The sequence below is a fragment of the Mesoplodon bidens genome, assembly GCF_964165515.1.
Source record: "Mesoplodon bidens genome assembly, chromosome: 13".
Classification (NCBI taxonomy): Eukaryota; Metazoa; Chordata; class Mammalia; order Artiodactyla; family Ziphiidae; genus Mesoplodon; species Mesoplodon bidens.
Genome location: NC_138169.1, coordinates 27,968,754 through 28,038,143, shown reverse-complemented (window position 1 = coordinate 28,038,143; position 69,390 = coordinate 27,968,754). Strand labels below are relative to the sequence as shown.

Below are 69,390 nucleotides of genomic sequence, written 5' to 3'. Positions count from 1 at the left end.
CACCTTGGGGCATCCGCATGATGATAAATGAGTGTCTTCTGTGTGTTGGCCACGGTGACACATGTCCCTAGTACACGGGGGTGAGGAGGGCCTGCACAGGTGAGGCTGCATGCCCACAAAGGCCGCAGAAGGGGGTGGGAGTGGGGCAAGAACAGGTGAGTCGAGGAGGCCAGGACTCAGTGACTCTTATCTTTTACAGTAATGTTTTTGTATCAATTGCTCTTTTATAAAGAGTTGCCATCATTCTTTTTCAAAAGTTATAACGTCGTAAAATAATCTTACAGCTTACTTTGTAACGTGTAATAATCAGGGCCAGTCAAAGATGGAGACGAGGCCCCCAGGCTGACCCCTCACCAGTGTCCTTCACCCAGTCTAGGCTCACCGGGACTTTTTGGAGATTGGTTCAGCTGGCGTGGCTGGAGCTGGCCTAGGTCGTCTCTGGATCGCTGTTCAAGGCCCTCGGCTTCTCTCCAGATCCGCCCCAGTGCATGGTCAGCAGTTCTGCTCCAGCTGGGCCAAGAGCCCGACCACCCCCAGGGGATGTCCAGGGCCCAGGTGGACGGGCTCCTGGAGTGCTGTTCACCTGGCCGCCCCTTCCCCGGGTTCCCATGGGAAGTGGAAAGGCACAGGGGCCTGTGGAGCAGGGGTGGATCTGGCACCCCCAGCCCCACCCCCAGCCCTGTCTCCACTCCGCCCCCACCCCCATCCCTGAAGCTGGAAATAGTCCCTCAGCCCAACATTGATTTTCCTTCCTTGCTCCGGCCACACTTTGAAGTTGGTACGAGCTGTACCTCCAGGTGCTCAGCGATGCTGACCTTGGCCTCCCTGCCCCTCAGCAGAGCACGCTGACCTTGGCCTCCCCGCCCCTCAGCAGAGCATGCTGTTTTGTGCATCCTGCCGTCCTCCTGGAGAGGCAAGGCACGGACGACCCGGCTCCCTGGCCGTCCACGTTAGACCCCGTACTGCAGAGAGCAGCGCAGACGGGCCTCCCCCTCCTCCGATTAATGTTTAAACACACGTGTGGGGGAATGTGGTGTGGGGAAGGGGGCCAAGGGGGAGAAGAGCTCTGTCCTCTGTCCACTCAGATGCTGCCGCCTGCTGAGGCTGAAGGGGAAGCAGGAGGCCGTGGGCATTGGGGGTTGCATGCCTTCTCTGGGGGGTGAGCCTGGGGAACGAGGGTGCCCACCCCAGGCGAGCCTCAGCAAGTTCCCTGAGGGCCAGGGGTGGGTCTGGAAAGACTAGGTTGGGCGCCCTGGGGCAGAGCAGACCGTGGGGCACAGTGGGAAGGCCCCACCTCCAGGCCATAAGGACAGCAGCCAGGCCGGCCTGGTGAGGACAGGGCCCAGAAGTGCAGGGTGGCTGGTGAGAAATGCAGCGCACAGGTCTTCCCTGGTGGTACAGTGGTTAAAACTCTGCCTGCCGATGCAGGGAACACAGGTTCGAGCCCCAGTGCGGGAAGATCCCACATGCCGCGGAGCAACTAAGCCCATGTGCCACAGCTACTGAGCCTGTGCTCTAGAGCCTGCGAGCCACAACTACTGAGCCCGTGTGCCACAACTACTGAAGCCCGCGTGCCTAGAGCCTGTGCTCCGCAACAAGAGAAGCCACCGCAATGAGAAGCCCATGCACTGCAACAAAAAGTAGCCCCTGCTCGCCGTAACCAGAGAAGAGCCTGCGTGCAGCAATGAAGACCCAACGCAGCCAAAAATAAATAAATCAATCAATCAAAAAAAATAGAAAGAAATGCAACCCCCCCACACACAAACACATACACACACACAAACGATACTAAAACAGAGCCCTGTGGGTTCCCCGAGTCCCAGTGCAGCCCCGCTTCTGCCTTAGCTGCCCTGCCAGGTTCCTGGAGCCTCTCTCTGGACCACCGGACCTTACCCTTAGCCTCTCAGAGACCTTCAAGTGCTTTGAACACTGCCTGATGTTTTGAAAAAGCTGGTTTCCTTTCTGATTATAGAGCTAGCCTGTGCTTTCTGTAGACAGTCAACAGACAGAACAGCACTGTCTGAGACCCCAAACCCAGGGCTGGAAGCCAGGGCTGAAATTCAGGCGTGTCTCTCTCCAATCTCTTCTTTGCAGGTGTGACACGTGTGCACACGTGCACCTGTACCCGAGGCACACTGGCCCCATCCCATGCATGTGTTCATGTGTGCACACCCACTCTCTTTTCTGGAACTTCCTGTCCCGCAGGGCTTGGGGCTCCCGTGCTCCTGGTGCTCTCAGAGTGTCCGTGTCCTCACAGGGACCTGCCACGTGGCAGGGCTGCCTCAGGACGAGTTCTCTAGGCACCCAACAGCCCTGCACCAGCTCACGGCAGCTCAGTGGGTGTAGAGGTCCCACAGAAGCCGAGAGATGCCTTCATCTCTGTCCCCCCAGCAGCCTGCGAGGGATGTGGTCTATTTGCAAACTGCGAGGGTGGGTGGATTCAGGAGCAGCAGCACTGGGGGCACGAGACCTGTCACCCCCACCGCCCGAAGAGCAGGACAGGTTCTGAGTGATGTCCCGGCAGAGCGGAGCCTCGGGGGCGCTGAAGGAAGTCGGGGTGGGGGTGTAGGGGGAGGCCCCGGGGCACTGAGGGCTCTTAGCAAACGGAATCTGCCCTGAGCCCTTCACAGCCCCCGGTGATCACAGGCGAAGACCTGGCCTCAGCTCAACCCTGCGCTGGGCACAGGGTCAGCGCCAAAGTCACTGTCCATCCAGAACAGCCCACTGGCCTGTTTTAACCACGTATCAAACTCCATTAGGATTGATGGAATTCATTACTTGTGTACAGAGCTCTGGGGCACTCAGAGGAAGGTCTGCCATAAAAGCGTCTGGGTGGTGAGCGCCCTCTGGGAGGGGCTGGGGGAGTCAGCCCATGTTCAGGGTAACGTTAGGGGCAGAAGGGGTGGATCCCCTGCCCCTAGCCTCTCCTTAGATCTCCCACCAAGGGCCCAGATGGGGAGCCACAGTGCCAGGTGCTTGGGGTGGGGTTTCCTGTCCTCCTCCTGGTGGCAGGGCACCTGCCAAGCTGGCCCCTGCCTGCTGTCCTGAGACCTTGGGTGGCAGCCCAGCCTTTCTGAGCCCTTTCCTCTCGAGCCACTGTGGGGCAGTGGTGGTGGCCCCCAGGCTGTCCCACGGAGTCCCCCCAGGACCTCCTGCCCCAGATGACGCTGGGCACAGGGGTCGGCACAGGCTCCCAGCCCCCTCAGACCTCAGCAAGTCAACCCCGTGCCTGCCCCTGGCACCGCTGGGCCTGGTCTCTTGGGGTCCATGCCCTTGGGGGTGCTGGGGAGCTGAGGGGCTAGGCCCGCAGTGACAGAGCTGACCAGCAGAGGGAAGCAGAGGGCCATGGAGCCCCCTCTATAGAGCCCCCCACCCACCCACCCCAAGGGGCCTTATCCCGCCTCTAGGACACCCAGACCCTGACCCGCATCTGCAGAGGGAGATCAGGCCTCACCCCTCCCCCACCCCAGGCCACCTCCCCTTCAGGCCTCTATCCTGCCACCTGCCCCAAGCACAGAGCTCTCCCCCACCGCTCTCACCAGCCCCCACGTATGGGTCACGCCCAGACACTGTCCTGGCCCATCCCAGGGCCCAGCACAGGGTTTGCCTCCTGTACCCCTGGGCCCCCAAGGACCGGGTGAGGCTCCAGAACATTCCGGGCGGCAGACTTGGGGCCATAAATCACGTTTGTGTTGCCTCTGCACCACGCATCCTGAAAAACCCACCTCCCAGCACCTCAGAGACCCCACGTGCACCCAGCTGCTGAGGCCACAGATAGGGAGCACCTCCAGGGAGCAAGACTGGGCCTCCAGGGCCTGGCCAAGCATCCTCAGGGGCCAACTTCTCCCAGTGGGGGTCCCGACAGAGGTGGCTGTACCCTGCAGTAATGTGAGGCTCCCTGGACCCAGCATCTTGAAGGCTGCAGAGCCTTGTTGTCTCAGTGGGTGGTCAGTCTCTTTGTGTCCTCCAGTGACGGGGAGCTCACTCCTTCAAGGCTGCTGGTTCCAGAACCTCCACAGCTCATTCCCATAAGCTCAGGTTTGGTGGTATCAACCCCCTCGGCCCCATGGGTGGTGTTCTGAATTTGCCATCAAGCCCTCCTCCTCCCGCTGCTGGATCCGGCCTCTGGCCTGGGACCCTCCCTTCACTGTCCACCTTCTTTCTCAGGTGAATGCATTGGTGTCTTGGCTGTAACTACAGTCCACAACGGTCCTCCCACCAGCCCAGCCACTCCCAGGACCCATCCCTGGGCCCAGGCTCCCACTGTAGGCTCCACAAAACTGACCCTCCTCAAACAAGCCCTGACCCCATCCCCCCAGCCACCACATGACACCACTGGCCCTAGGACATCGCCCCCCCCATTCTTCTTCACTCACCCCAACTTCTGTCTCCCTCTCCCTCCTTCCCCAGCCCACTTGCTTGGCCCGCATCCTGGACAGAAGCTCCTAACTGCCCTCCTGCCGCCAGCCATGCCTGAGAAACCTCCCACGGCTGTTCCATGCACTCAGAATCAGTCCGGGCTACCCTCCACCCCCACCTCTCCCCAGCCACACTGGCAAGAATCCCACCCCATCCCCAGCAGCTGTGACCTGGCTGGGCCTGGCCCATTCCCACTGTGAAGACTGGGGCCTGGCTGGCTCAGGTCGTCAGCACAGACTTGCACCTGCCACAGAGGCTGATCTGGACCAGGCAGAACTGAGGCCAGCCAGGTCGCTGTGGCCTGCCCTGGGCATGGAAATGGAGCAATGAGGGTGGAGCTGAGGGTGGCTGCTGGACAGCTGAGGTGAGAAGTGCACTGTGGACTTCCAGGAAGGTAAAGCAGGCACACAGGGCAGCATGGCCGAGGGAACCTCTAGGAGCAGAGTGAGCCTTGATCAAGCGGCACCTGAAGCTTACATCGCTGCAAATCTTCTCAGTTACACAAGCCCATGAGTTCCCTTCACAATCCAGCCCAGTTTGCAGTGGGTTTTCTGTTCTTTGAAGCCAAAGGCTCACTGTGGGTGTATTACCACTGTCTACCCCACCTCGCCCCCACTGCAGCCCAGAGTTTCTCCCCACAGTCTTCCCAGTATGTGTGGCCAGCTCGCCTGGGGATGATTGGGTCCCCACAGCCCCTCTTCAGGCCCTCCACCTCCAGAGGAAGCCGGCAAGGAGCGGGCTGGGTGACACCTACCGCAGAGCAGTCGCGCTGGCCCACAGTGAGCCCCAGAGACAGAGACACCCAGTGGCCCCCAAGGGCCCAGGGCCAGCTAACCAAGATGCCCATCTGGAGGGGCAGACAGGTGGAGGGCATGCTCCCTGGAGCTCACTGCGCCAAGGAGGAGAGTGCCCCCAACCAGGACACTCTGGTCTGTACTCTGGGGGGCTGTCTCCCCAGCCCACCCCATCACCCCTAGGCCTGCAGCCTCTCCAAACCCCACACCATGTCCACACACAGGGTCTCCTGCCCCAGCCCTGCCCACTGCCCCACACGGTTCCACACCCTCGTCCTCTGGGGCCTGCAGCCCCCCAGTGCCCACAGCCCCACGGTGCCCTTTGTCCAGCCTCCCGAGCCCACACTGAAAGTTGCAGCCTCCTACCTGACACAGAGGCACCAGGAAGATGGGCTAGGTCTGACGTGCCCTATGTGCAGAGCTGGGTGTGCGGCCGTGGCCTTGGTCAGGCGAGAAGCTGGTGAGACCTACGAGCTCCCTCTGGGAAAGGGCCTAGACTCCAAAGCTCACCTCCCTCTTCAGAGTGTCGGGACAGACACCTGCCCAGGGCACCAGCTCGGGTGCTGAGTGAGTGACAGCCTGAACCAGCGAATGAGCCTTGAGCTGCCCCTCGTGGGGGCTCAGCCTGAAGCCCTGGGCCTGGTGACCGCAGGCCCCGTGTCAGCCAGGGGGCGGCCCAATTCTGGGTACCGCTTTCAAGGGGCAGCCCCAGGGGCTGAGGGCTGGCCGGGTGAGTGTCTTAGGCCCACTCCACCGAGGAGAGACTTGAACCTGACTCACCTTCCTCCTCCCAAAGCACATTGTCTTCGAGGATGGGGCATTTTGTAACGAAAAGATCTGATGATCAGTGGGAGCAACTTCCCCCTTACAAAAAATTGAATAGATTGTCACAGCATTGTTAATTGTCTATACTCCAATATAAAATAAAAAGTTTAAAAAAAAATTGAGGGACTTCCCTTGTGGCACAGTGGTTAAGAATCTGCCGGCCAGTGCAGGGTACACGGGTTCAAGCCCTGGTCCGGGAAGATCCCACATGCCGCGGAGCAACTAAGCCCTTGCACCACAACTACTAAGCCTGCATTCTAGAGCCCACGAGCCACAACTACTGAGCCCACGTGCTGCAACTACTGAAGCCCACGTGCCTAGAGCCCATGCTCCGCAACAAGAGAAGCCACCGCAGTGAGAAGCCCATGCACCGCAACGAAGGGTAGCCCCCGCTCAACGCAACCAGAGAAAAACCCGTGCGCGGCAACGGAGACCCAACACAGCCAAAAATAAATAAATAAATAAATAAATAAAATTAAAAAACCCATTGAATAGAGCCGCTGCCCCAGGCCACGGCACCTAGCCCCTTCCCATTCAGAGCAGAGGCCTCTTACCTGGCCCAGCTCTCTGGCAGGGGTAACCCTGCCGTTGCCCCATCTGGCTATGTGTCCCCCTATACCACCAGTGCCAGCCTGGGATCTCCCATCCTGTCACTGGTTTTCCTCGATGTCTTCACCTCCAGTGTCCCCGGGAGTGGCTCCCACTGTGCCCTGCTCCATGGCACCCACTGATTCAGGCTGCCAAGGAGGCACTGGGGTCTCCAGCAGACTTGTGCCCTTTCTCATCAAGGTGTAGGACAGGGGCCACTACTCCCAGCCTCTGAGGGAGGAAAAGAAGCATGTGGAAGCATGTGGGGGCCTGAGGCTGTGTCTGGGGAGAGTCTGGCCACACAAAGGCCAGCAGGGGTGTGGCAGGCCCTGGGTGGCCTGGCCTGAGCTCCGTCTCCCCCGGCCCAAACTTCACTTTGCTGCCCCTCATCTCTGCAGGGGAGCTGATGTGGATGAAATGGGAGCATGAGACACGTCTGGGGAGAGGACGTCCCTAGTGGGGTCGGAGAGGGTCGATGGGGATGGGGGGAGCAGGTGGCAGCCCCCAGCCCTTTTTCTGAGCATCAGGAGGAGCTGGGGCTTGTCTGGGCTGGAGCCACACAGCAGTGGGCAGTGGCCGCAGCGGAACATGCCATTTGTTGCCCCTGACAACGTGGTCTTGGAGTGGGTGGTGGTTTGAGGAACATGCTCATCCAGGCTCCCTGAGCTGGAGGGTCATCTTTGGAATGGAGGGTCCGGGGCTGTTCCAGACATGGTGCCCCTGGGGAGAATGAGCTCTGAGCCAGCCACCTGCTCCCCCCGGGCCCCCTTCCTCCCACTGTGTGTGGCTCTGTGCTGGTCCAGCCCTTGTCCCCTCCCTTCACCCTCAGTCCTGCCTGGTTCCCTGGAGCCCTCACTCTCCTGTCTCTGGGCTCAGAACCCAGAGTTGAACTTGGGGGAGACAAAACTGAGCCAGACCCCACCAGGAGAGAGGCAGCCTGGCTCGGGGCAGAGGTGGCTGTGACAGGGTGTTGTCTTCAGATGCGATGGGAGGAAACAGCACCAACTACCCTAAATTGCCCTGAGGCTTGAGCACAGGGCGCCAGGAGCTGTGGGAACGTGGAGGGGATGAAAACGCAGACGTACAGTGTGGGTCTCGGGACGGGCCTCAGGCTCCTGGGGACAGAGGGCTTGCAGCTTCCCAGGCAGGTCGGCCCAGGTCTCGGGTGGAGGGAACAAGGCGTTTCCCACAAGCCCCTCAGCCCATGGTTTGGCTGCTCGTTAACATCTGAGGACTGCAGTCGTGGGCACTCCAGCATCCCTCCCTTGCCTCAGAGGACATGAGGGTGACTCGTTGAACATGCTGGGTTTGAATTTCCAGTTCGGTTCTCCCAGTTTCATAAAATATTGACCCAATCTCAACATTTACAAGGAAAGGGCGTGCTGCCGGGAGGCGCGACGGGCTGTTGTGGGATGGGTCTGGGGGAAGTAACCGCATGGCTCTGACACTCACGGCCGTCTCTCTCTCTCTCTCTCTCTCTTCAATCTGGCTCAGATATTTTAAAAAGGGAAATAAAATCTCTGCTTCACGATGGTGGTTTCTGCACTGCTTCCAGGTCTCTGGGGTCAGAGTCCCCCTCGTGCACCCTGGGTGCAGTTCCTTGCATTTGGGGGCTCAAGGAACAGGGTGTCAGCACTGAGAGGAGGAGCTCGGGGGAGACGGGGCTGGATGCTGGAAGCCAGGAGTGGACGGTGGCGGCACCGGAAACAGGCAGGACGTACGCCTGGTGGCCCAAGCCAGTGTCAGAGGCCTGGCGCCCATGGCCAGGTGGGTGGGGGGAGAGGCTGCAGGGGGCCGGTCTGCTCCCTCAGGCTCCTGGCTTCCTGCCTACCCTTAGATTCCTGCAGGTCTGTCTTGCCTCAGGGCCTTCGCACTGATGGTTCTTTCTGCCCATGCCTGGCTCTTTCTGGTCTCCTCTTCTGAGAGGACGACCTTTGGTAGCACCTGAGTTTGGCCACATTTCCTCCCTGCCTGCACCTGCCCTAGCAAGTGTGCCCTATCGACTGGGGTGCAGGGGAAGGAGGTGCACCCCTGAGGGCCTCTGGGGTTGCTTCTCAGGCTGGATGTGTGCTGGACTCTCGCTCCAGCCTTGCCCTCGATTTGCCCATGCTCCATCCTCCCAGACTGGCCGCGTTGCTCGGGGGTGCCGGGCAGGTGCTGGCTCAGGGGCCCTGGCTATGGGGCAGAGGGCACAGCCTCAAGACCTCGGTCTGGCCACAGGCATGGGTGCAGCCCAGCTCCCCAGCGCCCTGTCCCCACAAATAAAAGATTCCCTTCCTCCTCCCAGCCTTGCACAGCCGCCGCAGCCTGCTCAGGCCCGGCCCTTTGTGCCCACACGTTGCCATGGAGACGGCGATTCAAAGGCCTGGCACTTCAAGGCTTCCCTCCTCTCTTGGCGGGCTGGGCGGGGGTAGCTGGGATGGTTGGTGGCAGGTGCCGCCTCCTCTCTCCGTCCAACTAAACGCCAGGCTCAGCCAGGACTGGCGCCCACTCCCTCTCACCCAGGGACAGGTGCACTTTTACTGGGATCTTATTTGAAGTTGTATATAATGAGGGAAACTGAGGCCTGGTGGCCCCTGGCTCCTTTGGTCTCTCTGCAGCCCAGCGTGGTGCTGGGTACATGAGGGCTGCAGCGTACTACACGGCGGCCACAAGACTCTGCATGTGCCTTCTCCACTCCCCGGCCAAAATCACCATCTGTGCGGTGGGCTGTTCTCAGCCTAAGTGCCCGCAGGGTGTCTGAGCCTCTGGGACCCAGGCCCAGGCAGATGCTGCCCCTCCCTCCATACCCACAGCACTGATGGCACTGGGACTGACAGGCAGGGTGTGCTGCAGGGGGCTCCTGATCCAGTACTAGTCCATCCTCTCCTTGTCTCCACGTCTGCTGTCTGGTGTCTGTTTCTGAGTCACCCTATTGGGGGTGTCGCAGGGTTTTTGAGGCTCTTGCACTTTCTCTACGCCCTGTGCACCACTCACACTTTTTATCTCCCCATAATCCACCCTTTAATCATCTCCTCAGACTCATGCAACTAAAAAAGTCTACAGCAGAATTTTCTGGTTGCAGCCACTGCCCTCCCACCCCATGGTGTGGCAGAGGAGAGATGACCATTTGGGGTGTCACCCACTCACTGTGGCACGTGGGGGCATCTGGAACAACTTTGAGCCTCAGTTTCCTCTCCTGCCTAATGGAAGCAGCCACCTGCTCTTTAACACATGTCGCCAGATGTCTGGGGGGCTGGGCTCTTTGGGGGCCTCATTTCTTTGGGGGAGACCCTGCCCCTTTGTTCCAATCCAGGAACTCTGGTGAGGGCGGCCCATCCGGACCTCACTCCCCTGCACACGTTTCAGAGCAGGCCGGGACAGTGAGGGACTTCCTGGGAGGTTCCTGATGGAGGGACGGAAGCCAGGGAGAGACAGCAGGGCTGGCTGCACCCCAGGCTGGCTCCACGAGGCCCAGGCTTTGCACCTGCCTTCCCTGGCCTGGACCCCTTTTCACTCGAGCAGCTTGGCCCAGGGCAGCCCTCAGCCTCACGGGCTGTGCCCATGGAGCCATGGTCCTGGCTTCTGGAGCAGGCAAGTGGTGTGAACACAAAGAAAGAGTATACAGGCCAAGGCCCTGTGACAGGGCACAGCAGGAGCCGGGCAGCTTCACTAGGTGTTGCCCCAGCACAGCATCTAGGTGACCCTCTACGTTTTACATTAAACTCCTGGGAGCGGGTACTCTCTTCTGGAAAGATGCTGGCGATGGTCTGGTGTCCCTTTTCAGTAGAGAGGTCCCCATGACCAGTCAGCATCCTCACACCCCATGAGAAGCTATGAGACGCAAGTTTGCAGGGTCTAGTGACATATCTGGACCCAATCTTAGCAGAGGAGGGGCCACGGCCACCCCTAGGTGCTGCCCCTTAGTGTCCTGGGCCCCCAAATGGGAGGTTTTAATGGATGTGTGTGCCTTGGGCTGGGTCAGGGCTCCAGGCTCCCAGATGAGCCCCGGGTGAGTCCTTGGGCTGTGTAAGGAGAAGGAGGGGCAGAGGCTGGGACTGATGGAGCCTGTGGCGTGGTGGGTGCAGGGCCTGGCACACAGAGGTCAGTAACAGAGCTGGGCCCTCCACCCCATCCCCAACCTCTCGTCGCTCCTGGAGATGAGCACATGGACATCACCTAATTTGGACTAATCTGGGCTCCCCAGCCCAGTAGAGGAAACTCCTGCCACAGGCAGAGCCCTGCTTGGCCCCTCGTTAGGTGGGCACAGTTAGCTGAGGACCGCTGCCCACGTGCCACCTCCCCGGAGCTTAGCAAGAGCTAACTGGTCCCTGTTCTATCACAGGAGCCCCAGCCTGGCAATGAGGTCACTCAGCTAGGGAGGGATAGGGCTGGGGGGGTGGGGTTGAACCCCGCCCGTCTGACCCTCAGGCCTGGGAATCACCCATCACACTCTTTTCTGCAGAAGAAACTGAAGGGGTCCACAGCCTCATGGGGAAGGGCCAGCTGGGCCCCAGCCCATGGCCCCAACACCCTGGGAGCTCAGATGGGGCCACCCCCTCGTCCCACCTGGAAAGGTGGCCGGGCCAGGTCCTAAGGGCAGGGATACTCTCTGCAGAGTAAGAGCCTGCCTAACTCAGAACCCACTGTCACGTCCAACCATGTGGGGTTCATGGATTACACCCACCAGGCCTCGCATGGCCAGGAAGAGGGGTTCAGAGGGTGTCCCAGGTGGCAGCAGGCATCGGTGAGGGGAGAGCCAGCACAGGACTGGGCCTGACGGGGTGAAATGGGCACACACGGCCTGGGTTGTCACTGGAGGGAGGGTGTCTTCCTGCTCCATTCTGTATATCCCAGACTTCTGCTGACAAATCCATCTCTTCTTCTCCTTTTTTTTTTTTTTAATAAACTTTAAAATTTTAGAACAGTTCTATATTTACAGAAAAATTGAGGGGATAACATAGGGAGCTCCCATCCCAGTTTCCCCTATTGTTAACATTTTACTTAGTATGTGTAATTGATGAACCAATATTGATACATTTTTACTATCAACTAAAGCACATACTTTACTCCTCTTTCCTTGGTTTTTACCTGATGTCCTTTTTCTGTTGTAGGATCTGCTTTTTAGTCATTGAAACTTCCCAAGAACAAAGGGACACAGAGGTGTGGTTTGTCACCTGGGACCCAGCCCACCAGGCATCCGGGGGCCTTCCCAGGAGTCAGGCCTGGACAAGGTGGAGACAGTGACCCACCACATATCTGGCTGTGGCCCTTCCCCACTCCTTACTTCCTGTGCACCACAGAGACCCTCCTGGACTTCAGTCTCCTCATCTGTGACATGGGCCCAAGCTGCTGCCACGTCCACACCATGCTCCACACCCGACAAGCACGTGGAAGAGCCTTTTTTCCCCCCAACTGTGGCCAGATGCTCTCAGGGCTGGACTCCCCCCTCTCAGGAGCCTGGGTCTCCCAGACGGGGTCTCCCTGACCTAAGACCTGGGTGGGACAGGGGCGGCATAGCCTGCTCCCTGAGGGGCACACAGGAGGCGTTGCTGACCTGGCAGGCAGAGTGGCTGCTGGAGGTGCCTCCCCCCAGTTCTCACCCCCCAAGTCTCACTCCTCCGCACCCGGCCCTGCTGCCATCCTCCCACCTCCAGTCAGCCTCAGCTGAAAAGATGACCTTTTCCCCAGAAAGCTCTGCCAGGACAAGACAAGCTGGTGAGTTATGGGGCAGGGGAGACCCATACTCTGCTTCAGTGAAAGCAGCTTCCGCCTCACTCTGGTCCTTGAAGCTCAGCCCTGGGGGCTGCCCAGAGCCCAGGCTGGTCAAGCATCCCCTCCTTGGTCCAGCGGGGGAGGGGGGAGGAAAAACTAGGCAAGTGGGTCCCTAAGGAGTGGACAGTCAGCCTTGGTTGCCCTGGCCCAGCACTCAGGGACCAGCTATCTGCCTCTTCCAGGGAACCCTCCTGGATTACCCACCTCTTCTCCAAGTGACTGTTGTCTTTGCATCTCCCGGATGGACATGCCTAGGCAAGACCTGCAAACTCAGGGACCCCCAACCCACTTTGGGACCCTGGGAGGAATGCTCCTCCCACATCCCACCACTCCTGCCTTCCCTATTCTTGTTAATTCTACCTCTTAAGAAGTAGGTCTTACCCCATTTCACCAACAGGGAAACTGAGGCTGGGAGGGGAAGGGACTGCCCAGGGACATGTGGCCAGTCTGCGAGGGGCCAAGGATCTGCTAGCAACCTGTGACAAGTGGGGATAGCTGGGGTGTGATAAAGCAGTGTGGGTGAAGCTGACTGGACCCATGAGGAGGGGCAGTGGAGCCTCTGGTGATGGGCTGCAGTGGGAGCCGGGGAGCAGGGCCCCTGTGCACCCCTGTTAATCTGGCACTGCTGCCGAGAAGCAGGACAGCTGGACGACAGACTAATTAAAGCAGGTCTTGCTAGCACAGGGTCAGTGAAAACGAGGGTGGGGGAGGTCCTTCCGGGTGCCTGGTGGCAGCTCCGCACAGGTGGGCACCAGGAGAGCCCCTGCCTGCCACCTTGTCAGTGGCGACAGCCAGGAGGGGATGGGGTCATTTGTTTTCTTTTTAAATAATGCTTTATTTCCTGTTTTGAGTGGATTCCCAACCTGTAATGTAGATAAAAGGGGCACAAGAGTGTGTCTCACTCTCACCCCATCTCCAGCCATCTGACAATACAACCCTACCTGCAGGTGCCCTCCCTCACTCCCCATCCCTTCCTACAGGTGTTCCCCCACCCCCCCATCCCTACCTTCAGGTGTCCCCCTACCCCCATCCCTACCTGTGGGCCCCCCCAGCCCCCATCACTACCTGCAGGTGTCCCCTCTCTCACAGAGTGAGTCCCCCAACCTTAATGAAATCTGTTGCCCTGTCAGAGGATGGGGGTATTGCATCTTACAGCAATTTAAATTTGCATCTTTCTTATTTTGAGGGAAGTTGAGCCTGTTTTGATGGGTTCATTTCATATCTTGGTCACTTTTCTCTTGGTTTGTTGGTCTTTTTCTCACTGATTCGTAAGAATTTGTTATATGTAACAAGAAGTGGCCTTTTGTGAAATGTCTCTGATCCTCCCACAGTATGTTGTTTATCTTTTTATTTTGTGCCCCCCTCTCACTGCCATGCATCTGCCTTTTATTTTTATGAGGTTGAATATATCCATCTTGTACTTTATGGCTTCTGGTTTTTGTATAATTCTTAGAATGATTCAAGTTTACAGTTTTTTTTTTCTTCTTCTACTAGTTTTATGGTTTTTTACTTTTTAAAGCTTTAGTCCATTTGGAACTTATTTTAGTATCAAGAGTGAGGTAGGGAATCCAAAAATTTCCCCCAAACGTCTGTTTAGCTGTCCTAAGATGATGTATTTTTTATATATTTTGAATTATTTGTTGAATAATCCATTTTTCCTCCTGGATTTCACCTGCTCCCTTCTCATATTCGCATTGGAGTCTCTTTTTGGGTTTTCCTTCCCATCATCTGACTGTCCATGGGCTGTGTTAATTATTGTGGTTCTAGAATATATTTTAGGATCCCACATGGCCCGTCTCCCTCGGCATGCTTATTTTAAAATTTTGCCTGGGTTTCTTTGCTTGCTCAGAATTACTTTGGCAAGGCCTCTTGATTTAGTCAGAGAACCACCACTCAGAACTCCAGCGAGGCCCGGGACGCGCCCCAGGGCCCAGCGCCCGGACCACCTCCTCTGACCTGCGCCCGCGGCCCCGCCCCATCCCGGCCCCGCCCTCGCGGCAGAGTGCGCAGGCGCGGCGCTGTCCAGCGTGCTGAACAGTGGTTCTGCCCCCTGGCCTTGGAAAGGGAGTGTGCCAAGGGAGTGGCCGAAGCAGAGGACATTCTTTCTGGGTGTCCTCACTTGTCTATGGGAAAGGAAGTGGTCCTGGCCAAGCCGGGATGCTCTGCAGGCCCAGGTGTGGGCCCTTCTGCTCATATGCAGAGGCAGCCCACCCTGTAGGACAGGCTGGAGAGACCCAGTGGCCAGAGCAGGTGGACAGCACTGGGCAGGGATGTCCGGGAGAGGAGCTAGGCCCGGGGCAGGTGGCTATGGCCACTCTGCTGACCAGTCATTCCAGAGGAGGCCTGCAGGCAGGTGGGAAGCAGCAGCCAGTGGGCCCTCAGGCCGAACTTACACATGTTTAGCCCAGACCCTGGAGCTCAGAGCCTGGGCATTGATTGGAGACTCCCAGAAACCCAGCTCTCAGGCCGGTCAAGAGTGGTGGCCGGGAGCCCAAGATCCAGCACATAGGCAGCCGATGGCTCTGCTCCCAGGTCTCCCTTCACCAGTTCTCAGCTGCACCCTCAGGGCCCAGGCTCCGTTCCCAGAATGCCTGACCTGGGAGAGCCTCCGCCGGGAAGAACTAGCCACCTGACTGGGAAGGGCTGCAGCTGGATGGGCTGGTGGGGCGGGGGCCCTGAGCCAGGGCTGGACTTGGGTGGCAGACCCTGAATGTCCCGACGCAGGCTGGGAGAATTGCCTCTGTGGCTGGCAGCAAACCTCGGCCAGCCTGGCCTGTCAGCAGGAATCCTGGCTAAAAATACCCCAGTCTCAGAGGCCTGCCTGCTGCTGCAGCTGCCTCAGAGCCCCCTCCTCACGCCAGGCATTGCAAACGTGCCCTTCAACCCCTGTGAAAGAGGCTGGTGATAGGGCCCTTTGAACAGATGAGAAAACTCAGAACCTGCACCTGGTGAGTCCCAGCCCAGAACACTAGTCTCCAGGACTGGCCACAGAGACCTCTGTCTCACTTGAAGGGCAGGTTTGGCACCTGTCCTGCTCCCTGCTTGGGACCCTGGACAGGGGTCAGGGTGAGGCTCAGTGCAGGATAAGCTGGGGCATGGAGCATGGCTCTCTGTCCCATGGCTCTTGGGGTGCAGAGCCACTTGCTGGGGGGAGGGCAGAGCCTCAAGACCTTGGACTGAGCAACCCCAGAAGAATGTGGGGCACCAGGTGAGTGCCAAGCCATCTCTGTCCCAATTGCCTGCCCCACTGTATCAGTCCCTGTGGGCTTCTGGGGGACCACTTGGCATGGGCACACCCTTTGTTTTGGGTTCATTAGCTGAGTGACCCCAGGACAAGGCTGTCTTCCCTGGGGCTAAATTTCCCCATTTGTACCTTGTGAGGGTGAGAGGAGTCGAGTCCAGAGAGATATAAACGTATCTGGAAGCAGTCTTCCAATGTGTTTGTTGAATGACTAAGTGACTGAGCAAGAGAGCAGATGAAGGCATTGAGGGGAGGATGGCCAGGGGGTTCTCCACAGTACACTTTGGGTAGGAGTTCTGAGCTCCAAGTTGGACTGGCCCTTCTCTGCCCTCAGCCTCTCCATCTGAAAAATGGAGCAAATCTTCATGCCCCGTGGATCATGGCAGCGCAGAGAGGGTCTCAGGGGCCCAGGGAGCCCTGGGAAAAGCAAGACTGGGCACTAAGCCTGAGTTGGCCCAGCAGGAGTCTCACTGTGACTTCGGAATGGGTCTGTAATGCCCACCCTGCCCTCCACTCCAATCTACTCCAGCTGGCAGCCATGGCCACACCTAGGCCTGCCTTCCCCACCCCACTGGGCGCTTGTGGGTCCTCTAACCAGGTACCCCCCTCTCCCGACCCGGTTTTGACCGCTCGCTGGGCTCCTGCTATGAACAGTGGCTCCCAATTTAGCTGTCACTGGTGGGTGGGTGGCTCTGGAAGGATCCGCATTCCCTGCAGGGGTGGGGGAGGGGCATGAATCAAGTGCTGATGCCTTGGGCACAGCCTGGGGACCCTGCCTTCCAGACTTTTGGCCCTCAGGGACCAGGAACGTCCTACTCAGCCCTAGCCCCGGTCTCAGCCGGTGCCCAGACAGAGGCCACCCACCTACACTCACTGAAACAGGACCCTGAGCCCACCCCCCAGTGACCACTAGGGAGCCCTGGGGACTCACCGCATCTTCTGGGAGTCAGCAGAAGGGGCAGATCCAGCCTTGGGTGCTACATGCCAGTGCTGTGGGTCCCACTCAGCCTGAGTCCCCTACCCTCTCCAGGCTTAGGTTCCCATCCTGGAGACTGGCCACTAGAAGCGGGGATGGGATGTGCAGTGAGGGCCACCACTGTGTAATGCACACACTTCCTCGACCATGCCCGGCAGCCTCCCAGAGGTGGGAGGTGCTGGCAAAAAGAGCATCCAGCATGGCAGAATCCAGGATGCCATCCTGTGGGAGGAAGCCTCTAGTTGGTGTGGAGATCGGAGGCATTTGGAGATGGGCAGGCCCAGTGGGATTCTTGGGGATGCTGCCAGGGATTGGGCTGTCTGCTCCTTCCCTGCACTAGCCCCCATTGCTGCTGTGTGTGGCTTTGATGAATAAGAGATTAAGAAGCAGATTAATTATGGCCTAATATGCACCAAAGTTGGGCAGAGGGACTCCTCAGAGGCACTCCTCAGGCAGGCCTAGGCGTGGCCATGGCTGCCAGCTGGAGTAGATTGGAGTGGAGGGCAGGGTGGGCATTGCAGACCCATTCCGAAGTCACAGTGAGAGACTCCTGCTGGGCCAATTCAGGCTTAGTAGTGTATGTGGCTTTATTGGATGGGTGTAGTGGGTGTCCTCAGGGGCACGGGCTGATGACAGAAGACCAAGACACCCTCTGCAGCCCTGAGGTTGGGGTGATGGGGGTTTCTGGGTGAAGTAGTAGCTGTGGGCAAAGGTCATCCTGGGAGAGGCTGCCAGGATGCGGGTCTACCTAAGTTCCCCTGACCTCCATTTTCTTGCCTGTAAAATGGGTAGTGGTGGTACTGTCTACACCATAGGACAGAATGGGACGATGCACTTAGCAGGCCTAGCACAGAGTTCTTTTGGGCCTTGGGCAGACAGCTGCCCTGTGCAGAGAGAGCAGATGGCAGGCCGGCGCCCCCCCAGCTCCCTGGAACTGCGACCACATTCCCAGCCACCCACTCAGAGTGCTGGGAAAGGTCACATTGGAGCAGCACCTGGGTGGAAGCAGGTTTGCTGCATGCCCTTGGAGCTAACAGGTCCTTTCTTGCACTGCCCTGGGGTGGCCCAAAATGTGTGCAGCAGAGGCCATGCCTCTTATTCCCCATCCCTCCCTGGGAGGGTGTCAAGGGACCACATGCCCATGGGTACCACATCAGCTGCCCAAGCAAAGCCACCACAGGCCTTTCTGTCCAAGATGGAAACGAGCCTCTGGGAGCGTCTGAGCAGGTTGACTCCTGTCCCTGTCACCCAGCACCAGCCACAGTGGAAGGGTCCCCTTGTCCAAGCTGGATTCTACCTCCAGTGGACCTGGAGGTTTGAGTGAGAATCCACATGCCCCCTGAGGGCCCTGTATAGGCCTATCAGGGAATAGGATAGGTTGGGCAAAGGAGGGACGGTGGCCAGTTGATCCATCCCAGGAGGTGTTAGTGTTGGCCTCATCCACATGATGCCCCGAGCTCAGAGAGGGCAAGGGGCTGGACTGAGGTCATACAGCTGGGAGGGCCCACTCATGCCTGACAGGCTGAACTTGGAGGCTGGTCCCCAGGGCGGAGGAGCGGGGTGAGGCAGCTCTGTATGTGGCTTTATGGATGGGTATAGTGGGTGAGCTGACAGAAGGCCATTGGGGTGGGTCTGAGGGGGACAATTCAGGCAGAAGCCCAGGCCAGGCAGGGGTGACAGGATTGTTCAGCCCCAAGAGCAGAGCTGTCTGCAGTCTCCAGGCCAAACCCACTCCTGATCCCCAGAGCCATGTGTCCAGAAAGCCTGGAGAACTCAGATCAGTGTGGCCCGAATGGCCTGTCATCTCTCCACCCTTGCTGGGTGATCCAGGGACTGGTCAGCAGTGTGCAACCAGGCTCTTCCCACGGTGTCTCTGGCTCCAGCCCCGAGCACTGACCCCTAGGGCTGGCTGTGCTCCTGGACCAGAGGCTGCAGCCCCATCCCTCATGCTTTCCTGGACCTGCCCCACCCCCGCCACTGTCTCCAGCCTCAGGAGCCAGCTGTATCCTGCTGGAGGCCAACTGACCTGCCACCCAGCCCTGCTCAGCCCCTCCTCTGCCTGCCATGGGCCCCCTCAGTGCTGGCCCACACCTACCTCTCCCTCCCCACAGCCAACACCCACAGCAGACATGCAGGAGTCATCCTACAGGCTGGGCTTCCAGCGAGGAGGGCGCTGGCCAAGGTGCTGACTTGGGGGGAGGGCAGATGAAATCTTTCCCACAGCCCGCAGTGGCTGGCTTGCAGGTCTCAGCCCCACTCCCACCACACAGAACTGTAAGTGGGTGGTAGGCCCAGCCCCAGGCCAGGACAGCCAGAACATCCGGGCTTGGTGGATGAAACACGTGGGCCTGTGCCCCAAAACGGCTGCCCCCAGCTGCTGCAGGATGGGGCTTTGAACCTACAAGCAGGCGGGGCACAATCTTTAGCAGTGGTGGGCCAGCCCAGGGTCCTAGATCATTATAGCCACCCAGGAGCATGGGATCGTGGTCCACACTGGCCCTGAGCCGAGAATGACGGCCAATGCCACATGGCTTGTCATCTGGTCTGAGGTGGCCCTGTGGAGAGAACTCTTCCTGATCTGGGAGCTCCTGCATGCAGGGACCCTGAGGGAAGAGCTGACATGGGGACAAGCCTCAGCCTCCTGCTGGCTCTGTGAGCTTGACCTCATGTTCCCCATTTACACAACAGGGGACATACCTCCATGTGGCTGTGGGGAGGATTCACTCATGGCACCCAGCAACCAGTACCCACTGGGGAGGTGGCTCTGGGTGCATGGCCGGGTGCAGGCGCAAGTACACAGGAGCTGGGGGTCTTGGTTCCCCCTCAGCTCCCATGTGTCTGGGAATTGAATGTACTCCACAATGACCTGGTAAGCCAATCCTGGGACAAGGGTGACAGGGACACAACAGGCAAAGGTGTGGTCAGGGCCACAGTGCAAGAGCCAGAGGGGTCTGGGCAGTGTGGCCTGTACCCCAGGCCAGAGAGCTGGCCTGGCACGGGCACCATCATTGGTCTCCAGCCCACGAGGCTGCCTGTGATTTTGTGCTCAGATGCGAGCGGGCTCAGAGAGGTCCTACTTGCCTTTGGTGAGGCCAGCAGGCCTTGATCCCCTTGCTCTGCTGACGTCTCCCAGCCACATCTGAGGTCAGGAGGCCTGATGGGGAGGCAGAATGTGCCAGGCCTCCTAGTCACCAGGTCCCTCAGCTTCACATCACTGGAACACTGGCTGGGCTCCCAGGGAGACCACCAAACTCTCAGCCAGGATGCTCCAGTCACAGGGAGCCTGCCAGTCCAGGGCCTGCCCTGAGCACAGGGTCCTACAGACTGGAACCAACTCTGCCAGCCAGTCCCCATCCACATGGCCCTCTTACCTGCCGGGCAGGCTCGGAGAGGCCCAGACCTGGCTGATCAGCTCCCAGCCCTCCTCCATGTGCAGGGCAGCCTGCAGGGACGCTGGCCTGGCAGCTGGCTGAAAACTCAAGAACTTATCTGTGAGGCCAGGTAGATCCCCAAGCAGCAGAGGGAGGTGGGACGCCTGTGCAGATGTGCCTGGGGTGTGAGTGTGTGTCACTGGGTTCTCTGGCCCTAGAGCCTGGCCTGGCTTTGAGGAGGGTGGGGTACTAAACAAGTGGGCTCAGAGAGGAACTCCTGGGCTGGAGACCCCATCCCACAGGAGGGAACAGGTTGGGGGCACCTGTGGACGTAGGGGCAGGCCCGTGCCTGAGTCCCCTCCCTGGGTGGTGCAGAGAAGTCCACAAAGACAGGTGGGGACCTGGGAAGTCTCCTAAGCTTTAAGCCTGTTTTCTAACTGAAAGATGGAGCAATGCTACCCCAGCAAAGGGCTGCTGGGCAGGGGGGGTTGGCCTCCAGGGTTTACTGAGGCGAGGAAGGGCGTGGGCCAGGCAGAGGCGCACCCCGCATTCCCAGGCCTGCGGACCAAGCCCTGCCCGGCAGCTGGCCGCTCGGGGACCCCCAAAAGCCTCCAGACCGGGCCGCCACGCCCTCAGCCCGCGCTCCAAGCCGACTCGGGCCGGGCCGCCATTCCCGTTGCCGCCTGAAGGGGCCGCCGCCTCTTTAGAAACGCGCCGCCTTTGTCCTGGTCGCGCAGCGCTGCTGCACCGGGCGGGCTGAGCGCCTCCCACGGCCCGGCCCGCGCCCCCGGCCCGCGCCCCTACCGCCGTCCCGGCCCGGCCCGGCCCGGCTCGGCGAGCTCAGGTGGGCGCCCCGCCCGCCGTCAGGCCCCGCCCCGCCCCGCCCCCGCCCCGCCTGGCCCGGCCGGCGGGGACCCGGCGGAGCGCTCGCGCGTCAAACCACATGATCCCATAAAACATTCATCCGCTCCCGGCCGGCTGCCCTCGCCTCCGCGCCGCCGCCCGCCAGCCCAGCCGACCGGGCGGAGCGTGCAGCCTCGTCCCGCGGCCGGGCCGGGGCCGGGCCGGAGCTGCGGCGCCTGGATGCGGACCCGGCCGCGGGGAGACGGGCGCCGGCCCCGGAGCGACTTTCGGTCCCCGACGCGCCCCGCCCGACCCCTAAGATGAAGAGGGCGTCCGCCGGAGGTGAGTGCCGCGCCCGGGCCGGCCGGCGGGCGGGGACCCGGGCGCCCCTCCCTGAGCCGCGGGGCGCACCCGGGCTGCCGAGGCTGCGGAGGGTTACCGCGCGGCCGCGAGGCCACCGCAGTGCTGCCCGGCCCCGGGAGGGCGGAGCCCACGGCAGCCGGAAAAGTTGCCGCTTCCCTGGAAAGTTGGCGGCGGCGGCGGCGGCGGCGGGGCTAGTGTGGGGGCTGCTGGCTGGAAGGGTGGGGTCCTGCCTCTGATCGCCCGGCCGCGAAGGGGTTAATGAGCAGGTCTGAAGAAACCCGGGTACCGAGCAGAGGTGAGGGGTGTCCAGCCGCCTCCATCCTCGACCCGCGGACTCAGCTCAGGACATCTGGTTTTTCTGGGGTTAGACCGCAGCAGGATGAATGGGGGCGTTGGCGACAGTAGAGGGCGTGGGGGGCGGGGCTGGCCCAGAGCTGGCCCCCACAGGGGGCGGGCGAGGAGAGGCGCAGCCAAGCACCCCCTATCCGCAGCCTGAGGGTGCCTGAGGGCCCCTGCGGGCTCCGCTGAGGGGCACCAGAGGTGGTGGGGCCCCAAGCACCCCCTCCCTGGCAGCTCTCATGGGACCCTTCCCCCCTACCTGGTGTGAGGTGCTGGGGGTGACCTCCTGTAGGGGGAGTTGGACATCCCTTGCCTGGAGGGTGCTCCCCTCGTTCCCCCCCCGCCCCCCCTTGCCCCAGGGTGCCCTGCTTATTTCCAAGGTGCCGCAGGCTGCACACGTTTCTTTGCACGTGCACATGTCTACAAGGGCTGCACAGTTGCACACCGCATGTGCACACGCATGCCAGGCTGCCCTGTGTGCACGCGTACACACACACACATGCTGTGGGTGCACATCCATGTCCTCGCCCCCGCCTGCTCGCCCACGGCCATGCATGCACATAGCGTGCCTGCTGTGGTCTCCACGCTTGGCGCACGCTGGGTCCCCTCCGAGGGACCCATTCTTGTGCCTACATGCACGTGTGTTAAGGGGGAGGCCCTGGGTAGCCAGAGCTCAGAAGGGTGAGAAACTGGCTACAGGATCCGACCCCTGTGTCCGGGATTCTCCCCTCCCAGCCCCCTGGGGCTGTGTGTGTGTGAACTCGGTATGCGTCTGCACGTGTGTCTCTGTTCGCATGACCGTGTGTGCCTGTGAGCATATCGGCATGTGTCTCTTTGCCTCCGGACGTGGGTGCCCCTGTGTGCCCAGGCAGCCCGTGGCCAGGTTCCACCCAAATCTGTAGCAGAGGCCCAGGCAATGTGTGTTGGGGGCCCAGTGCCCCAGCCCAGGGTGTGAGGCCAAAGGAGTGTCTGATTCCTCCCCCTCCCCCCAGGCTGGGGCAGTGGTGGCTGATGGGGGCTGGGACCCACCTAGGCAGGGAAGGCCCATTTCACACCTCCAGGTCAGCACCGTGACACACAGGCCAGACCCCCGGCATGCTCTGCAGTCTGCCACTAAGTCCAGCTCAGGGTAGGTATATGCTCACCCCACGGCTGACCCAGGGTGACCTCAGGAAAGCTCTGCCCCCGGTGCCTGGGGGTCTCCACGGCGAGAGCCTTCTTGATGAGAGGTTCTGTGGTGTGTCAGCTGCCTCAGGTGCTGTGTGCAGGTCTGAGGTAAGGGTATTGGTGACTCGCTCTCACTGTGGTGAGGAGGACCCCAGGCCAGGGCTCAGAGAGGCAGGGCCACACCACCTGCTCTCCCCCGCACCCATCAGTGTCCTTGTCTGTAGAATGACGACAAGTAGGTCATCCTTATAGGCTGTGTGGGGGTGAAACAGAGGAGTGGGTCCCACGATGGGGTGGGCAGTGGGGCTGGCCACTCCCCTTTTCTAAGCCTCAGTCTTTCTATCTCTAAAGTGGGTACCATCACAGCTCCCACTTCTACTCCAGTTGAGGTGAGGAAGGAACCAGGTCCCTGCAAGGCAGAAGGCTGCTCACAGACCCTGATTCCTGGGTGTGGGGTGGCAGGAGAACAAGGGCCTGGATGTGGGTCCTGGCTCAGCCACCGACAATGGTATGACCTTGGGTGTGCAGTTCACCCATGCCTCAGTCTCCTTACCTGTGACATGGTCAGTAAGTGGGCCTCCCTCAAGGGTTGTTGGGGACACTTAAAGGGTGAGGCCCCCACAGGGTTCTGACCCCAGTGCTTCTGCCTTCAAAATACTGAAAACACCACCACCCTGCCCCACTCAATGGTTCCCACACAGGGAAGTCCCCCTGGAACCCTTGCACTGCCAGCTGGACCCTCCCTCCTAACCATTTGCAGATGGGAAATAAAGGCCCATCGAGGTCACTGGGGAGTTGGAGAAGGGGGGAGGCAGGGAGGGAGAGAGGGCCCTGCGGGAGGTGTGAAGTGGCCACCGATGTGTCCCCCACACTGGGGCAGCATCTTTACTCTGCCCCTTACCAGCTGGGAGCCTGCAGAACCCCTGACCCTTGGTTTCCCTATGTGAGGACTAACGATCAGCCGGGAGCCCTTAGGTCAGAGCTGGCTTTCTCCCTGTGGTCATGGAGGAGAGCCTGGCCCAGGGGGTCTCAACAAGCAAGAGGGCTTGTAGGGGGTCTGTAGGAGATGTGCTCGGGCTCTGGAAGACAGGGGAGGCCGAGGGCTGCCCCAGTTCCGTGGTGGGACCCAGGGTTTGTTTGCTCTTATTCATTGTGAGTGACAGGCGGTGAGGGGCCCGATGTGTGCAGCTGTCCCCACCCCCACTCTCTAGACTCTGACCTCACCCTCCCTCCACTGCCCCAGGACAGCCGGCACGCTGGGCCGGCCCCTCAGTGCTCCCTGCCCCGGCCTTGAATTCATGGCTTTGTGGCACGGAGGCCTGTGGCAGCTGGGGCAGCACCAGGAGGGGCCCAGCTGGTGGAGGCAGGAGGAACTCACCCCCACCCAGGGCTGTGTTTCCTGCTCTCCTGGGCCTGTAGCCAGAAAGTCTCCGTGGAGACTCAGTCTGTGCATCCAGAGAGGGGTCAGGAGCATGAAGAACCAGTGAACTGAGCCAAAGGAATGGGAGAATGGGGGTCTCAGTGAGCATGGGGAGTAGGTGTGAGTGGTACTCTGGCCCCCGGGCCCCATCCTGGGGTTCCTGACAGCTCTTGGCCCTGCACAGTCAATGAGGTTCAGGCTGCCCTGTGCCCAGGGCTCTGACCTCTGACCCCTGACCCCTAGGCCAGGCTGCCTGACCTTCTGTGGCCTGCCTGCTCCTGCCCCTTCCAGTGGTCCATTCCCAGATGCCACGTTTGGTTTCAGGCACCTGTTCATTCATTCACTCACTCACTTATTCCTGGCCTGTCAGACTCCCTCTGAGCCAGGCAGGTGAAGGGATGTGGTCCTTGCCCACCTGAGTTTATAGGACTAAATGCTTTAAAGGACAGGTGGCCACGGAGCTGAAAATGGCAGCCCAGCCAGAGCAGCATCCACACCCCTGCATCTCCTGGTGCCGTTGCTGGATCGTGTGGGCCCAGCCGGGTGTCTTGTGCTGCAGTTTCTTCTTTGGTCGCTGTATTTTAAACATTTTGCACGTCGGGAACTGTTCTTGTGTATCATGGGTTTGCGGGTGTGTGTGGAATCCCTTCCCGAGGATGCGCCATCATTTATTTATCCAAACGTGCCTCGGCCTCTCACACTGCCTGTGCTTGTGCAGCTGGACAACCAGAGAAGTGTCCCTGGTGCAGCCCTGCTAGGTCCCCCGGGGGCGTGGTCAGATGCCCCTCCCCCAGTAGGAGGCAGGGCCTGATCCCAACCCTTCGCAACCTTTCAAGTGGAGGGGGCAGAGCCCTCGGGCCTCTCCCACCCCTGGGGTTGCATTTCTGCTACTCACAAGTGGAATCTGTTTCCTGGCCTTCATCAGGATTCTGGCTCTGCTGCTGGTCCAGCCCTAGTGCAGCCGGCGGCGCTTTGGGGCTGTCTCTCTTCTGCCCCCTTCACTTAGCCTCCACCCCAACCCCGCAGTGTCCTGACAGTCCTGTCTCCTAGTGGGCCCGCTGCCTCTACCTGCCTGGGGATAGAGAATGGGCCATGGCGGCCCTGTCCTACAGCCTTGCTAGCGCCCACCCCACCCCACCCCACCCCCGCCAACCCAGGGCAGGAGGTGGAGCTGAAGGGCAGGGCAGGGCTGTTGGAAGCCCTCCCAGAGTGGGAGGGGCCCTGGGGAGGAGCTGTGCTTGTCTAAGGCTGGCCCAGGTGGGCCTGGCAGGTGGTGAGCCCCAGCCAGGCCCTGGCACGTGGAGCTGGGCTGATGGTGACACGGGGAGCCCAGTGGAGGAACCGGGGTGTCAGGAGCTGACTCAGCTTTGTTCAGGCAGCCTCCTGGTGCCCCAGAGGGATGCTCTTTGGCCTAACGCCGTCACAGATCATGCTCCATGGAACTGAGGTTCCACAGAATGTTGGTGGGGCTTGGACAAGTGTTTCATGGTCAAGCGAATTTGGGAATGACTGGGTAAGAGGTGCTGACAGAGCTCCTTTACCACCCCTGTGTAACACACTCAGGGTTTAGTGTATCCAGTAACCTATTTTGGGAAACAGTGGCTGAGGTCCTTTGGAGGGCCTGGGTCCATCAAGGGCTCCAGGGTGGGTGGGCCATCCCACACAAATCCTGCAGCCAAGCACCTGGTGGGTGGAGGGACCATGCTCTCCTGGCAGCAAGGCAATGTGCAAATTTAACCTTTGGGTTTATGGCTCTATTTCTTTGCAGCAAATGTCACGGGAAATGTCAGGCTAAGGCTGAAGCTGATGGGTGAGGGGCCCATCGAGGAAGGGGGTGGAGTGCTGAGGGGCTCAGGCCAAGGTGAGGCTCTAAGTCCCTCACCTCCTCCCGGAAGCCCTCTCAGATTGCCCCTCAACTGCTTGGGCTCAGCACCGTGTACCCGGTCTGTCCCAGCCCTTGTGACCTTGTTGAGATGTTGCCTTTATTTACCTCCTGCCGGAGCCCAGATGGGGTGGGCTCAGGGACCTGCCAGAATTCTCCCTGCCCTGAAGTCTGGGCAGCCGTTGGATCAACCTCTGCAGTACCGGCTTGCCGTGTGACCTTGGGCAGCACTGCCCTTTCCTGGTCACCAGAGACGTTGTCCGTAATCCACGGCTGTCGACCAGAGGTGGGATTCCCACTCAATGCCTTCATAGGTGGGAAAACCCTCTGAGTCTGAGGTGTGTGGGGTGCTGGGCTCTGGGGGTGGTGGGGGTGGGTGGCTGGCTCATGGCATCCTGTGGCAGCTCCAGGCACATAGTAGGTGCTCAGTATATAGGGAGGGGCAAAGAGTGGACATGGTAGGCAGGGGAGGGCTCGAGGCCAGCAGGGAATCCACAGCCCCCAGACTTACTGGCCTCCTGGCCTGCCTGGCAGGGCAGCTCTGAGGCCTTAGCCTGGCCTGTCATGGAGTTCTGTCTGGCCCCTGCGTCCCAGTGGTTGGTTAGCAAACGTTCGCTGCCTCCGGGCTGTGTGCCAGGCCTGTGCAGCTGAGTGGGTGTCTCAGGCTCCTAGGTTGCCCCCACCCAGCAGCTCCACACCACTTTCCCTACACGTGCTGCTCTGCTGCACTGGGTGTCCTGGGTCCCCCAGATTCAGCCTGTCTGGTGGTGATCGCCCTTATACCACCTGCCCCTCCACCCCCTACATCTGGGCCAAAGGTCTATAGTCCTGGCCACCTCCCTCTACCCTTCCCCAAAGTCCAGTATCAAGTCTGACCCCTCCCTGCCCGTCCCCTTTTATCCCTCATCAAAGGTCTGCTGTGGACTAGCCCCCCTCCTGGGCCCGTGGCCTCAGACGCCCACGTCTCCTTGCCCGCCATCTCATCCTCCTTTCAGGCTTTGAGATGCTTTCCTAAAACATGTTGCCGGCCAGACCCCTCCTGACTGAATTCTCCTGTGTCTACCCCCCGATGAGGCCTGGCCCAGGGGGTCTGGTTTGGGAACGTCTCTTCCACTCTGGCTCCCTGGTTCCAGTGCCTGGCACACACACCCGTGTCTGCCTCCCCACGTCCATGTCCCTGAGTCTAGCTCGGGCCTGGCACCGGTGTGCAGGGAGCCATGAATGGTAGAGTGGCCTCAGGCAGTGCCCTGAGTCAGCTCCCAGGTTCACAAGAGCTGGTGGTCCTAGCCCTCAGGGTTGGCCACTGGCCATCGGGTGCAGGCCAGTTGCCCAAGGTGGCTCAAGAGGGCGGTCCCCTCCAGGGCACAGGTCTGGAGAGAGAGCAGAGGTGCCAACCTGTGGGGGAGTTGCTCTAGCCGAGGGCCGATGGGGCTTGCACTGGGAGCCCAGGACTTCAGCCCAGAGCCAGCTGTGTACCTGGCAGGCCACTCACCCTCTGAGCCTCCATGTCCCACAGGAGATTGCGAAGGGGGAGTCAGTGGTGAATGATGCCCACGGGACAGCCCCTGGTGAGGGCTTGACTGTCCCAGCTCCTGGGGCCCCTTCCCATTCAGGTGGGACCTCCTGCCCTGAGCTGGAACTTGCCGTGGAAATAGAGGCTGTGATGGGGCTTCGTGGGGCCCCCATGTCCCGGGGGCCTCCTCAGATTGCCAAGTCCCTCCCTGCCCTGGGAACATCATGGTGGCACTCAGGCAGGTGTGTGATGGGTGTGGGCCCCACTGTCCTCTCTGGAGCAGGAGCCTCTGCTGAGCGCAGAGGAGGAGCCCCTGTGGGGCCTCCCTCCACCCACCAGCCCTTCTGCATGAGGTCCTTGCCACCCATCCCAAGGGGGGGGGTCTGTAACCTATTAGTTAATGCCATGGGGACCCAAGTGAGAAATGGGGCTGGGGGGACACGGTGGGATGGGGGTGGGAGGTGCAGGCCCCAGGCAGGGCCAGCGACTGGGGGAGGGGAAGTTGGGGTCCTCATGGGGTGTCTGCCTTTCTCAGTGAGAGGCGGAGGCCCAGTGGGGGCATGGGGCAGGTGGGTGCTGAGCCGGCTGCGGTGCTGACTTGGAAGGAGGTTCAGGGTCTCCCTGCTTCACCACATGGGTGTGAAGCCTTGGCCCACAGCTCACTTTGCACCAGCCTTCTGGTGTGGTGAGAAGAAGGCCAGCGTTCCTGCCCAGTCCTTGGGCAAGACGGGAACCGGGCAGAGGGAGGGTGGGCCACCTGCCCCCTGTGTGGCCTCTGGCCCAGAAACATCTCCTGTTCCCAAAGATGTGGTTGGAAGCAGAATTCCAGAGAAAGACCAGTCCTGGCTGGCCACCAGGACGCACTGGGCATCAGAGAGGTCTCAGGAGGGCTGTGGGTCCCAAGGTCACACAGGACACCCTGCACCCAGCTCTCTCACCTGCCTCCACAGCACACCCCAGCCAGGAACCTGCGAGTGGGCTCTGGTGTCCTGGGCCACCCTCACCCTTCCCAGAGCCCTGCTGTGATCCCTCCCATGCTTTCCACTGCCTCTTCCCTCCCTCTGCACTGGCTGAGGTCTCCCTGCTCTCTCAGGACACATCCAGCCCCCACTTGTCCTCAGAGAACACAGAGATGGCTAGTCACACCCGTCCAGCCCCAATTTCCAGGCTCCCCAGGGCCTCCCGGAGGATGAGGCCATGTAAGGCAGTGGCTGATGAACCTGGTGGGAACCATGCTCTTAGATCTCCTTGGGGGCTGAGGCCGTGACTCCCAGGGCCATCTGAGGAAGCAGCAGGACTGTCATGTAGCCCTGGCAGTGAGCAACCCCCATTCCACTGTGCGGGGACTAATGGAGGGCGAAGGGGGGGCCTGGGGCTGGGGTTCCTGAGTATGGCCTAGCAGGTGATCCCCCTCCCTTGGGGAGGACCCTCCTCACCCCTGGTGGGGTTAGCCATGCACCACAATGCACAATCCAGGTGGGGGTATGGGGATCCCTGGACAGGTCCCCGAGGGCCACTGGCTTCCACCTCTGTTCCCCTGCAAGTGCTTTCTAGCATTTCAGGCCAGCCCCATGCCGGGCAGCAGGGACCTCGAGATTCTTGTGACATATTCAGCCCTCCAGGTCCCTGGGAGACACCCCAAAGCCCACTAGGTACCCACGGGAGAGAAGTGAGAGTGTGGGTGCTGGCAGGCTGGTGAGGAGCCTGAGGCCTGGGTCCCCCACTGGGTCCTCACCAAGGCCACCCTGGGCCTACGTCTTAAAGAGGCCCTGGAGCTGCTGGCTGAGGGGGAGGGGGCTCCTGGTGCAAGCAGAAGCCCAGAGACTCCGGGACAGCCCAGTGCGTGCGCCGGGGCCCCTGGGGTGGGCTCAGGAGGCCCTGGGCAGCAGGGTGGAGGGAGATGGGGTTCAGATGAGGAGATTGTGGGACCAAGAGGGGTGCAGAGGGAGGGGTTTGGAGAGCTCGGGCTGGAAGGATTGGGTGGGGGCCGCAGAGGTGGATGGCGGCGTGCCCCAGCAGGAGGCCGGCCCGCTGCTCTGTGCTCCAGCCGTGTGACACGTGGCCCCTGCATTCCGGCCATGTCCAGGCTGTCTTTCATCTCCCTGCCTCAGCCCCAATTTCTGTCAGGCAGAGGCTGACACGGGGACAGGTGTGACAAGTGTCTGGCTTCCTGTTCAAAAATTGGCAAAAGAAAAACTCTCCCCATAAAGATATTCTATCTACACACCTCCTGGATGTCACCGAGAGGGCCCATCACAGCTGAGACAGATGGTGGCCCTAATGGACTCTATTCTTCACCTGCTGCTGGAGTTGTGGCCAAGCCCCCAGGCTGGCCTGAGGCGGGTGGTGGCATGGAGGGGGTGTCAGTGCCTCTACAGAGCCCTCCCGACACTGTGGCTGCCTCCCCTGACCCCCAGATCACAGGAAGCCTGATACAGAGGACCATCCTTGTTCAGTACATGGGGCTCTGGTGGGACAGTATGTCCCTGGGGTGGGTGGTGGGAAATAGGGAGGTAGGGCTGCAGGCCTTCACGCTTTGACCCCCGCAGCTCATTTCCTTCTGGGTGGCCAATGTGGACGCCGGTGGGTTCACTGTCCCTACGTTGCCCTGAGGCCCAGGTGGGGTCAGGCCCTGCCTGGCATGTCATGCGCACAGGGCCCCTCAGGCCTAGCTGAGGCCCCTTCCCTGCCGAGAACCCTTGGTGGGAGCCCAGGGACCGAGACCCCGGGCAAGCTCCATGCGCTCTGCTTGTTCGCCTGCTCCCTCAGTGGCACCATAGGGGCTAAGTCCAGGTTTCGGGGCGAGGCTGTGGTTGGGTAGGGGAGTGGGATGGGCGTGGTGGGGCTCTGGGAAGAAGAGCCTTCCGAGGGGGGTGTCTGGGAACAAGGAGGGGATGCTGCCTGAGCTCAGGTCAGGTCAGGTCAGGTGCCATCATGCCCTTGCTAGCTGTGGCTTAACTTCCCCTCCGTCAGGGGGGATGTGGCCCCTGCCAGGGGCAACATGAGGTGCTCCCGTGGGGCGGACAGGCCGGGCATTTCCTGTGCATCCACTGTGCGCACCAGGCCTGCGTGAGCTGTGTGGCCTCAACACCCTGTGAGGTGGGGCCTGTCGTCTGCACGCTTCAGCCAAGGGAACAGGTTTGTAGAGGTTGGGAGACCGGGTGGGGACCCCACAGCACGGGGCTCTTGAAAGGGACTCCCACTGCCTGGGGTTGGCCTCACCCACCCTACCCTGGGCCAGCTGCCCCATCCAGTGTCGGCACATGAGACCAAACGGAACAAACTAAAAACTCTTCTGATTTTACCAGTTCGTGTGCATTGTAGAAAAATCTGGAAAAATATACCACAGTTTTAAGAAATTTATTGTACTAATCAGCTGAAACTGTCATAGCAAAATGCTACAGACGGGCGCTCAAACCACAGAAATGTATTTCGCACAGTTCTGGAGGCTGGAAGTCTGAGATCAGGGTGCTGGCAGGGTCGGTTCTGGTGAGGGCTCTCTTCCTGGTTTGTAGATGGCCACCTTCCTCACGTTACTCACAGGAAAACAGGCTCTCAGGTATCTCTTCTTACAGGGCACTAATCCCATCATGGGGCCCCACCCTCACGACCTCATCTAAACCTAATTACCTCCCAAGGCCCCACCTCCAAATACCATCACATTGGGGGTTAAGTCTTCAGCATATGAATTTGGGGGGTGGGGCACAGACATTCAGCCTGGAACAGAAGTGAAGCTGCCCTTGGCATCAGGCACTGCTGCCTCGCCCTGTGGGGACGTCAGTGCCCCATGGACTCTCCTGGGCCTGGACACCTTTGGGACAGCCATCTCCACAGCCTCACACTTCTTACATTCACGTGATGGACGTTTATGGAGCATCTGTGCCATCAGCAGCCCTAGTCCTGCCCCAAGGAGCCCACGGCCTGGGGGTGCAGAAACAAGCAAGGCAAACCTGCCAAGTTGACCACTGAGGTGTGGGGCAAAGGGGGCACCTGGCAGTGGACAGAGCGGGGGGTTTCACAGACCCTGGGAGTGATTTGTCAAGTTCTCAGACATAGCCTCCCCCTTTTACAGATGACAGACCTGGCTCTGAGAGGCGGAGGTTGCTCGCCGTGCCTGAGCTGAGCAGGGTGACGTGTCTGGGCTGGGGTGACCTGGCTCATGGCGGGGGCGAGCCTGTGACCAGGGAACAGTTGGAGGGTGGGTGAGAGGCAGCTGGCTGCCTGCCCAGTGGGTTGCTGGATTTTTCTGATGCATCAACAGAAGAGGTGCAGAGGCCTGGGCCACGGGGTGCTGCTCTGAGCAGGCGGGGCCTGTGGGAGCTGTGGGCACCAGCCAAGGGCACCCCATTCCCTGCGTGTCTGCTTCCTCCTCCACACCGGGCTCTGCTGGCCCCATGGGGCCACGCGGTGAGGGGTCAATGTGAGGGAGGCCTTCGGGGTGCAACCCTTCTTTCCTTGGCTCAGTGGTTATTGAGCACCTGCTGTGTTCAGCCCCTCACAGGTCGTCTGCAGGTGAGCAGGCCGAGGGCCTTCCAAGGGCACTGGGTGGGGAGCAAGTCTTTCTGACCCAGGCCTGGGCTCGCGCTGGGGACACTTGTATGTTGGGCTGGGTGAGAAGGGAATGAGGATGTGAATTTGTTAGGAAAATTTTTAGGGAAAAGGCAAATGCCTTTGTTGGGCTTGGTGAAGTCGAGCCATGCTGGCCTGGGTGGGGAGGCAGGGGAGGCCAGCTGGGCACTGCGTATGTCCTCTGGGGGATGAAAGGCTGGGCTGCCTGGGTCCTCAGGTTTACACAGGGGGGATGAGTGGAGTGTGGCCTGCAGATGGCCCCCTGCCTCCTGATGCCTGGCCACGGCAGTCCCCAGCAATGCCTTGGGCCTTCAGGGACTCCTCCCCAGCCTGCCCCTTCCTCTGCCAGGGGGCATTGGTGCCCTGGGTCCAGTGAGGTGGGGGGTGGGGTGGGAGAGGCCATGCTGGGCACCTGTCCCGGGGGCTGGTGCTGAGGAAATGAGGCCACCCTCCCAGCCCCGCCCCCAGGGCAGCCGACCCCTTTCTGCTGCCAGGAGCGCCTGGTGCATCAGCCTCAGGAAGTAGCCGAAATACACTGACCTGCTTTTCCAGGAGGCAGCGGCACGCCTGGTCCTCCCACCCTCACTGGTGAGAAGCCGCCAACAATTTCCATCCCAAATTGATTTCAAATAAGGAAGAGTTATCACACACAATCATATAGGAATAATTTATCACTCGTTAATAAAAGAGCAATTACTTATCCACGTCACCCCTGCCTGCATGTCATGCATTTGGATGCAGAAACACGATTGGGGCTCTCATAGAGGCCCCAAGGTCAGGGGAGCCCTCCCCAGGGGCTGCAGACCTCTACCTGAGGCCCCGGGTTTATCCGCTGGATCCCCTGTTCCTGAGGGTCCCCAGTCTGGGGTCAGGGGGTCGGATCTGTGACCCCGGAGCAGGCAGGGCTGAGGAGGGACAGTGGGAGGGGCTCCCTGGAGGTGGTGGGACTGTGAAAGGCCCAGGGCACACATGGATCTTCAGGTTGGACGCTGTCCCTTCAAGAGTCTGGATTTCAGAGGCCCCTGGAGCCAGGAGCTTGGAGCGTCCCTGAAGGCTGGGGGCGTCCTTGGCCACCCTTGGCTGAGCAGCCGCTGAAGAGCAGCCAGACGCTGGGCTGAGCACCAGGAGGCTTCGAGAGCTCTCAGTCCCACTTTCTCTTCCTGCACCTTGGAGACGCCTGCTGCTAACCCACGTTCGTCTCCACCTTCTGGCAGATATGCTTTATTTTCTTCTTTTTATTTATCTCTGTTTCTGAGATTTCATTGCCAAGTATGCAGTCTTTTGAAAAAGATAACACTGTGGTCGGCCATATCTTGCTCAAAGTGAAAGCCTGCACCCAGCCCTCAGAGGCTGGTCTGGGGCATTGGTTTGTAGCCCTCCTCCAACTCACCTGCTGTTGCCAGCTTCCCTGTTTTTCCAGGTGGTTACCTTCACATTTCCATGTCTCCTACCCCAGCCCCCTCTTCTCCAGCACACTCCCCAGTGTGGCTGTCTCACTACCGACAGTTAAATTCATAACCAGTGTTTCCTAATCCAGGTCACATAAATGCTTGTCACTGCCTGACCACAGGGGGTGACCCTCTCGCTCTCGTCTGGCCTTTTGTTTTTCCTGGAGTTTACAGTTGACTTTGTCTTTTTTCTCTTGTCCCATATGCCACCCTCATGTGCTTACTCTTCTCTGTGTCAGGCATTCTACTGGGTGTCTCGTTTTCCCCAGGGGAAGTCTCCCTCTAGGCCTTTGCCCTGCCGTCCCCTCCTGGGCTGGGCATGCTGTGGCCCCCTCACAGCTGCCCCTGACTGCCTTTCATCACCCAGTGTTTCTTGGGGTTCGTGTTTATGTCCTGTTTTTGGTGAAGTGCATTCCCAGCTAACCATCTAAGGAAGGCACGGTGAAGAATCATTCTATGAGCCCTTGAATGTTAGCAAATCTATTCAAGCTGGATTGGCCCAGTCCAGAATTCCAGGTTGAAAATAGTTTCCCCCCAGAGTTTTGAAGCCGTTGCAGTTTTGTGGTCTTCTGGCATCCAGTGTGCTGTGGAGAAGTCTGCTGCCCTGTTGCTGTTCCTCTCTTAACCCCCAGAGACCTGAAATTGCACTGTGAATGTCACGTGTTGTGCCAGGCACTCACCCAGGAGAGTCTTCAGCTCTGGGAGATTTTTGGGTATTATTTCTTTGATAACTTTTTCCCTCTATTTTCTGTTTTCTTTCTGGAATTACCTAAGACAGGTGTTGGATCTGTATTTGTCTTCTGAATCTCATCATTTTTTCCCTGTTTCTCTTTTTGTTTTTCTTTCTGGAAGACTTCCTTAACCTTGTTTTCCAACCTCTCTATTGATTTTGGGGATAATTTTAGCAATTCTATCTTTAACTTCCAGGGACTCTGCTTGTTTTCTGATGGCTCCTCGTTCGTAGCACCCAGTTCTTGTTTTAAATCCTCTTCTATCCCTACGAGGACACTGATTAGATTTTCCCTAATTTTTATCTATTCGCTGCACTGTCTCTGCTTCCTCTGGAGGCATTGCCGCGATTGTCCGCATTGGCACCTTTTCCAGACACCTGGTTTTCTGGTAGCATTTACTAGGGAAGCATGGAAGGTGGCGGGATGCTCTGCTGAAAGTGGGGCTTGTCGACTGGCAGGTGTGGGTGATCAGGCAGTAGCTGCTCTGGACACCCCAGAGGCCATGGTGGAGATCCTTCCTCTGGACGTTTCTCCGGGGGAGCAGCCTCATCGCCCTACTCCCTAACCCCTCAGCAAGTACTGCATCACTGTCCTGGGTCTGGGGTGGGATGAGCACAGGTCTCTGACATGGGTGGAGGGTGGGCATAGAGGGGGCCGCCGAGTGTGCCAGTGCTGCAGGAGGAGCAGCAGCAACTTGTGAGGCCATTCCATCTGTGCTGGGCTCCACGCTTGTCTCTGAGCCTCCTCCCTCCACTGAGGCTGAGCTCAGTGGAGGCAGGGAGGTTGCCCTAGGTGTGTTCGCAGCATGGCCTGGCTGCCGTGCCCTCCTCCCACCCAGACGCAGCCTCTCATGGACAAAGCAGGGCTACCATGCCAGGCAGGAGGGGCCTCAAGACAAGCAGAGCGATCAGCATGGCTGTGGATGCCATGTGAGCTGTGGGCCTCTCCTGCCTGGGCTCCTCACCTCAGACAGGGCTGCCCAAGGTCAGAGCGGCACAGCACAGCGGCTCCACAGCAGCCCCTGGGGAGGCAGGGTGTTGGCCACAAAGCCAGAGCCTGGGTGGAGGTGCTCAGTGGGGTTCCAGGCTGGAAGCATCTTGGGGCCCCGGGGAGGTGGATCCTGGCCTGTTGTCATCCTCATGTCACTGCTGTAGAGACAGCTGCCCCAGCCCCTTGGTGAGGGTGTACAGAGCTGGCATCTGAGCCCAGGGCTCCTGGACCCTGGGGTCCACCTTGGGCAGCCCATGGAGCAGAAAGCTTGGGCCAAGGATAAACCTCGCTGGGGGTCAGAAAGCCCAGAGCATGTGTTGAGGGGAGGGGCTCAGCAGCTCACCTGCTGCAGGGGGGCTGCTTCCCCTTTTTGTTATCTGGGTCACTTGGGGCTCAGGGCCTGCCCTGGTCACTTGATGTGGCAGGAGGGGGGCCTTGGACCCCGTTCCCTGGTCTTGCTGGTTCCCTGTGGTCACCGCACCTTGATAAGGCTCAGTGCCTTTGTCTGAGGAGTGGGGTTGATGGTCATCTCCTCATTGTGCTGTGGGATGTAGCAAAACCTCCAGGAGTGAGGGACATCTGTGACTTGGGCGTTCCAGGGAGGTGAGGGCCCCATCTGCCCCCACTCTCCCCTCCACTGGTGCTTGGTGCTGTGTGAGGCTGGGATGTCAAGGTGGATGGACAGGGCCTCCCTGGGAGACAAGCTCGACCAAGAAGGCCCTGCATGGCCTCAAGACACTGCTGCTGGAATGCTCAGGGCTGTCTCATGTCTGCCCAGCGCTGGCCACCCACTCACTCACCTCCGGGCTGGTGGGGGCCTCTCCTCAGGACCCCACACCCTCCTCTTGGGCTCTGTGGCCAGGCCACACAGGGGTCGGCTCGCTGGCCCACTAGCATCACACTGTCCACTTGGCTGGGAGGAGGGGACACAGAAAGTCAGTTTTGATGCACTTCCCAAGATATTAGGATTCAGGCCTTGGCTGACAACTCTTCCCATTTAGGAACAAATAACAAAGGTGGGACAACTCGGTCCAGGAAAGGAGAGAGGCACTGGCGTGCAGGCCGCCTTGCCAACAGGCTTCCCCAGACCATCCTGTGGACCCACAGCCCCTGGATGCAGTGACCTCAGCCGGTGGTGACTCAAATGGGAGCATCTCAGGCTGAGGGTCCTGGGCCCCGCACTTGCCTCTGGCCAGGGGTGCTCAGCAGACCATGCTGGTCCTCCCCACGGTCTCTCTTGGCGAGTGCTGCCCCCCACCCTCACTCTCCCAGCTCAGTTTCAAAGCCCCCAAGCACCCTGCCCATGTTAACCCCTTCTCGAGGCCCAAGCCACCCTGGTCGGGAGCATTTGTGAGAACTCGGCTCTCCTGGGACAGTGAAGGTGGGCTTCAGTCCAGCTGCTCTCTCCAGACGGGGCTAATCCTCAACAGCCCAGAGGCCGGATGGGCTGATCCCCAAGGGTGAGCAGTCGAGGGCCTCCGGAGACCTGCATTTGTCTTTCCATAGCCAAATAGATCCTGCTCGGGCAGAGGCCACCTCCTGCCTTGTCGGTGATGTTGACAAGTGCCAAGGGCTCGAGAACACCTGGGAATGTGCCCACCCGTCAACTCCCGCCACAGAGGACAGCAGAACCCCTCGGCCTGGCTCCTGGCTCCTGGCTCCTGGGTGGGGCTCCCATGTCTGCCAGCCTCTGCACAGCAGCCCCTCTGCTGTTTGGCTGGCTCGCCTCTGTGCCCTGATCACGCAGGCCCCAGCAGCACAAGTTCCAAGAGTGTGTTCCTATTGTGTGTGCCCATGGCGTGCACCCCCCACCCCGAGTGCGCACCCCAAGCGTGGGCTCCTGCACTGCATCTACCCTGTTGGAGGCTGCTGTCAGGGCCTCGCAGGAATGGTTAGCTTCGTGTTGGCGGTAGATGTAGGGTCCCGGGAGGAGTGTGGGATGGATTGCAGGGAGGGCAGGACCCATGTTGGCCCTGCCAGGCTAGGCATCCAGTCCTGGACAGGAGCTGGCAGTGGACGGGGATCTGGGCAGGCGGGTGGGCATGGTGGTAGGTGTGTGGCAGTAGGTCCCAGGCCCTGGCATGGGGAGTGCCCCTTCTCTGAGCCTCCCTGGGGCAGGGGCATGTCAGCCACTGGCCAGTTTCTCATTAGCATCCTCTGGGGACTCGAGCCTACACTGGCCGCCGGATTGAATTAGCCTCAGGACCCTGATGAGCTGGTCGTGGAGACAGAATTCTCCAGGTAATTAGGCAGCGGGCGTTTGTTGGTGGCCTGATGGAGTGGGGGGTTTGCTGGGGGTGGGTGGGACGGGGGCGTCCAGCCTCTGGGGGGAGGAAATGCTGGCTGAGTCACTGCTGCAAGTGTGGGTGTGGCCTGCATGGGCAGGGTCCTGGGGCTGGACGAGGCTTCAGATGCTGGTGTCATGAGCCCTCCATGTGGGGCTCCTGGGTGGGAGCCGAGGGAGGTGGGCTCTGGGTGAAGAGCATGTGGACTGGACAGGGCGAGGCTCCAGAGCCTCCAGGCTGGCAGCCTGGCCTTGGCCAAGGATGGATTCCTGAGGCCTGTTGGCTGGGCCCAGTGTCCTGCCCATCAGAGGGTGTTCTTGGACCCGCACCCTGGCAGTGAGCTCCAGGGCTTCTCGCTTGACGTCTGCCTGCTGTCTGGGGCCAGCTCAGGGCTCTTTGGCCCCTTCAGTCCCCCACGTGACACCTGTGGTCAGCCCGATCCTGGACCACAGGTGTCACAGCCAGGACCACATCCCGACCACAGGGCGCCCCCTGGGGAACACGCTTGTGGGTGGGCTCTGCATCCAGGGCCTCCTGCTCCCAGGCAGGCCAGACCCTCCCCTGCCACTCTCTGTTTCCTTGCCTTGTAGGGGCCCAGAGCTGCCTCCCAGGTGCCGTGTCGGCTGGAAATTTTGGGTTCCAGATGGGGCTGATGGGTGAGGTAGGGGTGGGGGAGCTTTAACTTTTTACTACCCAGTAAGGCTTTTCAGCAACTGGACACCACAGGGCTGGGAATCCTACCGGCTCCTGGGCTGTGAGCAAGAGACCCCCCCATCCCCCACCAAGCCTCATTTCCTCACCTGTAAAATGGCTAAATACACTAGCCCCTGGGAGAGCTCACCAGACAGAGGGACCTGGCCTTCTCACCCTGGGTCCACCCGTGCACAGCACGGTCAGGAGGCCGGCTCTGCCCACAGTGGGCCTCAGTTTCCTCCACTGCACGCAGCTTGGCCTGGTGTTTGGAACTGCTCAGCCCTGTGTCCAGTACCCTCCTGCTATGGTAGGTCACCTTGCCCATTATCCACCTGGCCAGCCCGCCCTGCCCTGCCCCTCAGCTGCACCCTGAAAAGATCAATAAGGAGGGGGCCTTGAGGGGCACAGCCAGGCAGGGAGCTGGTAGCCACACCCCTGGAGACACAGGGCTCTATTGAGGGTGGGCTGCCTCACGGGAGCGGCTGCCACCCTCCTCCCTGGCACCTGACCCAGGGAAGGGGCCCAGGAAACGCCCTGGCCACGTGTGCTGCCGCCGCGCTTGTCTATGCCTGGAGGACGGATGGAAGGTGGGTGGTGAGTATGAGAAACAACGATGACCAAGGGGGGACAGATGGACGACGGGGGCGGTGGTGAGCCCATCGTGAGTGGGGGGCTGGCAGGGATGGGAGGGGTATGGGTGCAGCCGTGACGGGTGCCTTGACCCTATGCGGTGTGTGGACGCCAGTGGCTCCCACCCCCGCTCGGAGCTATTTCTGGCCTGGCTGTGCTGACTGTGGCCTCCTGTTCTGCCTTGTAACTGCGATCTGTGACATGACCCTTCATGGGATGTTCTTGGTGTTTGAGAGGGTCCTGAGCAGACTGATGTCCTAGCTATGCTACGGCGGTCTGGCCCCTCCACAGATGGCTGACCCCAGCCTCCAGGGGAGTGGGCAGCAGCTGAGAACCTCCCGGGAAATGTCCCCTCCCAGCCACCAAGGGCACAGGAGGGAGCTGCCCACGCTCTCTTGCCGTGACCATATAGTGGCCACTCTTCAGGCCTGGGCTGGATGTCCCTCCTGCCCCTTCTGGCAGCTCTGTGGCTCCTTCTCTTGCCCACCATTCCTCCTGGGCCGGCTCTGAGTGGGAGCAGGCCATGGTTTAACTGCTCACTGTCTCAGTTTCCTAATCTGTAAAATGGGCTCACGACACCAAAAAGAAAATTGATTCTTATGCAGCTCCAACTCACGCCTCTTTATATCAGCTGGTGGACCCTTGTAACGCCCCCAAAGTGGGTGTTACCGCCACCCCATAGCCACAGGGAGGCATAGAGGCCTGAGGGCACTGAGCCTGTGCTCTGGGCTTCCAAGGCTGCCAGCCCTGTGCCATCTCTTAGGCCTCGCTTGTGGGGGCAGAGCAATCCCCATGAGACCTCGGGGGAGCTGCACTCCTGCAACCTCAGCCCAGGCTGGGGGACCCCGGGAGCGGCAGGGGCCAGGGAACACACTGAAGACCTCCCCGTGCCTGCAGCCTCCAGCACGCCCTGTTTCTGAGCTGCTGACCTCAGCAGCCGCCTGCCCGCTGCCCACTGGCTCCTGCGGCTGCTGGTGACTCCCCAGAAGCCTCCGCCCCTCCTGGCTCCCCTCCCTTCTGCTCCCCTCTCCTCCCTCCACCTTCCTCCCTGCCCCCTGCAGTGCCCAGGAGCTGGATCAGGGTGAGCAGTGCAGATGGCCTTCGAGGCCACACGCAGGCCTGATGCCCCCCAGCCTCCTGGGCCTCGTCAACTGGCCTGGAGAAGAGACCCTGAGCAGAGTCTGGTCGCTGTGCCCCCACCCCCAAGACCGGAGTGGCTGGTCCTCCACCAACCATAGCCCTCGTGCCCCTGCCCCAGCTCCAGAGCAGACCTGGGCTAAGGTGGGGGCTCCTAGCCGTGACCCAGGGGTCCCGTCCGTGGGGAGGGCACTAGAGAAAACCCCTGACCCGTCCATTCTGTGCTGAGGCCCGAGGAAAGAGGAGGGATGGCGGGGGAGGGGCCGGCTTGGGTTTGCGGGAAGCTAGCTGAGGGAGCGTGGTGGCCCGGTGTGCGACCAGGACCCTGGTGTGGCGTGGTGTGCCTTGCGATGATTTCTGTGTATGAGAGCTGGGCGGGGCAGGGCTGTTTTCTCACCCTGTGTGCAGGAGGCAAGCTCCCACTGGACCCCGTGAGGCTGGGCGTGACTGGGAGGTGGGGCCAGGGGAATGGGCGGCTGTCTGGGGCCAGTGGGAAGGTTGGGGGGAGAGAAAGGAGAGAAAAGTGAGGCAGGGTGCAACCTGGGGGCCTCTGATGAGTGGGCAGGACCAGCGAGTGCAGATCTGCAGGCCAGAGAGGCCTCAGGCTCAGGGGACTGCAAAAGCCAGGGAGGATGGGTTGGTGGGTGGGCGATGTGGGATGAGAGGATGGGCTGGGAGGACAGGCTGGGGACGGGGCGGGGCGACGGATGGGGAGGACTTTTAGGGTTAGGAGGGATTAGGTGAGTGATAGGGTCCAGGGGGTGGAGCCAGGGTACACCCTCCTACTACCTGGTGGGGTCTCCAGGCCCCTGCTGTGAGAATGAAAACATGACACAAAGTTGGGTTTGATTATCTCTTAGAAAGATACCCCCTCTGCTTGCTCAGCAGAGGGGTTGCCATGGAGACCAGCGGGCAGGCCCCAAGGGGTCCAGGCTGGAGCCAATTACTGTGGCTGAGGCGAGGAGCGAGCCCACCGCCGGCCGCTATGCTGACAGCAGGGCCCGTGCTGAGGGACCGACCATCAGAAGATGGTTTCCTAAAAGCAGTTGCCTCAGCGAGAGGGAAGCCGTGTCTTCGCGCCTGTTGCCCACTTCCTGGCAGGGCCGAGCCACGTGGCTGCTCTGCCACTTTCCCCCATGCGTGGCTGAACACTGGTGCCTATCTCAGGGCATTCATAGAGTGGGCACGGCCCCAAGCCCATGGCTTATAGCCTTCTGTGGGCCCTGCTTAGCAACGGCTGGAGGCTGGAGGAGCCGGCCGGTTCCAGTGGTCAGCTGACCCCAACCCAGCCAAGCTCACAGACCATGGCTGCAGGCCTGGGAGCCAATGGTCAGGGTGCAGTGGTAACAGTGCAGTCGGTGATGTGGTGGGTATGGTCATGATGGATGGCTGCTGGCAGCCAAGTTGGTGGTATGGCCCAGCCCGTGGTGGTGAGGTCCAGAGTCTGGCCTGATGAGTACCTGGGGCCCCACCTCACCCTGCCCCAGATTGTCCTCTGCCACAAGGTCTCGGGAGCAGGAAGTACTGTTTTCATAGCACAGTCACATCCCGTGGCAACAGTGAGATGCCGTGGGAGCTGGCTTAATCAGGCCCGACTTTCCAAAGGAGGCCCATAAGGAGAGAGCCAGGAGAGGATGCCAGCAGTTTAAATAGAACAGCTGAGATGCCCCCTCATGGCCTCCTGTGTGCAGCCAGCCCAGGGAGGGGCACCTGGGGCTTGGGCAGGGGGTGGTCCTGGGGCTGCCATGTCCCCAGCAGCCAACAAATGGCCCAGCCTCAGTGGCCACCAGAGCATAGGGGACAGAGGAGGCCCCTAGGCTGTGGGGACGGTGCTCCCAGTACCTGGGGACCAGAGCCTGGGAGGGCGTATTCCTTGTGACTGCTGGACATGCCTGGCTTGCTGGGCCTCTGGGCTTGGGGCAAGCGTCTGCACTGGCCCTGGCAGAGAGGACCTAGTGGGGGTTTGGGGCCCAAGGTCATGGTTCTGGGTCGGGGAAGCTGGCCTGTGGTCCCCTCCTTTCTCCCTCCTGGTTCCAGCCCCAGCACTTAGCCCGCCTTATTCAGGTCTGCAGAATCCTGCTCTCAGCTGACTGCCAAGGAAGGTGTTAGCTGTCAATGCAGGTGTTAGCTGTCAACGAAGGTGTTAGCTGATAACTCAAGTGTTAGCTGATAAGCCATAACCCTCCCAGGGGGATTCACATTTTAATATACTTACTCCTGTGGCAGAAAGAACCTTCAGCATTCAAAGCGGTGGCTCTAATGGTGGGATGATAGGCAGGGAGCTTAGTATTGGGCATGTGGCCCTGCTGGTGAGCCCAGCCTGGATACAGCACCCCAGGAGGGGTCTCCTACCCGGTCTAGGTCTTTGGTGAGGCCCTGAGATGGGGGAGCTGCAGCCCCCTGGGCTGGGGTGGAACCTGCTGGGAGCGTGTCTTGGCAGGAGGGTTGGGGGCAGCTGGACTGTGCAGAGATTGGAGTAAGCTCCTCGCCCAGGGAGGAGACCAAGCAGAGAATGAGGCCGAGGGGAGGAGGCTGCAGGAGGCGTTCTGAGCCAGGCCAGGAAGCACTAGGCGGCAGTGAGGAGGGCATGTGCAGGAGGGAGCAGCCTGCCTGAGGGGCTCACAGGGCAGGGCTGCAGTGCCCCCCAAGCCCTGGACCTGCCTTCCCTGCTATGCCTGCCCTCAGGGCCTAGGCTCCTGATCCTGTGATGGCAGAGTTGCTCTGGAGCGTGGGGCTGCTGTGGCAGTTTCCTGTGTCCTGTTGGTAGAACCCAGACCCCTGCAGGAGGGCCACTGGAGCTGTGGCTCCCGGCTTCACCAAGGCCCCTGCAATTTCTTGGTTAAAGCACAGCTCCCCGAGGTGGGGAGGCTCCCTCAGAATCCAGGCAGGCCTTGGCCCCAGGGGCTCTGGGGGCCTGGGCAGGGCACCAGGTCTGAGTCACAGCCCCACCCTTCCTGCAGCCCGAGAGGACGCTCTGGGAGGGCTGCTGCGGAAGCTTCCAGGAGGCAGGCCTGGCCATGATCCTTGGCCCAGGGCTCCCCTGCATGAGCGGGGCTGGCCTGGTGCTCCAGTGTTTGCCGGGGCCTCTCTCCCTGCCTGGCCTGTGGGCTGATGGGACAGGGACAGGCTGGGTCAGTGCTGGGACAGACAGGGAGAGCGGGCAGGCCCACGGGGGCTCTGTATTCACTGGAGTCTGAGAAGGTATCTGCAGGTGTGCATGTCTATCCCAGGAGGCCTTCACTTGGGCCTTGGGGGTGACCTGCTAACCCCGAGTGGCAGGGGGTGCGGGCATGTTAGCTCGTGTGTTTTGAGTGCCAGGCAGGGTGACGTGGGTGTCTGCAGGTGACGTTTCTCGGTGTGGAGCGTTCGACCCCTTGGAGGGCTGTTGTGCAGCAGCTTCCACCTGGCGGGTGGGGCAAGGATCACAGCACCTGAGTTCCCAGGGGCAGCAGCATATCCTGGGCCCAGCCCCAGCCCCTCCTGCACAACCCCAGCCTTGCAGGAGCCCCTGCCCACTAACTGCCCTCTGCTCTGCCCACAGGGAGCCAGCTGCTGGCCTGGGTGCTGTGGCTGCAGGCATGGAGTGTGGCGGCGCCGTGCCCAGGTGCCTGTGTGTGCTACAACGAGCCCAAGGTAACCACAAGCTGCCCGCAGCAGGGTCTCCAGGCCGTGCCTGCCGACATCCCAGCTGCCAGCCAGCGCGTCTTCCTGCACGGCAATCGCATCACATACGTGCCAGCCGCCGGCTTCCATGCCTGCCGCAACCTCACCATCCTGTGGCTGCACTCAAACGCGCTGGCCCACATCGACGACGCCGCCTTCGCTGGCCTGGCGCTCCTGGAGCAGCTGGACCTCAGCGACAACGCGCAGCTGCATGCCGTGGACCCCGCCACGTTCCAGGGCCTGAGCCGCCTGCACACACTGCACCTGGACCGCTGCGGCCTGCAGGAGCTGGGTCCCGGCCTGTTCCGCGGCCTGGCTGCCCTGCAGTACCTCTACCTGCAGGACAACGGGCTACAGGCGCTGCCTGACGACGCCTTCCGCGACCTGGGCAACCTCACTCACCTCTTCCTGCACGGCAACCGCATTACCAGTGTGCCCGAGCGCGCCTTCCGCGGCCTGCACAGCCTTGACCGCCTCCTGCTGCACCAGAACCGTGTGGCCCGCGTGCATCCGCACGCCTTCCGGGACCTCGGCCGTCTCATGACACTCTACCTGTTTGCCAACAACCTCTCTGCACTGCCCGCGGAGGCCCTGGCACCACTTCGGGCCCTGCAGTACCTGCGGCTCAATGACAACCCCTGGGTGTGCGACTGCCGGGCGCGCCCGCTCTGGGCCTGGCTGCAGCAATTCCGCGGCTCCTCATCCGAGCTGCCCTGCAGCCTGCCCCCGCGCCTGGCTGGCCGCGACCTCAAGCGCTTGGCCACCGCCGACCTGGAGGGCTGCGCTGTGGCTGCCAGACCGTCCCGTCCCTTCTGGACCGGCGGGCCTGCTGATGAGGAGCTGCTGGGGCTGCCCAAGTGCTGCCAGCCGGACGCTGAGGACAAGGCCTCGGTGCTAGAGGCCGGGAGTCCGGCCTCGGCTGGCAACGCACTCAAGGGGCGTGTGCCGTCTGGCGACAGCCCGCCAGGCAACGGCTCTGGACCACGACACATCAACGACTCCCCATTCGGGACCCTGCCTGGCTCGGCCGAACCCCCGCTGACCGCGGTGCAGCCTGAGGGCTCCCAGCCACCGGAGCCCCCCACCACGGGCCCTCGCCGGCGGCCAGGTTGTTCCCGCAAGAACCGCACACGCAGCCAGTGCCGTCTGGGCCAGGCGGGTGGCGGGGGTGCCGGGGCTGGTGGGGCTGGCGGGGTGGAGGGCTCGGGTGTCCTGCCTGGCCTCGCCTGCAGCCTCGCTCCCCTGGGCCTCGTCCCCCTGGGCCTCGCGCTGGTGCTGTGGACGGTGCTCGGGCCCTGTTGACCAGCCACCGAGCGCAAAGCCTCTCTCAGCAGCCAGGTGTGTGTACATACGGGGTCCCTTCCCGCTGCCAGCCAGCCCCGGGTGGCAGGCCCTCCCTGACGGCGCCTCCCGCCTGCCCGCCCGCCGGTCCCATCTCCACCCCGTCATGTTTACAGGGCGTGGTCGGGGCGTTTGTTCCAGAACGCCGCCCCCCGCCCGGATCGCGGTATATAGAGATATGCGTTTTATTTTACTTGTGTAAAAATATTGGACGATGTGGAATAAAGAGCTCTTTTCCTAAGCTGTGGCCTCTCAGGCTGGGGGTTGCTGTGAGACGTGAGAGGCAGGTGGGCCCTGGAGGTGCAGCCCTGCCCCCGTCATGGCACACGGAGTCTCAGGAAGGGAAGGCAGCTGCCTGGTGGTATGGCCTGAGTTGCAGGCAGCTCAACCCTTTTCAGCCCAGCACTTGTGGTGGCCATGAAGACTGACCTCAGTGTGCCTTGGCTCCCTCCCTCCCGGCTGGGCTGACAGCGGTGTCTGAGAGAGGTGTGTGTCCAGCACAGACCATGCCCAGCCAGACAAGGCTGCCTCTGTGGGGACATCTGCTCTGCGATCACACAGAGTCCCTAGAGGTCCCAGCCTTCCAGCACAGCTTTGGCTGCCCCTCGCTCCCATGTGGGTTGAGGTGGTCCCAGGAGGAGCCTGAGGTCCAGGAGGACCCTGTGCGGGTGGGTTAGGGTGGTCCTGATGGAGTTCTGGGAGGTGAGGCTGATCCCCCCTTCCAAGGCCTAGCAGGGGCCGTGTGCCACCCTCATACCACTGCCTGTGGTCTCATGCCAGTGCTGTGGCCATGCCTGCTCCGGCGTGTGCCCAGGGTGCCACATACCTACACCATACCGCACACATGTACACGCACAGGCGGGGCAGGGACCACGTGTGCACACATAATGCACGTGCATGCGTGCTCACACGCAGCACAGGCAAAAATATGCGCATGCACATTTTCTCAGTCCTTACTGGGCATGAGGACTCAGTAACAAAAGAGGCCACGTGGCCATCCCACCATCCCCCTCGAGGCAGGGGCCTGGGGGAGCAGGAAGAGGGAGGAACACACCGTGAGTTGGGAGAGGGAGTGGGGGAATGTTGCTGGTGGAGCCAGATGGCCGTGGGGGCGGCCGGGGCTCCAGAAGCCCAGGGGAGGGGGGAGGGGAGGGGGTGTGCTCAGCAACCAGGCCCCGCTCCCCCACCCGGCCCCTCTGTGCCCCTGGTGGGAGCTCAGACCCTCCCTGCCCCAGCCCAGGGCAGAGTCAGGGCACTGTTGGGGGAGGGTCCCTGCCTCTCCTGTCTGGCCCCTCCCCCTCCTCAGCTGGGTCCTCCCATATGCCCCATCTCTTCTTCTAAGGGACCCTTGGGCCTGGGCCCCCTGGCACCCCCTGTGTGAGCCCTGGCAGTTTGCCCCTCTGCACAGTGGACGTGGGTACATCTGAGTTTCAAGACCAGGCCGCCTGCCCCTAGGCTCCAGGTGGACAGCATGGGCAGGCCCCTTTGAGCCCAGGAGACCCCATCACCACCTTAGGCAGCCTCCACACACACAGTTCCGTGCAGTCTGGTGTGGAGGTATAGGGCAGCCTTGGCAACCATCAGCACCCCCGGACACCGTCCCTGTGACTGCACAGCCAGGCCGGGAGTCTGCCAGCCTGCGCCTGGGCGTTGGTGGGCAGAGGGAGCGTAGGCAGGAGTTTCTTTATCCAGTTTTCTCCTGAGAAGCCCCTGCCATGCCCAAGAAGACACAGCCAAGCTGCTAAATCTGGGGAGGGTGCAGGGTTCTTGCTCAGCATGGTGGCCCCTGGGCTCCCACCACCTTCCTGGCAGCCAGGAAACTGCAGACACGCATTTGCAAAGATCTTTGAGGCACACCTGAGCTCCTCAGCTTGCACACCTCCTGGGATAGGGTGCTCACTACCTCTATTGAGCCTGCTTCATACTGAGAGACACCCATCTGCCCTCAGGGCACTTTTCAGGCTGACTGTGCCTGTCACCATCAGCTGGCCCTCAGGTGGGGCCTGGGAGCCCCCAGCAACTCAGGAGGCTGCAGGGCCCCATGCTGAGCTGGGAGTTGGCTAACCCCCAGATGCCATGCCTCCATGGCCACATGCTCCTCCTGGCACTGCCAGAGCCCCAGCCCGTCCTTTGGGGCCCCGCATCCTCCCCTCCCCCAGGAGAGAGAAACCCAGGCCACAGTGGGGAATAGGGACAAGGGGCCGTACAGGCCTTGTGAGGGTGAAGCAGGTGGACCTGGGGAGTGGTGGGGTGCGGATCTTGGGGACTTTGTTCTGAGGGGCAGAGATGGGTTCTGATTTCCTGAATAGATCCATCTGGCCTCTGCGAACACAGTGGAGACTTGTGAGTGGGCACACAGGTCTGGCCAGGCGCAAGGAGGGTCGGGTGGGGGACCAGGAGGGCTGCGGCTGTGTTTGAGTTGGACCCAGCAGAAGGCAGAGGTGGGCAGGGCTCCCAGCGTCTGTGCTGAGCAGTCTGTCCCCGAGGTGGGGGCCCCCAGAGGAGCAGCCCCCGTTGTCAAGGCCCAGGAGACATCTGGGTGGGGGTGTCGCGTGGGCTGTGCAGGCTGAGCTCAGGAGAGGGGCCCGGGCTGGAGGACAATTTGGGAGTTGTGAGTTTGGGTGATATTTACAGCCCAGGAAGCGATGACATCACCAGCTGGCACTGGGTCTGGGGCGGCAGGCTCAGCTCCTGCCTGCCCCACCCAACCCTGACCCCTACCTTTCACCGGGCGTGCTGGTCCCCTGGGGTCAGGCCCACTGGACCCAGACAGGAGGTTACCGATGTCCAGCCTCAGTCTCCCAGACCCTTGGACCTGGCTGGGCAGGAAGCTAATTCAGGCCACAAGAAGCGCATTGGGAGTGTCCACCTCCCCAGGCCAGCTGCTGGTTTACCAGGATGCTCCTGGCCCTCATGCAAGGGTGCCAGGCCAGCCACAGGGCAGACTGTGCACAGGATCCTTCCCAGCTCACAGGTCCATCTGTGTCACAGCCCGGCCAGGCTGGTGCTACCGAGAGCAGTCAGTGGAGGGTGGCACCTGGGGCCTGTGCTTGCAGGGGTGGATGGGAGGTGAGCAGGGTGCTGGGCTCAGGCTGGGTTCCTCCCAGGGGTCACTTCTCTGCCAGCCCTGACCCTGGGGCCCTGGGAGGGCAGTGGGGCATGACTGCATGCCCACTGGGGGCCAAGGGGCCGCTGGGGCCACCCTGTCCTGCCATCTACCTGCAGGGTTGGCCCAGGTCCTCGGACAGGAGCACCTGCCCCTGTCTATCTGGTGCCCAGGGCTTTGCACAGTAATTGGTAGAATTATTTTTTAATCCTTAAATTAGTGCTGAAATAATAGAAGCAGCAGAATATTCAGCAGCTGATTGTAGACCGATGTCCAGTGAGACTGAGAACGTGTCGGGAGTGTGTCTATGGGAAGGAAGTATTTATTTGTTGGATGAGCTGGGGCCCAGGGGCTGCAGGACAGAGGCCCTTCCTCACAGCCAGGGTGACCCAGCCCACCCTCACCCACCACGACGCCCTCGCAGGAAGAGGCTGCTGACGTCCCCTGTGTGCACACAAGGACACTGAGGCCCAGAGGTGTGAAATGACATGTCTGGAGCGTTGGACCTGCCTGAGGCCGTGCTTGCTCAGAGCCGCCCACGGCCAGCGTAGCTCTGCCCCAGAGCGCCATGCGGCTCCCTCCTGAGCCTCAGCGTCCTCACCCGGTGCTGGGCCTGCACAGGCGTAAATCTCTTCTCCCTGTGCCAGTCAGCCTGGGGTGTCCCTCTGCCCAGAGCATCACTTGACATGGCACATGGACGCACCCTGACCCCACTGGCATGACGTGTCGCACTGTGCCCGGCCCCTTTGGCAACCTTGCCTTTGGTCCTGCCTTGCCCCCCTCTTTTCCCACCCTGCGCTGGGCTGAGGCTGCCCTAGAGCCCTAGATAGCTGGCCTGGCCGGTGCACATAACAGCCCAGGGGCTTGGCCGGGCTCTGCACGTGAAGCCTGGGCGGCCCTGGGGGGACAGCAGCATTCTGGACACAGCCCACCCCACGTGGCCAGGCTGGAATCCTGCGGGAATACAGGGTCCCTGCCCCAACCCCCCAACTAATGCCCACCCCAGCTCCCAGCCACAAAGTGCCGCAGGATGCTCCACCCAGCCCCCTCTATTTACTTCAACACTCAACTCTGACACAACCCTCTCCTCCAGGAAGCCCTCTGTGATCCCCCCAGGCTGATTCCCACCCAGCCAGGCAGTCACGGAATGGATCCACAGTGCCCAGACCTACACGGCCAGGGCTTGGGGAGGTCCAGGATTGGGTCCTGGGTCGGGGCAGATCACCATACCTCACTAGCCCTCGGTTTTCCTTCCTGTCATGAGGAATGAGTAAACCCTCATGGCAGGGGTCCCCGTGGCTCATGGAACCTCTGTGAGAAAGGCTCTCAGCTTGGGCCAGCACCAGAGGGACTCCCAAGCCGCTGAGACGGCTGCGGCCCCTGGTGGAGACGCGGATGGGTCGTTCCTGCCACACCATCCTGAGGTCGTCCCTCCAGCCACACCCCCCACCAGCCTACCCCCGACAGGCCTGTCTTCTTGGCCCTCAGACCTCGGCACAGAGCACGCACTTGGATTCCCAGGCCAAGCGGCACTCTGTGGGGCCAGGCTGGGCCACCTGAGTGCACCTCACCCCTGCAGGGCTGCTAGAGCTGGCAGCTGGGAGCACCCCACCAGTTTCCCTTCCTTCCTGCAGCCTATTGCACACCCCGGCCGGGCAACGGGAAGCAGACAGATTCACAGCCAGCAGCCACTGTGGGATGAAAGGTGGGGCCTTTCATCCTGGCATCTACCAACTCATTGTGTGTTTATTAGGCACCTACTGTGTGCTAGGGGCTGGTAGGGGTGCTGCTGGGCTTTGGGCTTCCACCCCCTGGGCCACTAGGGAGATGGGGCTGCCTGGGATGGAACGTGGGGAGGCCAGTTATGTGGTCTGGCGTGTTGAATCGACACAGATGAGCCCCAGCCTCTGTCCCCTAGAAGAAGCCTGGGGGCGGCGGAGAGCCCCTTCCCTTCCTCTGCGGGGAGTGCTAATTAAACCCGCCGCTGACAAACACTGGGGAGCAGGAGGCCTCCGATCTGTCTTCACAAAGGGCTGTGCAGAGATTTATGGACAATAAAGGAACATCCATCTAGGGGAGGGCAGCGGAGCAGCAGCCGGGCAGGATGGGGGGAGGCAGCCCCCTTCCAACCAGCACAGCACAGGGGAGGATCACTGAGGAGGGAGAAAAATTAATGTGAACAATCAGGGAACGATGAAGGCCTTGCAGGGGAAACACCTTGACACACACATCGTGTGAGGCCAGCCTGGGTGGGCCTGGGGACGAGAGCCAACGACACCAGGTCAGGGGCAGCCTGATACCACACAATTATTTTTGAAAAATGATGGAACAGAGAAAGAGCAGAGGTGGGGGCATGGGGGTGCTGCAGGCTCCGGGATACCAGGGGCTTCTGGGATGCAGTCGCTGTGCCGCGAAGGCGAGGAGGGTCTCAGGGCCTCAGGAGCTCAAGGGGCTCGGCCTTGGGACCACTGGGGCTCCTGAGAACCAAGGGGAACTTCATGGCTGAGCGCTTCCTGGGGCCCCTTTGCCCCCCAGGAGCGGCTGCAGCCACACCTGCCCACCTCCAGGCTCTCAACCACCACCCATCCCTCATTCCCGTCCTGCCCCTCCACCTCAGGACCCCTCTGCTCTCTCCCCTCTACTGGACCTGCCTGTAAGCATCTGACTCTCCCTGACTGCTGAGGGCCCCGTCCACACACCCGTCCACCTGTTCTCTGTCTGTCCCACTCTGTCCAGCCACACTCCTCTGCTCTTCCCTCAACAGGCCCTGGTGGGGTGGGGGTGGGGGGGAACGAAGGCTTTCCTGTCCCCGGGTCAATGTCACCCAGGACACACACCCTGCTCCAGCCCTGGACCTCTCCAGACCTGCAGAGGGACACACTGGCCCCGAGGCCCTGTCCCGGGCCAAGCCTGACTCAGAGTGACCACCCAGGACGGGACACTTGTGCTGTCGCCCCCATGCCTGCCGTGCCCAGGGAAGACTGTGCACCACCCCCCATGCTGACTGCTGGGTCTGGACTGTTCAGGGGCCCAGGCTGGGGAAGTGCACTTTGTTTGTTGGGGACTGATGTGCCCAAGGGGTGAGGTGGCCCCCAAACCCACTCCTTCCGTGCAGGTGAACTGAGCACAGCGTCGTTTGCAGGTTTCCCACACATTAGGCGTGTTCTGTGGAAACCAACCCTAATTAACACCACCACACAGAAGCACCCAGCTCTGTACTCCAGAAATAGGACGTGCGCTGGGGTGAGAACTGCCATGCGGTGAAGTGAGGGGGCGCCTGGCATCCGCTGTCCCCACAGCGGCGTCTCAGGGAGCCTCTGTGTCCTCGCCGGCTGTTGTGGGCATCCAGGCAGCAAGCACGGTGTCTGGCACTCAGCATTCTCCACCGTGATGAGTCCTATGGATGATCTAACACCTGGATCTGGGACCACCTCCTCCTGGAAGCCGGCCCGGACTGCATCCACCTAGCCCTGGAGTCTGAGCCCTCACCCGCCTCCTGACAGAGCCCTAACTTTGTTAGGTCTTGACTCAACCCCTCCAAACTTGGTCTGGGGTGACCTGGTCTCCTGCCTGTGACAAGTGAGCATCAGGCGTGGGCTGACCCCCACTCCCCAGAAAGGCTTCCTTGGTCTGGAGAGGGAATGTGGGAACAACTGTGATGCCTGGAACAGCACTTGGTCCCTTCCTGGGATCACAGGGCAGTCTGAGGCAGAGTGGAGCACCGACGACGGACAGCACAGCTGAGGGGGCGTTGGCCTCCACCAGCCCGGAGCTGTCTACCACCATACCTGCTGTTTGCCTGGGCCAGGGAGGATATCTCTCCTGCAGCCCCTGGGCTGGGCCCCACCGTCACCGTCACCGTCACCAGTAGGGTACAAGAGGGGACTAGGACTTACAGAGGAGGAAAGACTGGGGAGGGCAGTGGGGGGTCAATGCCTCTTGGACGGGAGAAAGCTCACGCCACCCACAATGCTGCCGAAAGCCAGGGGGGCCAAGGAGCAGCTGAGCCTTCAGTCAAGGAGATTCTGGCCCTGGAGAAACTGAAAATGCACTCAGCCCGGTGGAGAGCCAGGCTGTGGAGGTGGAACCCTCTCCTGCTGTGTCTCAGCTCTCAGTCCCTGAGGGCGCCGTGGAAGGGGCGCTCACCCCCTCCCACCATGGCTGAGCAGGTCCTGGCAGAAGGAACAGACTGTTCAGGAAAGCAAGAGCTGACCGCCTACCCTGAGCTTGGGCAGCCTGGGCAGGGCCTGGGCTCACCTGTCAGGCTTACCTGTAGCCCGTGAGGGGTGGGGGCAGGGTCTCCCCAGGGAACCCAGTGAGGGGTGCTAGGCCGGGCAGGGTGAGGCTGAGGGCTGAGGGCCCGTGGATGAGTCTGGAGGGTTTGCTGCACCTGTCTCTGGGGTCCCCAGGCCCCCATGATGGGCGGCTGCTGTCACGTGATGCCAAGCCGTTCCTGTTCCCAGCTGGCCTCCAGCTCAGCTGGCTGCATATCAAGCTAGGGACTCAATAATGAAGGATTTGACTTGCAAAATCGGCAAAACAGTGCTAATAAGAGGACAAGCTCACATAGGGGTGGGGGCAGGGACCTGAAATCCAGGCATCAGGGCAGAACACCCAGGTCTGGCCCGGGTGCTCGTGAGGGTGGAGAAAGTGGGGCTCAGGGGACCCTGGGCCTGTCACCTCAGCTCCTGCCTGCTCAGGGCCAAGGACAGTGTATTATGAGTAGGTAGGCAACCCAAATTGTAGGGACAGTGCCCCACCGGCCAGTCCCAGAGCCTTAAGTAGGCCCAGCCCTTCCCTGTGCCCTTGTGGGAGGGGTCTGGGGTGGGGGGGCCTTGCCTGACCCCTCCCACACTCCATCTTGGCTCTGGGAGCCTCACAACAGAGGGGCCTCCTGCCCCAGTCAGGAGCCCCACTGCTGTGGCTCTGAGTGTGGGTGGTCCTCAGTCCTGAAAATAGCAGTTCACCCCCCTCCTTCTGGGTCCCCCACAGGGACTCAGCTGGCAGGGTGGGCCTGAGGGGACAGAGAGCTGACAACCTCATCAGGGGCTGAGCTGGGCACACAGACGGAGTGACCCGAGGGTGGCGTGGAGGGCATCAGGGTTAGATGTCTCCACAGAACAGGCTGCAGCCACGAGGCTGGGGGCAGGGTGAAGACCCCTCCCTGGGCCCTGTGCAGGGCAGGGCAGGCCTTGCCCGAGTCGGGGCCACAGGCCACAAGGAGCTGCTTCGTGGACCCCTCCAGCATGCAAGGTCTGTGGGAGGTGCCAGTGGGAGGGAGATGGAGGGAGGAGGGGGTCAGCCGGGGACCCTGCCAAGGCCTCTACCTTCCCAGAGCGTTCACTTCTCAACGCCAGCAACATGGCTCCATGTGCGCATGAGGGCACAGTCCAGGCTGGTCACTGTGGCCCACTGTTCATTTATAAGGAAATTCCCCAATTACGGCTCTGTCACTGAGGCTGGCTGGCGAGCTGGCTGCGTGCATGTTGCCCAGAGGGGAGCTGAGCGGGGGCACCAGGGAGCAAGATGAGGAGGCACTCGGCACCCGGGAGAGCTCTGAGCCCATGAGTGCTTTCCCAGCAATGCTGAGTGGGTAGGAGGGGATCCCTGGCCCCCAGTGCGGCTGCCCACAGAAGGTCCTGGTCCTCCTGTGTCCGCCCAGGGGCGCCGTGCCCACCCTCCTCCTCCCCTCTGCACCTGGCTGGAGTCTGTGCACCCAGGTCCCACACCCAGAATGCACTCGGACACACTGGCTTGAGAGTCTGGCAGGCGTGGTACCAAGTGGGCTTCTGGGGAGAAAGGCTCCCTCTCCAGTGCCCAGCATTGTCACCGCAGGGTGTGATGTGCACCTGCTAGCACTGGTAGCTGGTGGCCGCATGTGGCCACCCCGGGCTGGCTGGGCCTGAGGGCTCACCCACTCTTGGCAGGGCCTGCCCCGCCCCAACACTTCCCCTCTAATTGGGTCTTGTCAGGGCCCACGCGCGCGCCTTGGTGCCCATTCGGTCAATATTGGCACAATCTTTGCTCACCGAAGACTGGCAGAGCTGAGAGGCCAGCGCAGCCGCAGTAGCTCCTGGTCCCTGGGAGCCACGGAGCAGGAGGGGCATGGATCCCAGGTGTGGTGGGGACAGCCTGGGGCCACAGACGTTGCCTGAACCTCCCCTGCTCAGGCCACTGCACCAAGCCAACGTGCACGGTTATGGTCTCTGGGCACCTGGCCTGAGCAGCAGGACACAAGAGGCCCCAGGATCAACTGCCATCCTGCCTCCTGGGGAAAGCACAGACAAAGACTCCGAAAGGAGCACAGGGGGCAGCAAGGAGGCTGGGCGGGGCCAACAGCCTGGCCTCCCGCTGCTGGGGGACCCTGGGGGCCATTTCACCAACCCAGGCCTTGTTTTCTCTTCTGCGAAATGGGGTGATAGGGAGACCCCCTCAGTGAATCACCAAAGGGCCCCGGGCCCACCCTCCTCAGCCCAGCAGTGCACACTCTCCAAGGAACTCACCGCGTGCGTGGGCTGTGCCCGGGAGGGACCCGCCGAACGTGCACACGGACTCTCACGTGAGCACATGGACTCTCATGTGTGCACACGTGTGCACAGCGCACAGAGCACAGCGCCCACACGTCACCCGGCCCTCCAGCTCTCCACCCTCTTCCGAGGATCACGTATCCGCGTCTCTCCTCGTCCAGCCTAAGGCCTCCTACCATCGCCCCACAGCCCACAGCAGCTACTGACAGCAGACATATCATCAGCCCAGGGACCCCCCAAACCCTGAGCTGCCCAGGCCTGACCACGCCGACCTGGGAACAGCCCTCAAGCCCACACTGGGCACTGTCAGCTCCAGACGCTCACTGGTGCTCAGCCCTGGGACACGGTGCTGGGCGGGAGGCCACCTCATAACCTGACCCCAAGCAGCTGTCCTCAGGCTTGGGTGGGTCTGCAGTGTCGCCCTCCTTCTCCCTGGCACCACCCACCCAGCTGTGGGGTACCTGCACCCAGCTAAGGGAGCGAGGGTGGCCTGGAGGGGCCAGGGCTTCTGCTCCTAGCTCACTTGCCCCTCATTGCCTTGTGGCGGGTTGTTCACAGTTCACTTGGCATTAAGGTTACAAGCTGCTGCTGAACCTCAGACAAATCCCTGCCCCAAAGGGCAGTCGCTTCAGTGAGCAGGGAGCGTGGTGGGAGGGGCTGGCCGGGTTTCGGGCGGGTGCCCAGCCGCCAGTGTCCACACCCAGAGCCTCCTGAGAGCTTAGGGCCTCTCCGGAGGTGAGCCCAGGAGCAGGTGCGGTGGGAGTGGCCTGGGGCCATTGCGCACAGGGCTCACCTGGAGAGCAGCCCAGGGCTCCAGGCAGCAGGAGACCCCGCGCGTGCATGGCCCCGTGCTTCCCAGTCCCATGTTCCACAACTGTCACTTTCCAAATTCAGCAAGCATTTTTTGAGCACCTACCTTGTATGCGCACAGTTGAGGGCGGTGCTGTGTGGCCCTCGTGGCAGGTATAGGCTGTGGAGCTAAACGAGCCTTGGCCGTGGCCAGCGTGGACCCCGGGCCTTTGCATCCCCACTGCACTCCCTCTGGGCACAAGCTCCCTCCTCCTCTGGGTCAGTGCTCACAGCCCACTGTCTTGAAGGGCCTCCCCGACTCCCCAGCTTCACCCCACACTCTCCCCAAGGCAGTCCAAGCCACAGAGTTCTGTCCGCACCAGGACGCTTCCCAGAGGCCTCGGCTGAGGGGAAGTGGACCTGGGGGGTCTGAGATGACTCAGGGTCATGGAAGTGGCCCGAAAGGACATGGCCTGGCCCCCTGTGGCATCCTCCTCCCCTCCTGAGCCTCAGGCCCATCAGGGCCCTTCCTCACACGGGAAGCGGGGAAGCCGAGGAGAGGCTGGCTCTGGTAGAGCCAGGGAGCAGCTCAGATACGCTGACTGTAAACAGCTGTTAGTCTCTTGGAGAACAAAATAAATTGTTTTAACAGCAGAGCCGTTATTCTTCTCTGTGCAACTTGGGGCTGAGGGCCTTGGGAGTTCCATGCCCTGCTAGCTGGCCCTTGCCCTGGCCCTGCCCCTGACAGTGGGGCAGCCCAGCCAGCCTCAGGGCCTTGGGTCAGCCTGTCCAGCAAGTGATGGATCCTTCCCAGGCCTAGGCTGCATCTCCGAGACCCTCACAGGGCCCGAGCCAGGCCTGAAGCCCTATTGTCTACCTGCCACGGGCACACGGTCCTGGCCTGCAGCTCCCTCTCTTCCCCTCCATCTACACCCCTACCCCACCACTGCTGTGCTAGGGGATCTGGGGACATGGGAGTTGGGGGGTCTGGGCATGCCCCACCTCGGGGACCACACCACACAGTCCCACGTCCCAGAGTCCTGCTGCGGGAGTTCCCCACAGCTCCCAGGAACACTATGGGGTGGGGATGGGCTCTCAGAGCCCCCTCACCGAGCTGCGGGCTGTGGTTGCCCTTTGGTTTTGGAGAGGGTGAGCCAGGCCCAGCTACCAGGGACCAATTATCGCTGCAGCAGCTCCGATACCTGCCCAAGGCTTCTGCTGTCCTCACTTCAGTCTTCACAGAAAGTTTTGTGTGTGTATCCGTGAACTCGCTACGTGAGTGGGCACACCTGTCCTCCTGGGCAGACACCCAGCTGTGGTCTCTGCCCAGAATTTCCCCTTTCTCATCCCGTGTCCCCATGCAGCACCCCAGCCTTCAAGTGCAGGGGGGCACTTCCCCCAGGGGCCTGGTCGTAAGATGCTGGGCAGCTGATGACCCCTCTCTGGGCGAGCTGCCACTGTACTGTCCCCCACATGAGGCCACATGTGCGCCAAGCTCAGAGATTGTGTTCTGGTCACCCCAGCTCTGGAAAGGGCTCTGGGGTGGTGCCCTGGGGATGGGCAGAGTGTCCTAGCCGGGAAGGGGTCTGGTCTGGACAGCTGCCTGCACTGCAGGGTGGGGCTCAGTGCCCATGTTGGGTGAGGCTTCCCCGAGTCATGGGCAGAAAGAGGAGCCTGAGTTCGGGCCAGCTCACCCCACCCGGCCCACCCACCCCCAACAATAGAAAAACATCCCCGGGCCGGCCATCAGCTCAGCGCCTGCTCACAGCACATTGCCTCGGCGAAGACAGGAAATCCATACTGGGCTGAGCAATGCTTCTAGCGAGGTCAGACCTGTTGGTTGGGGCGGGGGAGGCGGAAGGGAGAGTGGGCCAGGCTGCCTACTCTCACCCACTCATAGGCTGAAAGCGTCTGTGCCAGCGCCCGACGTGCCTTCTGTAGGCCAAGCTGGGCCGTCCTAGGGCCAGAACCTGCAAGGCTACACCTGCCCTTGGGGGGCACCCGGCATGTGAACCCTGGGGTCAGGTCCTCGCCAGCAGGCAGCAGGTCATAGCTACCATGCCACTGCCTGCTCCAGCACAGGGGCACCAGGACAGGGCCCTGGCAGGCCCCCCCACCCCCCCACTCCAGGGCTGGCAGAGCTTCAAAGGCCCCTTCCAGGGTCCCCCTCCATTGCCGCCCAAGGCCACATCTCATCTCCACGGGGAGCCGTCACCATGGACACCACCTGCACCGTCTGCGCTGTCAGTGCAGCTTGAAGATGCTCCTATTCTGGCCCCCAGGCCCTTTGGCCCGGAGGGGTGGCCAATGGGATTAGCACCCTCTGTCCCCCAGGGGACCCACCTACCCAGTATGAGCTTAGGCTGCGTGGTGCTGGGGGCTCAGGGGTGTTTGTGAATGAATGAATGAATGAATGGGAAAAAAGAACAAATCCCCGGGGATCCTCCTGCCCCAGGTGATGGCAGGATCCAAGAGCTCCAGGGCCCCACAGGTGGGGGCTCCGTGGAGGGCCCTGGACCCAGCTTTGTTTGGGGTTCCTATCAGTACCTGCTGGCCACTGCAGGACAGCCGGGGCCTCCTGGGTCCACCCGCTGTACCAGGTGGGCTGGATATGCTGTGTGGCCTGTGGAGGGCAGAGTCATGCTCCCCAAGCATTTCCCATCAGCACCTTCCCGCCCAGGAGGCTGGCCCTTCTGACGAGGTGGCCCTGTGTGCAGTTCTGGCCAATCTGTGAGCAGGAGCAGGTGGGCACATCTGGGCTGCGTGCAAGGCCTGCAGGTTACCTCTCTCCCTCGGCCAGGATCCAGTGACGTCCCGAGTGGTGGCTGCCCGTCAGCCTGGGCCAACAGGTGATGTAGACCTGGGTCCCCCGTCAACCATGGGTTTCATGTGAGAAGGAAACCATCCTCTGTTGCTTTTTACACAAGGGGACACTGAATCTCAGGCCACCTGCCCCTGCCCCAAAAGGTCTGCCACACCGCGGCCATCGCTCCAGGGCCCCTGCCCTTGGCCAGGCTTATCTGGGAGCCCTGAGACCCCATGAGGGGCATGCTGCCTGCAAAGGTATGTTTTCATTAGCAAGAGATGAATAATTAATGTCACAACGCCTTTGAAACTCTTTTGGTTTTTATTTTAAATCTTTTTTTCTATGTATAGAAACAACACTTCCGTTAGGCACCAAATTTATTCTTTAATAAACACGGCAGTTATTTATTCAATCCCTAGGCTCTCTGGGGTGGCCTGACACAGGGGCAATGTCAGCCCGCACCCCACCGGCCCAGCCTCCTGAGCACAGAGTGGGGCAGAGGGCAGAGGGCAGAGGTCATGGGCAAAGTGCACACTTCCCAGAGCCCCCCTGGTTCCTCTCATGTCCCCCACTGCAGGCCTGGGATCGGGTGATAGGTGTGTGGAGGGAGCCCAGGACCAGGTGGCCCCAGCAGAGTTCCAGGTGGGGGCTGGGCATCCCCTGGCAGGACAGCATGTGTGGGGAGGGTGGGCCAAGCAGGCCTTGGGGATGTGAAGCCACCGCCCCCCCCCCGGCGAGCCCTGCTTCACACCACGCGTGAGGCCTGCCTTCCTACACGCACCAAGCCTGGGACTGGAGCTGGCGGCCTGGTTGATTCAGTTTCGTGAGGTCCTGGGCCAAGAGTCCGCGGACGTTGATTTCTCGGCTCTGCAAGTCAGTCTTCAAATGCCATTACTTGATGCTTTCTCGGGGATTCAGTCAGAAACACTGATTTCTTGAACTACAAACCACGGAGCATTTGGGCAGCAGAATAGTCTCCAAATGCACCTTCCCTGGTCCGAGGCTCTGCTGGATGAGTGCTAGCACGCTGGAGCCCCTCGGCCTGCCCACAGCTGGAGTCAAGGGGTGGATATCACAGCCTACACCCTCATCCTGCTGCCCAGCTCCCTATCCTTAGCTAGAACATGATGCTGAGCAAAAGAATTAGGATGTAGATATTTTTTTCTTGCAAAAAGTCATCATTAATTTTTTAAAGTGTGCAATATTGTCCTCAAGAAAACACATGAAAAATGAGTTGTCTGGGGCTTCCCTGGTGGTGCAGTGGTTAAGAATCTACCTGCCAATGCAGGGGACAGGAGTTCGAGCCCTGTTCCGGGAAGATCCCACATGCCACGAGCAACTAAGCCCGTGAGCCACAACTACTGAGCCTGTGCTCTAGAGTCCACGAGCCACAACTACTGAGCCCACATGCTGCAACTACTAAAGCCCATGTGCCTAGAGCCCATGCTCCACAACAAGAGAAGCCACTGCAATGAGAAGCCCGCGCACCACAACGAAGAGTAGCCCCTGCTCGTCTCAACTAGAGAAAGCCTGCGCGCAGCAACGAAGACCCAACGCAGCCAAAAATTAAAAAAAAAAAGAGTTGTCTGTTCCTAATAAATATTTTCTAGATTAAGTATTTGTAACTCTATCAATTATTTATCCCCATATATGGAGAATACATAATTTGTAATAAAATGCAGAAAGGGTTTAATTTTTCTTCACAATATATGAAATTGAATTTTTGACTAATACGTGAATAAATTGACTCTAATCCCTTCCTGTCATAGTGTATGGTATTGTTTTAGGTATAAATCTCTTATTTTATAGATGTTTTCAAAAAATTAATCTCCAATATTTAAGGATCGATGTAAATCTCCATAACAGGGCGTTCCAGCGGATTCCCATTTATAAGGCTTGTCGTTTCCACATGCCCCCCCCACCCATCGAATCATCAATGACACGCACCAAAGTCACACCAGGGCTCCCCATACACTCACAAATGTTCATAATTTACAAAACAGGTGCCGACTTGGTTGTAATGAGGCGACCTGGGCCCGTTGGTGGCAGGAGGAGCAGCCCGGGCCGCGCACTGCAGACCAAGGGCTCCACGCGGCTCCAGGCGCCCAGCCTGGTCCCGATGGGCAAACAGGAGGCCGGTCCATCCCTGCAGGCCTGCCCCACATGTGAGAGGGTGGCAGCTGAGGAAGCAGGCTGGCCTGGCTTGTGTGGCCCTGAGGCTCGAGGAGGAAAGACTGGTGGGAACCTGGGAGAGCCAGCATGCGGCTGGGCACAGGCCAGCGAGGGGATGACAGCAGGGGGCAGCCCAGCCACAACCATTGCTCTGCTGGACACTTCACAGTGACTGGGTGGAGGGAGAGTCATGTGACCCAAGCCAGGCTGGTTGGGAACACAGACGGGGCCAAGAAGCAGTAAATGCCCCAAGTCAGATGCTTCCTTGGAATTTTTTACACTGAAGCAGGAGGTGGAGCCCCTTTCTCCACCTGGTCTGGAGGTACAAGCCTGGCATTGCTGGGGCCCAGAGGTCCAGCTTGGGGACCCACCAGTTGGGAAGGTTGACCGTGGAGGGAAGTGGCAACAGGGGCTGGGGCACCTTTCGGGCACTCTGTGTCCTGAGACCAACTGGAGCCCACACCATCCTGAAACACGTCCCTGGGCCTGGGGGGTTCACAGCAGAGCCTGAGCTCTTGGCCCATGAGAGTCAGCGCAGAGGTTCTGTTAATTCGGGAGCTGGGCTGAAGAGGTGCCGGGCCCAGGGACTCCGCCTCAATCCGGATGTTGTCTGGGATGTCATTCCAGAGGCTGCACGGTGGGAAGTCGCAAGAATCGCTTCATTACACATGCCTGATAATTGAAAAACCAGAGAGGCAGGTGTATGTTTGAAAACCGAGACTTGAGTCCTCAAAATTAACAGCAGGACATCCCTCTGCCTCACCACCCGTAGCTGCAGGACCCAGAAAACCCAGGTGCCAGGCAGCAAAAAGGCATGAAACAGAGAGGTGAAATAGGCCAGACACCAAAGGACCAATGCTGCATGACTTCACTCCTATGAGGTCCCAGGAGTCATCACAGTCACAGAGACAGAAAGTAGGATGGAGGTTGCCAGGGCTGGGGGAGGGGAGGGGGACTCAGTGTTTAACGGGGGCAGGGTTTCAGTTTGGGAAGATGAAAAGTTCTGGATGTGATGGAGGTGACGGCTGCAGGACAGTGTGAATGTCAATGCTGCTGAGCTGTGCATGTGCACTTAAAAATGGTTAGAATGGTAAACTTTGTGTTATGTGTATTTTACCACATTAAAGAAAAAAGGAATGTCTTCCCTCCAAAAAACCCCCAATATTGTAAGTCTGTATGTATGTATTTTAAACATTAACTTGTTTAAAGTACGTAAAAATAGTTCTATGCTTCATTCGAGGTTGACTGCGCAGGATCACCTGCAGAGAAAATGTCCTGGTTACACAATCTTTCAGCACGTGGGTCATCTCAGTTGAAGGGGGAGAGCATGAAACGGGGCCCTCAGGACTGGAGACCTAAGCAGACCTGGCACCACAGTCCATGGCGGCTTCCTGGAAGGAGGACACCCTCGGAAGGGACAAGGCCTCGGAACGCCATCCCCATAGCCTGCGCTGCTGTGGGGAAGGGTCCCATGCGGTGGAGTCGGGGTTGGTGGGGGGACACGCGGGGCTTCATCCTGAGAGGCCTCTGCAGCCACACTCGTGCTGGGCTCCAGGACACAGCGGCTAATGGGGCAGATAAGACATTCTCAGGGGGACACAGATGGGGCCAAGAAGCAGGAATGCCCCACGTCAGAGAGTTGCCCTCCGAAGGGACAGCTCCTCCTTCTCATACTTTTTTTTTTTTTTTTTTGTGGTACGCGGGCCTCTCACTGCCGTGGCCTCTCCCATTGTGGAGCACAGGCTCCGGACGCGCAGGCTCAGCGGCCGTGGCTCACAGGCCCAGCTGCTCCGCTGCACGTGGGATCTTCCCAGACCGGGGCACGAACCCGTGTCCCCTGCATCGGCAGGCGGACTCTCAACCACTGCGCCACCAGGGAAGCTCTCTCATACTTTTTAAATTTCCTCAAACAAAAGTTGTAATGAAAAGCCACAATAACCAGAAAGCACGTGAAGGTAGGTCAGCCGGCTGCCAGGAGGGACCAGGCCTGAAAAAAGGGGCCAGTCCTCTTGAGGCTCTGCTCCCCCCCCACAAACAGGTCGCTGGCCCTCAGAGATTCTAGCAGGTGACAGGCCCAGGTGGCTCAGTGAGGTAGGCAGCCAGGGTGGGCCCTGGGGTCCTGGCAGAAGGGGGCCTGGGTGTCAGCAACTGCTGGCCACCCCAACTCCCTGCCCTTGGCTTTCCATGCCTTTTATTTTCTGTATTCTTTTTTTTTTTTTTTAATATTTATTTATTTGGCTGTACCGGGCCTTAGTTTTGGCATGCAAGATCTAGTTCCCTGAGCAGGGATCGAACCCGGGCCCCCTGCATTTGGAGCTCAGAGTCTTAGCCACTGGACCATCAGGGAAGTCCTTATTTTCTGTATTCTGATGCTTTGCCATCTTGGTCCTTGCTGACCCTAGAGGGACTGCCCCTGCCCCGGGCTAGCCAGCTCCCAGCCCTGGGAAAGAGCAAACATGCCCCCGTCTGCACATTTCATACACAAACCAGCCAATCCAGAGCCCGCCCCCAGCCCTCCCCTGCCCCAGGGCTCCACACTCCAGGCCAATTCCCACCTGCCCTAGTCACCCAGGGCCGGTGCCCCAGAGCTGACCCTGAGCCTGCTCACCTACTTCACAGTTCCTTCACTCAGAAGCGGCAAGACAGGGTCCTGCCCACAGCTCTCTCGTCCCTCTGCCTCACCGACCCTGCAGCTTCCCCATGTGGCCGCCGGAGCTGGTGTGCCCCCTCCTCTTGGGATCTGTGAGTAAAAACTCTCTTCTCAATGATGGCCGTCTCCTGATGTGTTGGTCTTGCCATACCCGAATAATATTAATAACAAGACCTACATTTAAAACAGGCAGCCCATGACGACTCTTGGGTCAGCCAGGTGCAGGGGTGGGCAGGGGCATGGGGGGCCCCATCCCTCTGGGGCAGCTCCTCCCTCAGGTGGGGTCTCCCAGGGACCACCAGCTCCCCAGGGTGGCACAGATACCAGTGGGCGTGGGGCTGCTGGAGGAACCCACACTTCTGCCAGGCAGGGTGTCTGTGTGTGGGAGGAGGTGGAGGCCGTGATGTGCCCTGGGCGCCCCACCTTCCAGGGACAGACACCAATCAGCTGCCTTGTTGGTCTGGTCCTTCCGTGTCTGCCGGGCACAGGCAGCGTCTCTGAGGCCAAGGACGTGGTGGGCTGAGCAGAGTGATTACCATTGGGGCTTTATAGCCTCAACTTCCCTGGGGGCCTCCCCATCCTGGGCTTGACAGGCGGGAGAATCTGTCTCCACCACAGTGTCAGGCGGGTGGAGCAGCCAAGGCAGAGCCGACAGGAATCGGTGGGAAAGTCAGTCATCAGAGAACCAGGGTCAATGGAGCCTCGGGGGCAGAGCCCTGGGCACTTGGGGGGCACGGGTCCTGAGGGGCCGAGGGCTGGGGAGGGAGGTGGGCAGGAGCAAGTGTGGATGTGCTCCCCCCTCACCTCAGGCTGCTGGGTGGGAGCATGTTTGACAGCAGGGGACTCTGCCCGAAGCCCCAGTGGGCTGAGACGAGGAGGTGGGAGATGCCCAGGGCCCGGGGTCAAGGACAGCGTGGGGCTGGGCCAGAGCTGGGACAGAAGGGAGGCCGGGCAGTGAGTGGGCAGGAGAGGTCAGGGGACAAGCTGCTCTCGCAGGTGCACCTTACCTGGCCCTTGGCGGCCTCTCAGAGCCATGGTCTTGGTGGTCAGTCCCCATGAGGGGTCTTGGGCAGGGGAAGGGGCACCTGCAGCACAGCCGACACAGTGCAGGGAGGCTGGCCAGGAGGGCAGGCTGTTGGGTGGACCTCCAGGAGCTGGGCATGTCCTTGGGCTTGGAGGGCACAGGTGAGACCCCACTGACTGGCCTCGTTACTTACAGGGTGGCTGGGTGGACAAGCAGTGGGGCCCGACTCCTGGGGTGGCCCTTGAGTCTGTGGCCCAGGGCTCTCTGTGTTCAGTGGCACTCAGACCTCAGAGCCCTGGCTTCTCTGGGCACAGGCCAGGTCCATCCCCAGACACTGCCCCTCCTGAGCTCAGGGATCCTCCATCAGGCCTGAGGCACCTCCTCTGTGCCTTCTGCATCTGGGAGGTGGGTACCTGGCTGGGCAGGCAGAAGGACCCCTGACATCCCCAGGCCAAAGATGGGATTCGAATCCCTGATTCGGACTCCAAATCCTGACCCCATGGGCTCCCTGCCTCCGCAGAGACCGCCTCAGGCAGAGGGAGGGCAGAGGGAGGACTGGGCCCAGCCCAGCCCAACCCAGGCCAGCCCCAGCCCGCCACCAGGCCTGACTTCCCTGGGCACTGCTGGCCAGTCTTCCCATCTGACCTTCCTGCCACCAGCCCCTCGTGTGTGTGAGTGTGTGTGCCTGTGTGTGTGTGTACATGCACATGTGTGCACATGTGTGTGAACAGGCATGTGAATGAACGTGTGGGTGTGCAGATGTTTGAACCGTGGTGGCTGTCCTGAGGACCAGCCCCAGGAGATGCTCTGTCCCCAGGTCCTGGCATCATCATATACTTGGAGCATCGTGGGAACGGATTCCTAAGTGGGCAGAGGCCAAGGCAGCCCCACACTGGCAAGGCGCCCTGCCTAGCCTGGGTGCAGGAGGACAGAGGCCAGGCAGGGCCCCCTCATCCAACACCCCAAGTCCAAGCTTGAGGCCACAGCACAGGCAGAGGTAGCCAGGCCCTGGGAAGCACTCGAGCTACGGATTCTGTCACTTGGGGAAAGACAGGTACATCCTGTGTCTGAAGGAGGACCCCACCTCAGAAGACAGTAGCCCTACCCACCAGTGAAGCAGGTCCTGGACCCCCAGATGGGCGCCTTGCCTGCTGGGGGTGACAACACAAGACAGGCAGAGGCTAGAAGCCTGGAGAGGCTGGAGGGCACACAGAGATGATGCCCCGTTTAATGAGGGGAAACTGAGGCTCGACGATGTGGGTCTTGACCGAGCAGCCAGGAGCTGCCGTGGAACCTCAAATGGGACCCCCGCTCTCAGAGCCCCCAGGGAGGGCTGGGAAGGCTCATGACCCATGGCAGGCTCCCTTCCCTGCGGAGACAAGGGTGGCTGTAGGGAGGCCTCAGAACATCCAGAAACTACACACACGTCACCCTGGCAGGGGGAGCAGGTGCCAGGAGGACACTGAGGCTGGGCAGTCAGTGAGGCCCCGGATAGCACGGCTCTCCGTGGGAGCGGTGGGATTCATGCCCAGTTACCCACAGGCTCGGTTTCAAACCATTGTGGACCCCTGGGGGACCCGGTCCCAGTCATGTGTGTGTGGACAGCTCTGCATCCAGCCTGCCACGCGTGAGAACTCACAGGCACTGCTGTGAGCCCCGAGACTGTCCTCTTGCCATCCAAATCAAAAGTGCACATAGCTGTGATTCTGGCTGACTGAGCACGGTCCCGTCAGGTCCCTGGCCACACAACTAAAGCTGGGTGGTCCTGAGTCCCTACTAGGCTTGCAGAAAGGCAGGCACTGCAGGGCCAGGCTGGACACGCCTCCCCATGTTGACCCACCTGGGCCCCAAGCCTCAGGCTACCCTCTCCTCCTTGTCTGGAGCCTGTGGACGCATCCAGGTGGTCAGCCACAGGGCAGGGTGAAGGCACAGCCCATCATCCAACCCTGTGTTCCCAGGGCCCAGCATCCGTGGCCAGTCTTGCCCTTGGCTCCCTTCCCATCCCCTGTGGGACTGCAGCGCTGGCAATGCCCCAGGGGCTGCAGGGTCAGCAGTGCCCCCCCAGCCACCAGTCTGATGAGCCAAACAGCACCCAGCTGTGCCCAGGCACATGACTTTGATGAGGGTGAAGCTGAATACTCCTCCGTTTCCTAAGACTTCTCATCACTTGGCTGGTGAATCGCCAAGTGTCCCGTTTGCCCTTCCCATCCTTTTCCTTCTACGTCTCAGGAGTAGAGTGGAGCTCACACCGGCCTGCGAGACCCTCAGACATCAAGCTCGTGGACCTGCCGTGCCCTGGGTCTTCCTAACAATCCTCGTGCTCCGATAGCCTCGTGTCCTGGGAGACCAGCCCCAAGCAAGTTTAGGAGGTGACGGAGGACACTGTGTCCCCCCCCACCCCTGGGGACACTGCCAGGGGCTGCAGGCAACATATGGCAACAGAACAGAGTCTGGTAACAGCCATGGCTGCATGGTTACCACGAGCCGCAGCCAGCCATCCTGGTCTCTCCTCACAGCAGCCTGAGGACAGGATATGGGGGGGATCCGAGCCAGGGCCACATGGCTGGCAGGAACGGTGCCAGGATTCCAACCCACCTGGGCTAACCTCCTGGCCTGGGCCATCAGGCAGCCCACCTGACATGCCTCCCACAGGCAAAGCCCCTGCCCCAAGACCACCACGGGGCCCAAGTCCCCCAGGGGCCGAGATTGCCCCAGGACCCCACCCACGGGCCCCTGCCACCCTCATCCCTGTCACTCTGTGCCCCCCCTCCAGACTAGAGCTGGCTCCCCGAGTGACAGCAATTAGAGCTGCGGCTGGCAGAGCAGCCCGCTCCCCCCAAAGCACCTGACGTGGCATCAGCTCCCAGGGGGGCCGCTGCACTCCGGCTTCAGCTGAGGCACTTGGATCTGCTGCTTTCTGCTGTAAAAATGGAAACATCCCCTACGTGAGACACAAGCTGGTGAGGAGACACCACCGCAAAATCTTGCACCGAGAAGGGCGGGCGGCGACCAGGCAGGAAGGCTGCAGGGGGAGCCAAGAACCTGGGGGTGCAGAGGCGAGGCGCAGACCCCCAGCCAGACAGCCCCGCCTCGAGCGGCCGTTTTCCAAAAACACCCACGGAGCCAGCCGCTCCCGGCTTTCGGCACCTGCCAGGATCTGCTGGAATAGCTGTGATGGAGGTGGGCGTGCGAGCACAGGCGGGGGGTGGGGGGGCATCCAAACTGGAGGGAGAACGCTCTCTCCCCACCCCCACCCCCGGCACCCAGAGACACAGCTGGCTGGGAGTCCAGTTCTGCTGCCTGGTGGGGAGGGGGGTCAGCAACGGTGTCTAGGCTACGAGGCAGGCCACAAGCTGCTCCAGGCTGTCCCGGCTGGATCATCGGAAGCAAACACACAAGCCAAGTGCACACAGGACCTTGGCCCGTGCCCCCCAGACACTGTCAGGCCGGTGTGAGGCGCCCTGATGATCCCACCTGGCAGCACAGGGTCCTCCTTCCTGGCCCCCAGGCACTGCTCAGCTGCAGGCTCTGCACCTCGGGACTGAGATCTTCCCGCCGGCTGAGCCAGCGCCTGCCAACACCCACTGGCTCACGGAGCCATGTTGTGTGTGTGAAACACCCCCACCCAGCGGCTGCTCTCGCCCCCCCCACCCAGATTCACAGTGAGCTCAGCTCAGTGCCTGTTTGCTCTGCAGATGGTGGACAGGCCCCGGGCTGTGTTTCCCCTGGGGGGCCGGGTGTGGAGGGGAGCCCCCGTCTGCCCTCTGGAGACAGGGAAGATGGCAGCCACCTCTGTGGGGTGTGGACAGGGCCCACCCTGTTGGCACTTTCCCTGCGAGTCACTGGTTATCAAGAGGCCCAGTGGAGGGCAGGGGTGTGGCCTCCAGCCCCGAGGCCCGTGCCCTGCTCCAAGCGGGTAATGACCTGGAGGCCCCTGTCCTCCTGGATATCATACAGGGCCAGGAGCCGGATATTCTGGCCTTAAGACAGCCCAGGGGCTCGGCCATCCCATGGGCTCACTCAGCTTTCAGAGTCCATTCCCAAGAGACCAAGGCCATGCAGATGTAAGACCTGGATGGCCCTCACATCTGCACACAACACAGGCTGACTTACACGCTCATCACACTGTCTTGCTCACTGTCTCAGGTGCACGAGCACACGTGCACACGGACATGCTCTCTCACGATTCACACACACGCACAAGCACAGTTTGTCTTTGGTTCTCTCTCAGACTCTGCACAGACCCTCCCTGGCACTCAGAGGCAGGTGTTCCCCCAGCAGCTGCTGGCAAGTGCCCCCTCCCAAGTGTCAGGTGAGCAGCCACGGCACCCCCTCGCCTCCAGACCCTCCCCTGCAGCCCAGGGACCCCAGGTCTCCCCTCACCTCCCTGAGAGGCCCTGGGTGACGGCCCTGGGTGACAGCCCTGGTTGACGGCCCTGGGTGGGGCTGGCAGCCAGCTGGCGTGCCTGCTCAGCTGGAGGCCATGAGCCTGGGCACTCTGGAGACCTCCTTGGACTGGGGCCCGGGCAGGTGTGTCGGGGAGATGGGGCAGGCAAGGACCTGGGCTCTGCCCCGTGGGGCTCAGAGGGCAGAGACAGGCAGCAAGATGGGAGCAAAACCCCTCCCCCCATGAAACTCACCTCTGAGGTTCCCAAAGGCCTGGAAGGCACCTGAACACTGTCCAGAGGTGACAGTGTGATGAGTGGCCCCAGAGGGCGGGAGGAGATGCTGGGTGGGGAGGTCCTGGGTCAAGACAGGGCATGGGTCACGACCCACCGTGGGGCCCAGGCACAGGGAGTCAGACAGAGGGACACCATCAGGTGGACAGAGTGCAGGGGGGAGTTGTACACAGACCCCCTGCCTGGGGGTGCACAGCCACGGGGAGAGGCAGAAGATCCCCCTCATCAGCAGGTCTAGGGGACCAGGAGGGCCCTGCCCAAAGGCTCGAGGTCTGAGTTTGGGGAGAGGCTGGTTGGGGTCGGGAATCTGGGGACTCTGAGGCCCTCTGTGCCTTTGCGTGCAGGTCTGACACAACTTTGAGGGAGACGGCAGCTGGGAGGCCCTCCGGGCCAAATGCTGTCATGGAGGAACAGGCCTGGCAGGCCAGCTCCCCCGAGACCCAGGCCACAGCCCTGACCACGGCCGAGGCCCAACCAGGAGGTCTCCTCCTCAGCCGGCGGCAGCCCAGCCCCTCCATGCACCGGGCAGGAGCCCCATGGCAGCCGAGCCTGCAGGGCAGGTGGGGAAGGGGTGGGTTGGTCAGGGAGGCTGGGACCATGCTGATGGTTGGCTGTCTCAGGCAGGGTCCCCCAGAGCAGCCATGACCGGAGGGGA

The 69,390-nt window shown here is 60.9% G+C and overlaps 1 protein-coding gene across 1 annotated transcript; it reads left to right on the top strand.

The window, feature by feature from the left end:
* The first annotated feature begins 20,985 nt into the window (after window positions 1–20,985).
* Window positions 20,986–45,375, top strand: RTN4R (reticulon 4 receptor). Its single transcript, XM_081252492.1, has 2 exons — window positions 20,986–21,153; window positions 43,520–45,375. The coding sequence occupies exons 1-2, from the start codon at window positions 21,132–21,134 to the stop codon at window positions 44,941–44,943; spliced, it is 1,446 nt and encodes a 481-aa protein (XP_081108618.1). The 5' UTR covers window positions 20,986–21,131; the 3' UTR covers window positions 44,944–45,375.
* The last annotated feature ends 24,015 nt before the right edge of the window (window positions 45,376–69,390 follow it).

Excerpts from the sequence above, each read along its gene's own strand:
- RTN4R (XM_081252492.1), top strand. The coding sequence starts at position 21,132 with ATGAAGAGGGCGTCCGCCGGAG. Across the intron at positions 21,154-43,519 it reads GAAGAGGGCGTCCGCCGGAG|GGAGCCAGCTGCTGGCCTGG; the intron begins GTGAGTGCCGCG and ends CTCTGCCCACAG.